Source organism: Podarcis pityusensis (assembly GCF_964106645.2).
Source record: "Podarcis pityusensis genome assembly, chromosome: 7".
Classification (NCBI taxonomy): domain Eukaryota; kingdom Metazoa; phylum Chordata; class Lepidosauria; order Squamata; family Lacertidae; genus Podarcis; species Podarcis pityusensis.
In genome coordinates this window covers 73,607,388-73,679,476 of record NC_138031.1, presented here as the reverse complement: position 1 = coordinate 73,679,476, position 72,089 = coordinate 73,607,388, and the positions used below count along the sequence as shown (strand labels likewise).

Here is a 72,089-nt window from a genome sequence, read left to right as displayed (position 1 = left end):
GTATTGAGTGTCTTGGGTCATCATTCCACTTACTGATATAAAAGGAAATAACTGAGAGCAGATATCTGTATGTCATATTCTATCTGTCTGGGTATGAAGAGTAATGATACGGAAGATGATAATGTTCAAGTTATAGCCCTAAATTTAATCTCTAAGGTACCATTGAAGTAACGGAAAAACAAGGCCCAGTGTAACTGGTAGGGATGAAGGAATCTGATAATTTCAGCTTCTCTTTTTTGCCTCCTAAACTTACATTTCTACATTTTTGCCTCCTAAACTTACATTTCTACTTCAGTTTGTGATTTTTGCCCCCCCCCCAAGAAAATGTCGTCAGCAGCATTTTAGTGCACAGGGCACACACTTCTATATACAATTGTGCCTAACATGCACACTTTTGCAAAGCAATTTATATAATTTAATGCACTTTTGTAAGTTATTTTCATTAATACATGCATTTGCATGCCCAGGTAATGTGACGTGCTGTTGTCATAACACAAGCAAACAAATAATGAAAAACCACAGACAAGACTTATTGGATTTGAATTAGGCCACAACTTTATTGATTTCAGATGTGAGATTTGACTTGGCATTGGGTATCACCCATACTAACCCAGACCCTCCAAGTGTCCCTATTTTCCAGGGGCATCCCTGATTTAGAGAAGCTGTCCTGGTTTCTGATTTGATCCTGGAATGTCCCACTTTTCCTTAGGATGTCCCTATTTTCTTTGGATAAATGTTGGAGGGTATGGAGTTATCTATCCCCAGAGCCGTCTGAAGGCAATCCTGTATAGGGAAGTTTTTTTAATGTTTTATTGTGTTTTTATATGTCGGAAGCTGCCCAGAGCGCCTGTGGCAAGCCAGTCAGATGGGTAGGGTATAAGTAGTAAAATTATCATTATGGAATGGGACGTCCCTATTTTCATCAGAGAAATGTTGGGGAGTATGCTATCCAGCCCACATGTTGGACATGTGATCAAACCTGTTGAGGGAGATGGGGATGAGAAGCAGAGACAAATGAAAGGATGCAACCTTGAGTTGAGAGAGGGAGGGAGATCCAAAAGGTGACTGCGGTGCCAGGTGAGGGGGCAGGCCAGCTTATATGGCTGAGGAGAGGACCTGAGTGAAGCCTCCCTCAGGAGTCCTGGTCAGCTCCACCCCAGAAGCTGCGCCTGTGATTGGCTAATTTTGTAGGAAGGCCAACTTGAATTCCCCTGGCCAATGGAAAAGGTGGTAATGTATCCCATTGGCCAGAAGATGGTGGAGGGGATGTGATGAATGAGTGGGGATTTGTATTTAAATTTTACCCAAGCTTATGCATTTTTGTAGCACATTACTTGTTTGAATAATGGTATTGTGAAATTCAGAGAAGTTCAAATTTTGAAGGATGGCTCTGTTTTTGTGTATTATTTCAGAAAGTGTGAATTTGGTGGGTTCACCTTCACATACAAACTGAATTAACCCCCCCCCCCCAATTGCTAGTGCCTTTATTCTTGGACATGAGTGGTCTTGCCATAGGTATGGCAGGTATTGCAATGCTGTGCTGGTTCATATCCACATATAAGACCAGGAAAGGGCCCATCATTGTTTCTTGCTGCTTTTGTTTTACTGCTGTGATACCTTTCCCTGCGACTTTCTCTTTTAAGAGATCTATGAGTTATGCAGCATTTTCATTTACCATATTTACATATTTAATACTGCGGTCAAAACGTTCTATGGCAACTGATTGGATTATGCAAATAAGGGGTAGAACTGTTCCAGAACTCTGCCACTTCATAATTAGGGTGGGAGGTTGCAGGAGTGAATGTTTCTTTATATTAAAAACTCATAGCGGGCTTTCAAAAAATCAGTTTTGCAGGGACACGAATCCCTTGTAAAAGTGGCGGATGGTGGGGAGGTGAGATGCAATGACTTGGAAGGAGGCAAATTTCAATATTGTTTGTTGCCTGTCTTTAACTATTTTTTTGAAAATGAAAATGAAATGAAAAATGAAAGCTGTGCAGATGCTAGAAGCAATGGCTGAGCTGGGAGTGGCACTGTATCATGATGTCATGTTGCTCCCGGGATGATTTTGGGTAAAAATAAAAACAAAAAGATTATTTTTCACATAATGTTTTCACTCATCCTTTGAAATTTGGCTGGGCTGAATCCAGCACTGTTAAAAAGAAAACAACAAATCTCACACATAAGCAACTAGAGATAGGAGAGATATATAGCTTGGACTTTTTTCCCTGAAATGCTAACTCTATTTGCATCGTGAAGCCCTTTTCTTTCCCCCTCCCATATCCCCACATAATGCCTGAAGGCTGTACTGTTCAGGAGCAGACCTACCACTTCTATTATTGTGCAAACTAGGCCAAAGTCCCTTTCATAGCAGCTAATTAGGACTTGCACTCTACCTGGGAGTGAATGAAAAGGAAATCATTGCTGAGCAGTTTTTGCAAGCTCTGCAGATGCACTTTGAGAATCCCCATTGGTTGAGCAACTCTGTTTATTTGTATGTTGACGCTTGTGCGTGTGTGTGCTATTTTTCTAGAAAAAGAGATGCTGGAACTCACCCTGAATGCCTCTGTTGTTCTCTTTTAATGGCAATGGCACCCACCTGAGAGAGGCCAGAACTGAGTTCTGGTGAGTTCCAGCTGGAAAAAAAGCCAACAAACACACACACATTTCTAGAATATATTTGTTTAGATTGCATTCTGTAAAAGAATCAATCTAAATGTGAGGGGAAACCAAGAGCTCATTTTCTTAGCACACTGGTTTTGGTTTGTGCTGGAGATACAAGCAAAAGTGAAAACTGGGAGCACTTGAAAGATTAAGAGACTGGCACTGGCACTGCAAATTGAAATCACTTACAGCTTGTGTGTGCGCTGCATATAATCAGCCTCCCCCAGACAGGTATCCTTCATACGCTTTAAACTACAACTCCAATCAGCCCCAGTCATTTTTTTTTTTTTAAATAATGTTTATTAAAATTTTCAAAAATACAGAAAGTAAAAATTAAAATACATTCAGATCCTTTTTTTCATATATCCACTTTCTGGGACTCCCCCCTTCCCCCACCCCTATCATATTCATTTTTCATGTTGTTGGCTCCACAAGCTCTCGGTTCTGATTAAAAACTTAATTTGTTTAAACCATTATTCGAATTTAAAATTTCTACATTCCTCATCAATACCCTTAATAAAAAACCAAAAACTTCTTTCCCAGGGCCCACCCCATTTTCATCCCACAATTTCCCTTTTTTTTTTTAGTAATAAAAACACCCCACATAATAGAAATATCAGAAATAAGAAATAAAAGATATAATAGATGAAACAAAGCCAGTTCAAAAAAAAGAAGTTGACAAGCCTTTGGATTTTAGTTCTCCCCCTCTGTCCCCGGTTTAATTTCCCCCTGACCACCAAACCATGTTATCCGCCTGGAATTCTTACAATCCATAAATCGCCTATTTCCCCCAACTCCTTGCTGGCTCTTTTTTTTTTTTTTTCCTTTCATAATTATTTTTTAAAACACTTAACTTCAGATCTTTAATAAAGCTCCCCCCATTGTTCTTTCCAAATTGTAGTCCAGTTTCCTCTTGTTCCGCTGCTGAAACGTTCTAATTCAGAAGCTTAGTAAGTCTGCAGGGATTCTTGTTATTCAGGAACAAAAACTTGCGTTCAGTCCCTTCCTTTCTTCAATAGAAAATTCTATTGTCTCCTTTAGCTGAACACCCTGTAGACAAAATATTATTTCCGTTTTGCAGCTTTCCCAGAAGATAACCAGTTCTGTAAAATTCCAATGGTATTTTTCCACTTACGACCATCTTTGTAATGTCCCGAAACTCCTCTAGGGGGATTGTTGTAACTTTGTTTTCTCTAGTCCAAAAGTCCGATTGTTATCCATATTTTCGCCATTTTGTATCCAAGTTTTAACAAGTTGTAACAAATTGTATCAAATTTAGCCAGCAAAGTTCTCATAATAAAATCCTCTCTACTTTCCGACTTTGACAGCTACTTTGACAGCTGTCAAAATCTCCGACTCTTTTCACCAGGCTCTCTCTTCAATCACCCCGGTTCCCAGGGGGGGGGGTTACGTTTCTTCTCCCTCAATTCGTCCTCCAGCACAGTTCTTATAATTCCCCATCGTGGAATTCTTAGTTTTTATCAGCAATACAAATCTTTTTGGACCTTGGTTTCCCCGTCCTTGTCTTGGAAGGTTTACAATAGGGGGGGGGACTGACTTCCTTTTTGGATCCCCCCCCGCTCGTGTCCAATTCAAAAAGAAATTCTTTTTTTCCTCCTTTTAAACCCAGTTTCCAAATTACTCACGGGTTGTTGTTAAAAAGTCCGAATTTTCAATGGAAGAAGTCAGCGCTCTCCGCCGGATGGCATGCGGCTGCGCTCGGCAGGGATAGCAGAGGACTCAAAGCACCACGCTTCTCCCCGGCACCCGATCCGTAGCCTTTAAAAAGGCTCCTTCACGAGTCGGGAGGGCGCTGACGGTGCCAGCCGAGTCTCCATGTCCACGGCCCTCGTGGCCGTGGTTTTTAAGGGTCCCCGCATCGCCGGTGCGGTAGGACCCAGCCCCTGCCGAGCAGGCTCCCTCCGGAGCTCGGAGGGAGTCCGCCATTCGGCGATGGCGCCAACCCGGAAGTCCCCAATCAGCCCCAGTCAGCATAACCAATGGACCAAGATGATGTAAGCTATAGTCGAAAGCCATGGTTCCCAACGTGGGGCACATGCCCCACGGGGGGGGGGGGATTTGATTATTTTTTTTAAAAAATAATAATATTTATTAGTAGTTTCAGAATTATAGAAAATAAAAATAAAAAATAAAAAACAACACAATAATACATAAAAAAGAGAAAAAAGAAAACGCAAAAACCAGTACAACAGTACAGCAAAAAGATAAAACGGAAAAAGGAAGACAGAAAAAAAAACACCACAAATCCCAAATTATATATCTATAACTTCCATTTGCTTGTTTCATTGACCTCCTCGCACCTCCCTTCTTGCATTGCAGTTCAACTAGTTATTTCAGCAAATTCTTTCCATCTTTCTCAATTTTTGTTACAAAATTTATCTTAACAATTTAACCTAATAATTAGCTCAACAGATCCTTTCCATCTTTCCCCATATTCTGTTATTCAAATTACCTTAGTTTATTTAACCTTATCTTACCCTAAAATACCTTAAAGCTTAAATCTTAGTTTTCAAATATACATAACTCCTGATATCATTTCTGCTAGAGTCATATAGTTTCATTCCAACATTTTCCCTAATATTCATTAATTTTAAGCTAATTCCCCAAATATAAAGTTTTTATTTATATTTTTTTCCAATCTTCATCCAACGTCTCTTCTTCCTGGTCTCGGATCGTGTCGGTCCTTACTGTCTATTCCATCTAGTCCATCAACCTGGAAGCCTTATGTCCGAGGCCCTTAAGTCTCTTCCATGTCCCTTCTGCAGTTCTTCTTCTTCTTGTTTATACTTGCCCTTTTCCTTGTCTTTTGTTGGTGGGACAATTTGATTTTTAAGGGGGGCAATTCAAGAATGAGTTATTAACCATTGATGGCCTTTTAGGGTTCCTACACATGAATAGAAGTTCACTTTTTAATAATAAGAAATACCATATTTTTCGCTCTATAAGACGCACCAGACCATAAGATGCACCTAGTTTTTGGAGGAGGAAAACAAGAAAAAAAAATATTCTGAATCTCAGAAGCCAGAACAACAAGAGGGATCGCTGTGCAGCGAAAGCAGCGATCCCTTTTGCTGTTCTGGTTTCTGGGATAGCTGCGCAGCCTGCATTAGCTCCATAAGATGCACACACATTTCCCCTTACTTTTTAGGAGGGAAAAAGTGAGTCTTATAGAGCAACAAATACGGTATATGTCATGGGGGGGGGCATCAGGATTTTAGAGATGCTTAGGTAGGGCATGGCCAAATAAAGGTTAGGAACCACTAGTCTAAAACATCTGGAGAGCACCAGGTTGGGGGAAGGTTGTTGCAGTGGCACTGGCACCCCATAGCATAACTGCCAGGTGGCTGAAAGACCCCTGAAACCCAATACTATTCTCTGAAACTGACCCAGGAGACAGGATCAGGACCATTGTAAAACAATGTCTCCAATACCAACATTAAAGAGTTGGTTAAGGAGGATGGTCAATGGTATCAAAAGCCAATGAGAGATCAAGTAAGAATAACAGTCATGCTTCCCTGTCCTCTTGATAAAGGCAATCGATCTGTGCCACCAAGGCCAATTGAGTCCCATCAACAGGCCTGAACCCCAACTGGAATTGGTCAGGATAATTGGTTTCATCCCAGAGTACTTGCTACTGCTGCAGCACGACCCTCTCAATCAATCCATTTTCCCAGAATGGTGTTATTTGTGACCAGGAGGCAATTGTTACAAATCAATGGATCTCAGGTGGGATTTTTAAAGAATTGTTGCTTCTTTAAAGCCAGTTAGAACCACTCCCTCCTGCAAGGATGCATAGACCACATCCTGAATGATGATAGCATAACAACAACAACAACAACAACAACAACAATAACAACCCTAAAATATTTTAAAATAACTAAATCCCAACAAACAGGGTCAAACAACTGTTGATATCAACTGTAGCAGAAGGACACTCAAGGTACCTGCCATTAAAAACTTTTTTTCAAATTCATCCTTGGTAATATGGCACCAGACTAGACAAAGGATAGTTGTCAAGTCTCTCTGGATAGTCTGGGAAACTACCATTCTCATTACTGTCAAAGATGGGAACACCTGCAGCAGGGACTCATATGGTCTTGATAATAAACAGGCAGGCTCAGATGCAAGAAGCCAGACCTTCAGATACCCCTGCTCTAGGCATCATCAATGACACCAGCAAGAATGCGATGGGACCCAATGTGGAACAGGATGAATCTCTAATGTGTGTGTGTGTGTGTGTGTGTTAAAATAAATAAATAAATAGGCATATTTTGAGCTCACTGCAATTGGAGTCAAGGGGAGTTGGTCCATCATAGCCATAGGGGTGAGAAACCTGTTTTGTTTTTTGTTTTTTTAAAGTAGTTTACATTCCCAGGAAGCTGATTTTTTTCAGTCAGGAAGAATTTGTTCCCTTGCTCTGTACTGTACTGTTCCAGAATAAATACCTGTTTAATTGTCTTCTCATGCTATTCCTCCATCACAAAAGAGGTATCAAAGCACAACAATTATTGTAAGAATTTGGGAAACTTTTCTTAGTCCTCTTGCATCTTAGAAAGGAGGCTGGGGTGAGGGAGCGCATAATGAGATCCACTGTGGGGAAGTCAAGGAACAATTTGCAAGCTGGAGCTGTGTTAGTGCCTATCTTTCTGAAATCATGAAGTCTCTAGAATTAAATCAGTTGCATGACCCAGTTACAAAACTCACCCAATAAAGACTCTGCAAAGTGTTTTGTTTTGTTTTTCATTTCTTTCTAGGAGCACCAACTCAAGTGAGTACACAAAGCTGGACTTAATTGAGACAATATCCCTACAGAAGACGAACTTCTCTAGCAGAGTCTGTGGTGATCACAGCTCACCCAAGTCAGATGACAAAAGCTGGATGTCAGAAAAGTCACAATGTATGGATGGACAAGGCCTGGGGCTCCCCAAACAAGGTTGTTAAGCACCTGGTAGGGCACAATACATGGGAAAGCTGTGTTTGGCTTGATGGGTCACTGGAGCACTGTGTCTAGTTATGGGCACTGCAATCTAAGAAGGATATTGACAAGCTGGAACATGTGCAGAGGAGGGTAAACAAGATGATCATGGGTGTGGAAACCAAGCCTTACAAGGACGGTTGAGGGAGTTGGTATGTTTAGCCTGGAAGAGAAAAGACTGAGAGGAGATATGATGTTGTTGTTGTTTAGTCGTGTCCCACTCTTCGTGACCCCATGGAAGGGGCTTGAATAACTCAGAGAAGCTATGAGCTATGCCGTGCAGGGCCACCCAAGATGGACAGGTCATAGTGGAGAGTTTTGACCAAACGTGATCCACCTGGAGCAGGAACCGGCAAGCCACTCCAGTATCCCTGCCAAGAAAACTCCATGGACAAAGATAACAGGAGATATAATAGCCATCTTCAAGTATCTAAGGGACTGTCACATGGAAAATGGAGCAAGCTTGTTTTCTCCTGTTCTGGAGGCTAGGACCCAAACCAATGGCTTTAAGTTAAAAGAAAGGCAATTCCCACTAAACATCAGGAATACTTTCCTGACAGTAAGATAGCTGTTCAATAGTGCAATGGACTCCCTTGGAGATTTTTTAGCTGATTTTGGATGGCCTTCTGTCATGGATGCTTTAATTGAGATTCCAGTGATGCAAGAAGTTGGACTAGTTGGTTCTATTATTGCTACCCCTGGTCCCCTCCCAAACTGGTGGGTTGAGCTGGCTGGGACTGATAGCAGTTGCAATCTAAAACTTCTGGAGGGCATCAGATTGGGGGAGGGCTGGTGTGTTTGTGTGTGTGTTGCTATGAAGCCACTGAAGTGCCTTATAGTAAGCTATGATAAGTTTTTTACTTAAATGTTGGACGTGGGACTAAATGGATTAAAAGTCACAATTAATAGGTACAAAATTTGAGGTATTGAGACTGCACTCCTACCTGGGAGAAAGACCCAATGAATTCACTGGAGCTTGATAGATAAAACTTTATTCGCATTAGCCAATGGCCATAGCAACAGTAAAACATTACAGTATACACAGAAAAGGAAATTTGATATAAGAGCACAATTTAAACTCCTGAATCAGCAATCAGTTAGTGGCCCTTATTCTGATTGCCCCTGCTATGAACCTAGCAACCTTTGCTCTTATCTGCTCATTTTGATCTGATAGAAGAAAGAACATTGTGGCAGTAGTTGAGCACCCTGGGATGGTTAGTATGAGTGGGGTGATGATCTCGTTCCTCAGGTCTTTATAGAGAGTACAAGACGGGAGGATGTGTGCCGCTTTTTCGGTGCTACCATCTCCACAGGGGCAAAGGCATTTCTCAGGCGGGATCTTTTGGAATCGAATCTCAAGTACCCCAGATGGCAAAACATCCAGTCTTGCAAGTGTAAAAGCATGTCTGTATTTTGGGATAATATGTTTGTGCAGATATGGAGCCAGAGAATAAAAATGGAGAGGTGGAAAATGAATATACCAAGGGCAGAATTTCCTTATAGTGTCCAGGTTGTTCTGATGCTCGATATCTATTAGACGTTGACCAGTTAGGCTGTTTGCTTTAGTAGGGCCCATACTGAGTAGGTGTTGTGGGGATAGGCCACAAGAGTGAAGTTTTTGATAGACAGTTTTAAGCCAGGCACTTTTATGGAAGTCTTGAAGTACTAGGGATAGTAAATCGGGGGGATTTGAGGATTTGGAGCTTACTTCAGAGCAGACATGCTTAGCGTTGAACTTAAATCTATTTCTATCCCCTGCTGTAACAACAAAACAAAGAAAGATGAGGACACTTTAAGAAAACCTCTCCCAGAAAGAAGCAATCCCTCCTCTTCTCCTCCAACTCATAACCTATCTGATCCTATTATGGACACTTCCTTAATAGTCCTGACAAAGTGTCCATCCCTTCATAGGGAGATGGGCTGATTGCTCTCAATACCATATATTTCTCCAGACTTCAAGATAGGTTGGAAATACTTCAAAGGGAGCATGCCTTTCTGCATCTACCAAGCTCAAGATGATGTAATCTTGGTGAAAGCAAGCCTGCAGATTTTGAGTGAGAGACCGACTACGAAATCAAGACAGCTGAAAGTAAGCTCTGGGAGCATGGTGGTGAATAGCTGGCACTCTCCTAATCACTGGTGAGACAGTGGATTTGGCTAACCATTGAAGTGCTTATGTTGTGTTTCCACCTATGTTCAACCTATAAATTTGTAAATGAACTCAAAAACCCCAATAAGCTGCTGGTGATCTGTTGGGACCAGGGGAGACCAAACCTGGGTAAGCTCAATTTCTTTGTTGCTTTTTCACAACTCGAAGAAGTGGGGGAAATTTAATACCCTCTCTGCCTATAGCATGAGTCTGTGGCCTTCTAGATATTGTTAGACTCTCCCATCAGCCCCAACCAGCATGGAGAATAGTCGGCTGTGATAGGAATTGCCACCATGAATTGCTGGCCAACCCAAGCTACAGTCAGTGGGTTGGGTGACAAAAGAGGGTTAGAATCAGGGCTTTTTTTCCAGGTGGAACTTATCAGAACTTAGTTCCAGCATCTCTCAGGTGGTCGCCATTGCCATTATAAGAGAACAAGGGAGGCGTTCATGGTGAGTTCCGGCACCTCTTTTTCTAGAAAAATAGCACTGGTTAGAAACCTTATAGGTTAATGAAAGCAGATCTTACTCATCGTTTTGTTATGTTGAAAATGATCCCAGAACACATTCGGCATATATTCTGAGTCAAATGCGGTAGGAGGAATTGCAACCCTTTCACTGGCGTTTGATACCATCAAAGAGCAGCATTTCTTTGTATGCATGTTGTCCTGTCAAATCCAGTGTTTATGAAACAACCAAGGAATCAGTGCTGCTTTCTCCCTGTCTCCCCCTCAACCTCACAAAAATAGTGGTAAATGAATATATATGAGCAGGGCTTTTCTGCATTCTGCATTGAATTAACTGGAATTTGTTTGTATTATACAGTAGGCAAATGATACATACGTAATTATTTTGAATAATTCCTTCTGATTCTGTTAGGCATGAAACCCTACTCCAGTTTTAAAATGATGTCCAGTGCTTCCTATCATCCTTGTGCCTCTCCAGATTGTTGTTGTTGTTGTTGTTGTTGTTGTTACCCCCTCCAAATTATGTTTGTTTGTTTGTTTCTACACCACCCATCTGCCTGGGTTGCTCCAACCACTCTGGGGGGCTACCACCCAAAAAATAATAAAATAATAAAAAACACAAAACACAATAGATTCAAATCTGTCTTTGCAAGCTGAGAAACTAGAAACATTCTGCATCAATGAAAGGTAGGGTTCTCTGACTCTTCAGTCCTAGTTAGAATGTGTGCAATGCAATTCTGGAACTGTACAATATATGCATTGGAATATGCTTTTTAAAAATAAAATAAAATTAGGCAGCAGTGTGTGGCTGTTAAAAGGCGATAGGAGATCATAACTCAATACCGATGCAGAAAAATTAACAGTTTAGGAAATGTAAAGAAAATGAAGGTACTTTTTTTCACCTTTGGTGGACGTGCCCAAAGATCAAGGCCTTCTGGGAAATGATATATAATGAACTAAAAAAGGTATTGAAATATACTTTCTTGAAGAAACCAGAGGCCTTCCTCTTGGGCATGGTTGGCCAATTGGTGCGAAGGGAAGACAGGAATTTTTTTATGTATGCGACAGCAGCAGCAAGAATACTCATTGGGAAATACTGGAAGACACAAGAATTGCCTACCCGAGAAGAATGGCAGAGAAAAGTGATAGACTATATGGAACTGGCTGAGATGACCGGCAGAATTCGAGATCAAGAAGAAGGGTCGATGGAAGAAGATTGGAAAAAATTTAAAACATATCTTCAGAAATACTGCAATATAAAAGAATGTTAGAAAAGGTTGGAGAAGAACACTAGACCGTATTGGCAGACAGAGTATAATGGAATAAGTAAATATGAAGTGTAAAATAAAAGATAGAGGAGAATTAAATATTTTTGAATGTTAAAATAAGCAAATGAAAAGAAGGTTAGAAGGATTTGCTGGAGATACGATTTGAATTAGAATACAAAGCAGAGAAGTGAGAGGAAGTCACGGAAATAAGTAAATGGGAAAACGGTTCTAATGGTTTAAGTTGAATTTTTTTTGTTTGTTACTTTTTATTGTGATTTTCTGTCGTGTATTTTTCTTTGTATTGTGTGTTTTTCTTGTAGGATGTATGTGATTTGTAGGATGTATGTGATTTGTTTTTCTTTTTTTTACTTTTTTCTTTTTTTGTAATCTTAAAATTTGAATAAATATTATTGTCAGAGCTGCTTCCAGATCCTAGCTCACAGAGGATCACGCTAGCCAGCGATCATTAAATAAAAGTCTTTATTGAGTTACAGTTTCCATTCTCAAGCTGCTGCGTGCAACTCTACGTCTCATGGTTAGATCGGCGAGGCTCCATCTGAGTCTCTGCCCCTTGTACACCAACTTAATATCCTAGCCTTGCTCCACCTTTTCCGCCTGACTGTTCTTCTCTGGGTCCCTCTGCCCCCCGGGGTCTCTTCCTTCCGGGATTCCTCTGACGCTGACCCCCCTGACTCTTCTCCCTCCTTTCGGCGGGCTTTAGGACCTGGCTCCCTTTCCGGGCTGCCTACTGCGCCACCTTCCTGTGCATTTGAACTTGGCACGCGCGCCCAACCTTCCACCTTCCGTCTGACCGTTTCTTCGCTCCCCGATGGAGGTGTGGCCACTCCTGACTCGTGCCCTCCCCCCTGTTGTGAGCTGCCAGTGCTTGATCCCTGGCGCCCTTCCTCTTCCCTGCTCTCTGGCGGTGACGCTGGTCCTGATTTCCAACTGCTCCCCTCTGAGTCCCCTCTGGCTCTATCTTCCTGGGGTGTCCCCCTAGGCTCCCCCCTTGCCCTGGCCACTGGTGCTCCTTTCTGTGAATCTTCTGATTCACTGGAAAGACTCGGAGATCTCGGGTCGTCGTCATCACTCATCTTTTCTTCTGCCTCCTCTCCCTCGCTCTCTGTTTCCTCCCTTGCCCTTGCCTCTGCTCCTGAACCCCTGACATCCATCCCCCCCTCGAAGCCCCCTCTTCCCCCTCCCCTCCTTCCGGTGCGGGATCTGGGTGCTGCCGTGTCAGGGGGACGAATGTCGGATACAGTTCGCTTCCCGTGGCGGGCCGCCATCCGAAGTCTTCCGGTTCTTCCTCCCTGCTCTCGTTGACGACGGTCACCTCCGCTTCCATCTCTGTGCCGCCGTGCTCGAAACCCGGGTCGTCCCCGAAAACGTCCATGTCCGTCTCTCCCTCGTTGCCTTCTGGAGACGTTGCTCGTCCTGGACCCTCCAGCCACCTTCTGCGGAACTGCTCCTCTGGTCGATCATCCCACCAATACGAGGGTTCTGAAGCAGATCCCGAGGGTGACCCCTCCGGGGAACGGGCGTCTCGTGTCGGTTCCTCGTCCGAGTCGAACCCCCGGAACGTGCTGGCTGAAAGCGTGGGCGTGAAAAGCCAGTCGTCGAAAAAGTCTGCTGGCATTGGCCTATGTGGGAAGAGGGCATGAAACTCTTCTTTGAGCAGAGGTTCGTCTAAAGCGTAGCCCGGCACCCAGCTGTTGGCACTGGCCGGGGTGCCCTCCTTGGCGAGAAGGTATTCTACCCCCTCTTCCCCCCATCTGGAGTCCAAAATCTCCGTGACTTCGTTGATGCGCTCCTCCTGTGCCACTCCCCCTTGCCCGGTTCTCTCTCGGAGCGGACCCGGTGCCGTTCCTGGTTCCTGAAACCTGTGAGGTGCCTTGTAGGGAGTGAGCACCGATCTGTGGAACACCGGATGCATTCTGGAACCCTCCGGAAGAGCCAGCCTGAAAGCCACCGGGTTGACCTGTTCGTCGACTTGGTAGGGCCCCAGTTGTTTATGCCCTAGTTTCTTCTTCGCCAACGACCTGGCCGGCACTGCGTGGGCTGCTAACCAGACCCAGTCTCCCACATGGATCTCTTCGCCAACCCTTCTGTGTTTGTCCGCTTGTACCTTGTATGCGTGTTTAGCCAGCTCCAGGTGCCGCCGCAGCTGATCGTGGACCTCCTGCAACTCCGACGCGAACGCATCTGCTGTCTGCGGCTCCCCCTCCCCCATTCTTTCCAGTCCCGGGAAGGTTCTAGGGTGCCTCCCGTTGTTGGCGAAGAACGGCGTGACCCCCGTGGACACGTGCTTCGTGTTGTTGTAGGCGAACTCGGCGAGAGGCAGGTAATCCACCCACGTCGCAGGCTGTTGATTCGCATAACATCTCAGGTACTGCTGCATGATGGCATTGACCCGCTCCGCTTGCCCGTTGGTCTGCGGGTGTCTAGCCGACGCCAGGTTGATCTTGACGTTCAGGAAGCCCATCAGCCTCTGCCAGAAGTTTGAGATGAACTGTCGCCCTCGGTCGGACAGAATAGACCGCGGCAGACCGTGAACCTTGAACACGTGGTCTATGAACAGTTTGGCGGTTTGTTCCGCCGTGGCCACCTTCGCACACGGAATGAAATGTGCCATCTTGGAGAACAAATCCACCACCACCAGCACAGCCGTCTTGCCCCTCGAGCTGGGCAGATCCGTGACAAAGTCCAGGGCCACTCTCTCCCATGGCTCGAACGGAGTTTGCAGCGGTTCCAGCAGTCCGGCCGGCGGTCTGTGCACTGGTTTGGACCTCTGGCAGGTGTCACACCTCGCCACGTAGTCCGCGACTTCCCCTCTCATTCCGGGCCACCAGAAGTCTCTGGCTACTAATTCCACCGTCTTCTCCTTGCCAAAGTGCCCGGCAGTGGGCGCGTCGTGCAGCTGCTGTAGTACCTTGGCGCGAAGTTCGTCTCCCGGCACGTAGATGGCCCCTTTACGGATGAGCAAACCATCTCGCAGCTGGAACTCGTCGGTCGCTGCCGTGCCCCTGTGCACCTCTGCCATCTTTGCTTGCGCGAAGGAGTCATCCTGCAACGCTCGTCGCACCGCATCCAGGTCAACTGTTGCCGCCGCGCACGCCCACACTGTCGGTGCGAAGATGTGCATGGCGGCCGCTGGCGTTGCCTCCTCCAGATACTGTGGCTTACGGGAGAGAGCATCCGCCATGATGTTGGTGTCCCCCGGGACATACTCTATTCGGAAGTCGAAATTCGCAAAGAACTCAGCCCAACGTATCTGCCTCTGGTTCAGGAACTGTGCCGTGCGCCAGTGCTCTAGATTCTTGTGGTCCGTGCAGACCTGCACCGTGTGCTTGGCGCCGATCAGGAAGTGCCTCCACGCTTTGAACGCTGCATGAATGGCCAGCAACTCCCTGTCCCAGATGGTGTAGTTCTGTTCGGACTTGCTGAGCTTCCTTGAGTAAAACGCTCCCGGCCTCCAAACCCCCTGCGGGTCTTTCTGCAGCAGGACTGCTCCCACGGCTCTGTCCGAAGCGTCTGTCTCCACCCTCATCGGCCTGCTGGGGTTGACATGAAGCAGCTGCTCTTCCGACGCGAAGAGACGCTTGAGTGCCTGAAAGGACTGCTCCGCCTGCTCTGTCCAGATGAACTTCTTTTTCTTGGAGCTGAGCGTGTCCGTGATGGCCGCTGTCTGCATCGCAAAGCCTTTGATAAACTTGCGATAGAAGTTCGCGGAGCCGACAAACCGTTGGACCTCCTTCCGGTTGCGTGGGCTTTTCCAATCCAACACTGCTCGGACCTTGGCGCTGTCCATGGCGAGCCCTTTATCAGACAACTTGTAGCCCAGGAAATCCACCTCGGTCACGTCGAATTGGCACTTCTCCAGCTTGGCGTAAAGCCTATGTTGCTGTAGCCTGCTCAGCACTTCCTTGACGTGTCTGTCATGCTCCTGCTGCGATTCCGAAAAGATCAGGATGTCATCCAAGAAACAGACGCACGTCTTGTAGAGGAGCCCCGCCAACACGTGATGCATGAAAGCTTGAAAAACGTGGGAGCCATTTTGCAATCCAAAAGGCATAACTCTATATTCGTAGGTGCCCAGGGGCGTGAACATGGCTGTCTTCCACTCATCTCCCTCCCGCATGCGAATGAGGTTGTATGCCCCTCGCAGGTCCAACTTGGTGAACACTCTGCCCTTCCGTACCTTTGCGAGGAGGTCGTCGATTCGGGGCATGGGGAAGTCCGATGGCTTGGTCACACTGTTCAAGATGCGAAAGTCCACTACAAGTCTTTTTTGGGGCGTGTCCCGCTTCTTAACAAAGAATACCGGACTGCCCCCCGCTGCCTTGGACTCTCGGATGAAACCGCGCTCCAAATTATGATCTATGAACTCTTTGAGTTCCTGCAGTTCGTCCTCAGACATGGAATACAGCTTCCCTTTGGGCAGCGCCGCCCCCGGCAGCAGGTCAATTTTGCAGTCATATGGTCTGTGGGGGGGTAGCCTGTCTGCCTCTTTCTCGCAGAAAACCTCCAAAAATTCTGCGTACTTGTGGGGAACCGCTTGCAGCGTGCCTAGCTGCAGCTGTGACTCCTCTTCCCCTCCTTCCTGCCTGGGCACGATGCAGTGTTCAGCGCAAAAGGAAGAGCCGAAGGTCAGCTGCCTCTGGTACCAAGCCAGCGTCGGGCTGTGCTTGTCCAGCCAACTCATGCCCAATACAATGGGCGTGTCCGATAGTTGAGTGACATTGAAGCTGATGATTTCCCTGTGATTCCCAAGTCGCATCACCATTGGTGGCGTCTGCTTCACCACTTGCCCCCCTAGCAGCTCCCTGCCATCCACCGTGACAACCTGCAGGGGCAGCGTGGCAGGCAGCAACTGTATAGCGTGCCGGTCGACAAAGTCCTGCCCTATAAAGTCCGCATTGCTTCCGGAGTCAATGGTGATTGGCACGTCCATGGTGATTCCATTGGGCAGCTGGAGCGACGCGGTGAGCTTCACTACCGGTTTGGGCGGGAGAGGGTCCATGGGCTGTAAAATCTCTGGGGACTGCTTCACTGACACGTCTGGTTGGGCCCCAGTGCCTCTTCCTCCAACCAGACTCCTTCGTTTCCCTGCTGTGGTTGTCCTTGCTGCGTTGCTGCAGTTACCATTGCTGAGGCTGCAGTGTGCTTGTGGAGCCTCTGGGGACACTCTTTCGCCATATGCTGTGGATCATCGCAGATGTAACACTTCCTGTTCCCTCTAGGAGGCTTCGCTTTCACTGCTGCCGGTGCTAGGGCTCTGGCTGCTGACTGAGCCCTTGCACCTCCAACCTCCATAGGTTCCGCTCCTCCTCCTGGCGGAGGCGTGGATTGCGCACGCGCTCCTTCTCTGGGAAGGAAGGAGGAGCCCCTGGCTGGTTCGCGCCCTCCACGCCCTTCGTCCCTGCTCCACGGACGTCCTTCCAGCCGCACCCCCACCGCCAGCGCCCTCTGAACGATCTCCTGCGTGGTCCGGGGTCTCTCCCCCCTCGCAATTTCATCTTTAACCGAGCCGTGCAATCCCTCCCAAAACAGGTCTCTTACAGGAGCCGAATCTCTGTCCCATTCCAGGGCACTGACCAAAGCGAAAAAGCGGGCATGGTACTGCCTTACGCTGGCCCTCCCTTGCTTCAGTCCATGTATCTCCTGCCGAGCAAGATCCAAGTCAATGCTTGATAAAAAGCACCCATCCATCGCTTTAATAAAGGCATCCGCATTTTGGAGCGCCGGATCCTTATCTCTCCACAAATTGCGCAGCCATGCTTTAGCATCTCCATGCAAATGGGACATGATGAATCCCACCTTCTCTTGCTCATCTCTAAAGTCTTTGTTCAGCAGTTGCAGTGCACACATTACATCTGCTCTAAAGTTGGGGTACTGTTGCAAATTCCCATCGAAGTGAGAGACCAGACCGCCTGTTCGTCTCCCCAACCCAATCCCCTCCGGTTTGGGTGTCAGTTGCCCTTGCTTCGTAAGCACTTCCAACCTGACCTGGAGATCCCTGTAGGCGGCAGCTGCGTCCTCCTCTCTCTTCCTGGATGCAAGAGCCTCGGCATTCAGTCGTGTCACTGCTTCTCTGAGTTCCACTATCTGCTGTTCGGCCGTCATGTTGTCTGCCGTTCATGAGCTCGCTAGTAGGCACCCGCTTTCTCTCCTCTCCGCGAGGACGTAGATGCCCACAATCTGGGGATGGAGCCTACTGTCAGAGCTGCTTCCAGATCCTAGCTCACAGAGGATCACGCTAGCCAGCGATCATTAAATAAAAGTCTTTATTGAGTTACAGTTTCCATTCTCAAGCTGCTGCGTGCAACTCTACGTCTCATGGTTAGATCGGCGAGGCTCCATCTGAGTCTCCGCCCCTTGTACACCAACTTAATATCCTAGCCTTGCTCCACCTTTTCCGCCTGACTGTTCTTCTCTGGGTCCCTCTGCCCCCCGGGGTCTCTTCCTTCCGGGATTCCTCTGACGCTGACGCTGACCCCCCTGACTCTTCTCCCTCCTTTCGGCGGGCTTTAGGACCTGGCTCCCTTTCCGGGCTGCCTACTGCGCCACCTTCCTGTGCATTTGAACTTGGCACGCGCGCCCAACCTTCCACCTTCCGTCTGACCGTTTCTTCGCTCCCCGATGGAGGTGTGGCCACTCCTGACTCGTGCCCTCCCCCCTGTTGTGAGCTGCCAGTGCTTGATCCCTGGCGCCCTTCCTCTTCCCTGCTCTCTGGCGGTGACGCTGGTCCTGATTTCCAACTGCTCCCCTCTGAGTCCCCTCTGGCTCTATCTTCCTGGGGTGTCCCCCTAGGCTCCCCCCTTGCCCTGGCCACTGGTGCTCCTTTCTGTGAATCTTCTGATTCACTGGAAAGACTCGGAGATCTCGGGTCGTCGTCATCACTCCTCTTTTCTTCTGCCTCCTCTCCCTCGCTCTCTGTTTCCTCCCTTGCCCTTGCCTCTGCTCCTGAACCCCTGACAATTATATAAAAAAAAGAAAGAAAAAAGAAAAATTAACAGTTTAAATGGGAATATCTTTCCTTTCAGAACTTCCCCTCTAGAAAAATTTGTCATAGGCAACACATTCCTACAGTTGGTCTTGTATTTTTTTAAATAATAATAATAATTGGCTGCTCTTTGTGTTCCCAATTAAGGGTTTATTAATTTTAAGGCAAAGGCAGATGCTGGTAAGCATTATTAAATCTAATTTTAAAAGATACAGTTCAGCTTTCTGTTGACACTAGAGCACGCACATTTGCTTTGAAGTTCTAATTGGCTGGAGTTTCTAGTTTCCTTTCCAAATTCTCTCAATCTTCACACATGAATATGGTGATGGCAGAAGGGTAATTATGTATTTATTTTTGAATGAGCAAGAATCACAGCCTCCTAAAAGTCTCTGCACTATATGTGGGTAAGGACGAAGGAGAAATTTGTACAGTTCATACTGTAATCTGAACACACAACATTCACACAGATCCTCATTTTATGCTGCAGTTCTCCAACTAAAAACCACTTTTTAAAAGTGTGTGTATTAGGGAAATATACCTATATTAAATAAAAACAATTGTATGAAAAGATTGTAGTGGCCAAACTGGAGTGGTGGTTTGACACATATTCTCTTAGGGAGAAGGAGAAGATTTCAATAATTGAGGAGGGGAGGGGAAAGTATTCTCAGGAAATTCTGAGAAATGTTTTTCAGTTAATACTAAATGAAACCACATTTTAGTTCATACTGGAAAAATAAAGGCAGTAATGGGCTCAGAGAGGAGGACTGTAAGGAGAAGTGAAGTCTGTTGTTTTGCTTTCCATTGAAATGAAAATAATATCAAACAATAATACAACTGGATCCACTGATCACCAAAAATTATCCACAGGCAGTGAAATTTGGGTTTAAAGGAAAGTTCTAGTATTGTTCTTTTAAATTAACTAGTTAATAATTGACGATTAATTAGTTAACAGGCAATTAACTAGTTTTCATCAAATAGTAATCCAACAAAAGGAAAGCTAAGGGAAACAAAAGCAGTTCTAACCAGATCCGGCGACGGGCAAGAGAGGAGCACTCTCCAGCCATGTCATGATTTAAATTCGTATGGCCACACCCCCAACCAGTGCTGATTGGACAGCGGGGCCACCCCTGGATGGCACATCACTGGCATAGCACGAGGGGGGCTTCAATCTCCGCAACCCACCGGATCACTGATGGGGCCCAGATGCCCAGCCACAACTCCTCCCACCAGAAAAGGTAGGCGGACTTGTGGTGGTACAACTGCCTGGGGGAGAATTGGGCTTCAATTCTAGACCCATTATACTCCCAGTACCTGTCTACTCATAATAATAATAATAATAATAATAATAATAATAATAATAATAATAATTTATTGATATCCCGCCCTCCCCAGCCAAAGCCGGGCTCAGAGTGGCAAACAACAGTAAAAATAGTACAGTTTGAATAAAATCACAATTAATTGAAATACATTCTAAAATCAATTCAGAATCAAATTAATGGCAACCATTGGGCTAGAGTTCTACGAGGATTACAGAAGGAGGGAGGAGGTCAGACTGTGCCTTGGCCAAAGGCCTGGTGGAATAGCTCTGTCTTGCAGGCCCTGCAGAAAGAAGTAAGTTCTGTTAAGTTCTGTGGGACTTGCAACCAGGTAAGTGTGCACAAAACTGCAAGCAAAAGTGGGGCAATTGGATGTGATTTAAGTTCTGCTGTGGCAACAGACAGGGAGATCTGTCAGGAGGATGGCACTCACGTTCAGAGAAAACACATGCTTCCTCCATGAATGCCTGCAGACCACTCAGCAGATGAAGATGTTGCACCCGAGAGGTTACAAATCCACTTTGAGCCTCTCTGAAAAAAGAATTCCAGAGTTGAGACGCACTGCAACCTCTCTCCTCACCCTCCCAGTTCTGGCAGTGAAAGTATACCCAGCTAATCTTAAACCTTGTTGTGGTACACATGGAGGCAAGTTCATAAATATACCGGGTTTGTATACCTCACCATAATCTTGCATTGGCTGTGTAGAAACATTAATTCAAGAGTTATAATCATCGCCACCATTTTCATGGGATGCACTGGCTTTTTATCTTAAGCAAAATTAAACTGACTCTTGCCAGCATTAAGAATTTGAGGAGTGGGAGGCGGGAGAGAACTTGAGCCTTGAGGATATTTAACATGAATCCTATACATTAAGCTAAAATGTTCAAGTAGACCTGCTAATCCCAGAGGCATGACAACCGTGCATTATTGCTAAAGCTCTTATTCATGCCATAATGACTTGAGAACATTTATTTTTAAACAAGATACAGCCTGCGTGTCATGTTGTCTTATCTTTCCCCCCCGAAGGCTAGTAGTTATTTGGATTAGCTGTGCAAGCACATATCACTATGTCTTTTGTGATGTGCTTAGCTGTAGACATCCTTTACCTCGGGTTCCTTCCAGGCAGTTCTTCTGGAGACAGCTGACTGCAACAAGGTGGCCCCTATCCTTCACTGTACTCCACAAATATATTCAAGGAGGACATTCTGCAGAGAGGAAACAAAATGCCTATATTATTATTACATTTTAGTTTTGCGTTGATTCTTGTACAAATAAATTAATGATAGATTTAAATGAGATCGCTTTAAAACTACAGAAATTCAAGTTAGCAATCCTTGAAGAAAGCAAAGCTTTCTTTTCAAAAATCACACACGCAAAATAATGCAAGAGACATAAGAGGAACCACTCAAGTATGAGAGAGTCAAGGGTCAAAGTTTTCCCTTTAGAAAGCCAGGAAAGAATCAGAATCTATCCCAGAATAGCAAACAAGGCAGTAACCGTTGTCAGTTTTGGTTCCCAAACCCAATTAGTGATGTTGCGGGAGCTTGCCTGAACCTGGCTCAGAAGCAAAGCCCAAGCTTTTGAAGATCTCCATTAAAACAGGAAGTGAGCATCCCACCTCCTGAAATTTCTTTTCTGACTCAGATCAAAATCCCACTTCCAATGCCTGCCTCCAGCATTCCCCTGCCTCTTCCACCCCAGCTACTCACAAACACTCCTTCCCTTCCCTTCTCCTTACCTGGTTGACTGGCAGGGTGCAGGTGTGGTGGCAGCAACAGGAGAAGGGAGAAAGAGAGAGATTTTTCTTCCCCACCCCTGCATCCTTCCATTGTTCCACATAAAGGAGACTGGATGCAGGAGGGGTTAGTGGAAAGTAGTTCCCGTGGCAGAGCCTCCAAATGTTCCTATTTTCCAGGGACAGCACCAGATTTACAAAAGCCATCCTGGTTTCTGACTTGATCCCAGAATGTCCAGCTACACAAATAATAGCACATTCAACATTTTAAAAGCTCCCGTATACAAGGCTGCCCTCAGATGTCTTTTGAAGGTTGTATAGTTGCGTGTCAAGACCTCGTAACCAACCCCTCAATGAAATGAAACACACAGGACACAAATATTATGTTAATGTTATTGGGCAAATTTTGGGCACAACTTTATAGATAACAGAATGTGAGTGGTATTGGCTTAGGCATTGAATGCCCGTTCTGCAGGGAGTCCAGTAAGGGTAAACCACCAGAAGGGGGAGCAGACCAACTTGAGCTCCCCCAGGTGTTCCTGTCGGGGTCATGTCATAGTCCTAGACCTGGCCCGGGCTTCGGATAATCCAGACACGCAGATTCCTTTAACAGAATAACCTTAAGCTTGGAGGGGCAGGTGATGGCCACCTCCTCTCCCCCATCAAAAGATCAAACAATGACTAGAGGTGAGCCAAGAGGAAGCCTTCCAGCTCCCGCCTTGGCTTAAATTGTCCCTGCCACACCCGCACCAGCCAGCAGATTGGCTGGCTGGTTGCTGATGCGGCTGGGATCCCCTGGGCAATGCGGGACTTTGTTCCCACCCCCAGGGGAGAGTGGGTGGCCACGCAGTCCACCGTAACTCTTCTCCACAGTGAGGTGGAGCGGATTTACTGTATCTCCTTGACTCGGAGGGGTCGCGTAACTCCGTAACCCCCAACATTTTTGCAATGAAAAAGGGGACGTCCTAAGGAAATGCAGGACATTCAAGGGTCAAATCAGAAACTGGGACGGTTTCTGTATATCTGGGACTGTCCCTGGAAAATAGGGACCCTTAAAGGGTCTGCAGCTGGGGTGAGAACATAGCCCTGTGTGGTGTTTGCCCTCCTAGGTGGGTCATAAGGAAAGGGTTAAATGAGTGTGAAGTGATTGGCCAGTGGGAACCCAAGGGGAGGAGTTAGAGTTAGAGTTGGAGTTGTCTGGAAGTCAGTTGGGAGTTGGAGAAGGAAGAGGGAGGATAAGTCTGTGGGTTGGTCGAGTTTTGATGTGAGAGAGTGAGAGAAACTGATAGGAGGAGTCAGATAGACAGTTGGGATAATCAGTTAGCAGTTATTAGGAAGGTATAGGCCAGCATAGAAACTAAGGATAAGAAACTGTCAAGAAAAATTAACTGAAACCATAAACTTGTTCATGCTTATAAAATAAACTTAATTATTTGTTTTAATGTTAACAACTGTCTGGACTCAGTGTGTACCCGAGAGAAATGGGTTGGTGGCAGCGGGGAAGTGATCATAGTGGTGGCACAGGGATCAATAGACCGTCAAACGTCCGGGGACCCTGTGTGATCGCCACACCCTGTTTCACACACTCCTTGGTGTGGAAGGACACAACCATCTCATGGAGCTTAGGTGGGCATCCTATCTTGTGAAGAGTCCTTTTCGGCAGTAGTATCTGTTGGTGTAATGTCTTATGCATTGAGCACATTCCCCACATCTGAATGTTGAGAGATAAGAGAGCAGGTGCACTGGGAAATCTGGGAAATAGGGACACTTGGAGGTTCTATATATGTTCAAGGCCCTTTCTCATGAATGCCCAATCCAAGTCTGCAGGGAAGGATGGGTGGTTTGACCAGTGGGCATGTTGAGGTTTGGAGGTGTGGCCAGCAGGTGACTTCCTCCTCATATATGTAGTGAATTAATGAGGGGTGGTCAAGAAGGTGGTTTCTGCATGTGCTGTAGAGGGAAGTGAGGGGCAGATGGAGCTCGTCAACTTGGGAAGGTAGCTCATCTAGGAGAAGGAAAACTCTGATCCTAAACCACCACTGTCTTCTGGAACATCTTCAGGAAAAGAAGAGGCTAAGGAGCAAACAAATCCCAAGTGGTGTCCCTAAGATGGTTGGATGGTGCCTTGTAAGCCTCCTTCCCACAAATTATGCAGCCAAGCTAGTGCCAGACGTATTGCTCTGCTTTCCTTTGGACCACATCAGCCAGGCAGAGAGTCAAGTCTTGTTATCTGGGCAGCCCAAGACCTCCAAACATGCTGACCAAGCTTGCACCCGGTGGAGGTCACTTAGGTGTTGCTTCACCCTTAGAAGCACCCTCTACTGTCTCTTGAGATAGATGGATGTGTCAACAGTGTTGGAATACACTTTTTAAATTCTCTATATGCAGCCATAATAAATAGTTTTAACTTTTGCAGTCATCCATACAAAGTACCATTCTTTTTGTTTTATCTACCAACAGTATTAAAAGAGAAGCAAGAAGGAGATATCCTTCACTAATTGAGAAGGTGTGCCATCTAGTGTAAAGGGAGAGGGAGAGACTGGCCATTTATTTCCTCCCCCCCCCCTTCTCTTTTAGTTGCAAAAGCAACTGATTAGTCTTATCTGCACATATATCTTTCTCATTTTTATCTAAGAAATGATGGTTATGAAGTTTACGTAGGGAATATCTAAATTCCTTCTGCCAATTATTTTTGTCAAACTCCAGTAGGAACAAAAACTTGTTCCAATTCAAGCACAATTTGCAAATTGAATTTTATTTTTTTTATTTTTATTTTTGGGTAAATCGGTGCTTTCATTCTGCTTCAACAGTGATGTATCTAAATTACCTTCTGGATAAATCGGAGGACTGAAAAATCCATTTTTACCTTCCCTGCAGAAATGCATGTTTGTACCATAAGCGAATAATTTATTTTTTTATCATTGTCTCATAAAACTGGGATTTAATTCCAGGCTCTGACAAGTTTATGAATCCTCATAAATATTAGGAAAGAATTGGAGATGCATGCGGTGTTTAAGGAGAATGATAGAGTTGCAAGGTTAATTTGCATTGCAGACTGAAACAGAATCTCCGGGTGACAACAGATAATTTGAGTGTTGTTTAAATCCAAATGGCTATTACCTATACTTTAGCATCCTGTTCTTCCCATCATGCAGAATGAGCGGGTGATTCTTTATCTAGATTATTTCTTTTTTAGCTTGATAGCTGGAAATAATTGTGAAGGTAAGGACTGAAGAGAAAGTTTGGAAGCTGCAATGTACAAAGGTGACATATACATGCCATTTACATTACATTTTGACTCCCACACTGCTCAACACTGGTATGTGGCCCTTGCAGTTTGCCTGTACGATTGGGTATTTTTATCCCTTGCTACATTTGGGTAACAGTCAGGGCTGTCTTAAGCATATCCGGCACAGTGGTGCAAAGATCCCTCAGGCGCCCCTCTCATTTCCCAGAATTGTCGACCTTTTCCCAAGCCTCTGCGGGGGTCGCTCTCCTCCCACGGAGGCTTGGGAGGCAAGCTGCATGCCCACCAGCCATATGGTTGACGGGGCACAGCTGGCAGGTGTGCAAGAAAAGGGGAGGCCGCCGGCAAAGCCACACAGCTCCCCCACTCACTGGGGCACCCCTGAGAGGCCGGCGCCCTGGTGTGACGGGCCAGTAAGCCCAATAGGAAAGACGGCTCTGGTAACAGTAAGACTGCAAACCTTTAAAGCATGTCCATGCACTTCAAGGAATTCAGTGAGAAATCCAAATGTTCAAAGCTGCAAATAATAATGAGCAATAAATATTTTCAAAAAAGTTAACAGCTATTTGGTAAATTCAGTGTGTTTGCATGTAACCATTATTCCTTGGGGGTGGAGAATGCGTGTTTCCATGGGCTATCAAATCTACCCCTTGAGGAAAGAGGGTTGTATACAATGACAGTAAATTAATATTCAGTTGATAGAGGTCAGGCATTTTCATTTAATAAGAATTTGTTATAGGAGTCTGTAACTATTCATTTGCATCCTAATAGGAGTCTAAAAGCCAGCTTCTATCACTGTTGAATTTAGCTTCTGAAGAACAGAAACATTAGAATATTTCTTGGATTGACTTGCATAATGGCATATAGTTCCAGTTACTCTATTCTTTCATTTTTCCCAGTTTTCTGAATAATGAGAGGGTGTGAAGAAAACACAGAAGTCTTCTGTTGCTCTTTTGTCATAAACTTTTCGTTAACAAATATTAGGGATGGGTGACTCTGTCTGTCTGTTTTGGCTCTCTGCATTTCTCATTTTTCCGATTTTAAATTCAGTTCTCCACATTTCTGTGGCAATTTGCAAAATAAAATAGAATAAAAATGTCACGAAATTTCACCAGAATTTTTGTGTTAATTTCTCTTCTCAAATTCATTTTTCCTTTGCAATTTTGCTAATATACATGTATGTGTACATCAATTTTGCCTAATAGAGGGGGGATGTATGTTATTTTCACTAATAGATGCACTTACCTGCACACTTTACACTAGTGTATGCATTTTTGTACACGTTAGTTAACTAGAGAATTGTATTGCAAAATTCAGAGGTGCTTGAGTTTCAGACGATGGCTGTGTTTCGGTTTGCATATTGCTTCAGAGAAACAAATATACATATTGAGCAGGGAGAAGAAGGAAGTTTGGAAACAACCTCTATCTTCCAAGTCAACAATGCACTGTTTAGCTCCCCAAGGATGCTTTTTCCAAGCCAGCTGCACAGCTCAAATTTCTGTCTCTGCATGGATTATGCATATAGTGGATAGCTGGTAGCTACTTCAAGACAAATAGGGTGTGTGACACAAATCCAGTAACTTGAAGTAACCATCAGCTATCAAACTGTACAAAAGCCTAGAGGAAGTGGCCCATTTTTATTACTATAGAGCATGTTTTGGTCTTTATAATATTATGGACAGATCCAAATACATACCCATGCTTACCCATTATGAATTGTGCAATGAATAATGAGTGCATGTCATATTGAGTGTGACATGTTCATATTCACAAAGGCCCAGTGCACACAATACTTTTCTCTAAAATAGGAGGAAGAAATGATTCATTCAGCCCTCTGTCCATATTAGTTTAGTGGGACATGGGTGGCGCTGTGGTCTAAACAACTGAGCCTCTTGGGCTTGCTGATCAGAAGGTTGGCAGTTCAAATCCACACAATGGGGCAAGCTCCTGTTGCTCCGTCCCAGCTTCTGTCAGCCTAGCAGTTTGAAAGCACACCAGTGCAAGTAGATAAATAGGTACAGCGGTGGCAGAAAGGAAAACGGCATTCCTGTGTGCTCTGACTTCCATTAAAGTGTTCCGTTGCACAAGAAGTGGGTTAGTCATGCTGGCCACTGGAACCAGAGGGCTGTCTGCGGACAAACATCAGCTCTCTTGGGCTGAAAGTAGAGATGAGCACCCCGCCCCATAGTCACCTTTGACTGGACTTAACCATCCAAGGGTCCTTTACCTTACTAGTTTAGTGAGGAGCGAACACACCCAAATTCACCTCAGATCAGTGTGGAAATAATCTGAGATTTCCCCCCCAAATTCTTAAAAAAAACAGACCTCAGACCAAGCCAAGCCAATCTGAAGGGTCATACAAATGCCTCACATCTCAATCAGTTCTCATGGTTCCCAGTTTCCTCAATCCCCCTTCACTTCATTTCTGTTTCACATTTCACAAATCATGAGCTCAGTTCTCCACATTTCCACATCATTTTGCAGTTTGTTTCAAAGTCCTTGTGAAAATTCACCACCACTTTAGTGTGAATGCACGTAATGTCATGTTGCTTAATATGCTTAATATGCACATTTTTGCAAAAGAAATCCCCCTAAAATATGTGTATTTGTGTGTGTCCCCCACTAATATATCTATTTTTATGTACACTTTAGAACAAGGTTTCCTAAACTACTGTAGGACTATGATTCCCATCATCCCTGACCACTGGCTCCGATAACTAGGGATGATGGGAGTTGTAGTCCTACAGCAGCTGGAGACACAAGTTTAGGAAACCCTGCTTTAGAATAAAATATACAGTTTTGCATGGATTTACCTGGTTGGAGAACTGTGTTGCAAAATTCAAAAAAGTGTGAATTTTGAAGGATGGCTATATTGTTTCAGATAAAGCAAACTGGGAATGGAATTGTTTTTCTCCCCCATTCCTATGTCAGGAGATGGCTGAAGGGAAGTTTTCCTTTTCTCTCCTTCCTTCTGTGTCACCCTGATTTATTTATTTTTTGAAGTAGCATCAGGGTTCACTAAGCTCAAGGGATCCTAAGAGATGTTCTCCTTAGGGCTCCTGCAATTGCAAAATTTCCTTTCAGTTCTCTGCTCATGCATTTCTGTTCCAGCTGACTGATGGGAGAGGAATGAGAAGGTGTGTTTCAGGAGTTGGAGAGGGGATGGGAAGGGTTTTTTGGGGGGAGGGGCCCACAAAGGTTGGCAAGGATGGTCAGGCAGGAGAATCAGGAATGAAAGGCCTGCATTATATTTTGTGAGCATGCTGTGGTGTAGTTTGCCCATTCATACAGCTACCAAAGGTACAATGTCTGCATCCCAGGTTAAAAGCAGAACTAGGTTTGTGTTGCTTCAGCGGAAATGAACATCATGTAATGTAGCAGTTTTGATGAGTTCCATCTTCAGCATTCTCTTTTTTAGACTGCCGCATTTTCCACAGACAAAAATAAGAAACTGTCCAGCCCCCAATAGTAGTTAAACACACTTCTAATGACAAATTCCTATGCAATCCATGTATTATCCTTCATCAGCACAATTTAATGATAACTCCGCAATGAAAACATTTCCCTTCTGCTTTATAATGATGTCATTACACTACAGAACCATGAGAGTAAATGCTTTTAATCTTGGGGTTTGAAGAGAGACTGTAAATCAGGATAGAATAAAGTATGTAATTTTGAGAGATTAGCTATGATTAATATTCAGTCATGGAAGACACTAAATGTCGACACATTTAGAAATACATTCTTCTAAAAGGAATTTTTGCTCACTGAACTTGTCAGCCATTAAGGTGCTGTGAAACGGACCGCTGGCTGCACAGTGTTATCGGGGAAAAGATGATGTGATTTTTGCCCATCCGTTGCATTCTAATTTATTGCGCTAAACGTGCTTATCTCGCTGAAAATAAATACACAAAGATGTTTTCTGCTCCCACCTTTTAAAAAAAGTTTCCAATAAAATAAAATAAAATCCAGGGACAATTTAATAGGTTGTTTACTCTTACTGACATAATATTGTTTATCAAAGATTGCCATTTCTCTTAATAAGAGAGCAGAGACGAGCACAGAAATTACACAAAGATTTGGAAAGTTGTGATGGCACTTCCAAAGGCATCCATAGCTTTACAGTGATACTTTGGTTCTCGAACTTAATCCGTTCTGGGAGTTCGACTCCTGAAACTGTTCAAAAACCAAGGCACAGCTTCCGATTGGCTGCAGGAACTTCCTGCACTCAGTTGGAAGCCACATAAGCCATGTCGGACATTCAGCTTCCTAAAAACATTTGCAAACCAGAACACTTACTTCCGCGTTTGCGGAATTCGGGAGCTGATTTGTTCAACAGCTAAGCTGTTAAGGAACCAAGGTACCACAATATTTATTTTGCCAGCCCTGGTTTATTCTACCTGTATTGCAAAGCCCTGTCCTTGCATCCCGATCTTCTCCATGCCATGCCAAACCAATGGGCAGGACAGCCCCACTGACCTCACATGGAGAGCAGTGACCCAGTGAAGTAATAGCTTAGGCAGATGTACCCAGACCACTTAGCTTCAGGATGCCACTGAGTAGAACTGGCAGCTGAACACCAAGTAAATTGTCAGGATGCTGTCAGAGGCTCCTGGCTGGTTACCCAGGAGTGTATAAAGACAAGGAAAAGTTTCTGACCGTCCTTTTTTATTACAAACTTTACAGAGAGAGGCTATAGAACCCAGCCTCTTGGATAATGGTGTTGTCCTAAGTGAATCTCCACCCCCCCCCATCTCTCCCACTTCCTCATTCATCTCTTCTACAGTTGCCCTCTGTCTTCGAGCTCTTTGCTCTCCTACTTTTAAGGCTCACTGGGTTCTGGGAGATGGAGGGTCTGGAATACTTTCTAATGACAATGTTTCAGCCAGGTATTGTTCAGGGTCTCCCATGATTTCCCAGCTTTCCCCCTCATCTGCCTCTGAGCTGCTCAAACCCCTGTTGTAAATCTATACTGTCTTCCTCTCCCCCCCCCCCGGGAAGGGTCAGGATGGGGAGGAAGTCTCCACCATTCCTCCTCTGCCCAGTCCCTGACAATTAGTTTTCTTTAAAAGTGGAAGCCGGTTTTCAGATGATACAAAGCTCTTCTTCAGGCTTTGATTATGAGAACAAAAAATAAACATCCAATAGTCTAGATAGAAACAAACAAACGGGTAGTCAGGCTGATGGTTACCTGGTTGCAGAAGTTTACTGGCCATTGCTGTTGGCTTGGAGATAGTCTAGGCTGAATGCAAACATGCCATTCTGATGTCATGTGTGATGTCACAAAGAGGGTATGCTTTAAGTCTTGGCAAAGCCAGAAACAGTTAACAGTCAGACTGCATCTCAGCACTGTCAAGATGGATCTCCATAACAGGTGATGAATAGTTTTATTTGGGGACTATATTAACTTTTACTATTGGGGGAAAGTTTTAGATTGGTCTGCCAGTTTGTAACCCATCAAGCTGAGGCCAATAGATATACATTCACAACCCTGTACCCATCAAATAATCAACTTTATGTGTGACTTTGGGACTGATTCATACAACCACATTACTTTCTCAACTCTATAGCAGCTTTTTCTCTGTATTTTAAAAAAATAACCAAGAAGGAGAAGATAAGGAACCAGGAATAAGATCTGGATGAGTATGGTGAGGATCTAAGCTTTACAAGTGAGGGGGCTAGGAAGATAGCTTTGTGGTCCAGCATAGGAATGATGGGTGCTGCTTCATATTATTGAATTCCTGTACCACAAAGAAGAAGACTTTGAGCTCTTTGCTCTCCTACTCTTAAGGCCCACCAGGTTCTGGGAGATGGAGTGCCTGGAATGCTTTCTAATGATGACGTGTCAGCCAGCTGCTGCTCTGGCTCTGCCTGCTCCTCCTATCCCATGATTTCCCATCTTTTCCCCTCCCGCAAACCACTTTTGTAAATCATACTGTCTTCCTCTTGCTCCTCCCTGGAAGGGTCAGGATTGCAATCTCCTCTTCTGCTCAGTCCCTGACATAAGGGTATGCAAAGGAAGACAGTGGAGGATTTAAACTCATTCTGCTGGCTTCCCAATGGAGAGCAGAAATTTGGGAAGCAGATGATGATGGAGCCAGCAGGAGCTAGAGAGAGGGTAGAGAGCCAAGTGGCTTGAAAGATACAGATGTTGCAGCATTCCCCACCCTTACAGAACAGAACAGCCCTGAAGGAAGGTGCTGAATGATGCTTTCACAGTAAGCGGAAGTTTCCTATTTGTCATTGTTTTTTGTTGCCTGTGTTTGTTTGTGGCCATCTAATCTTCACCCAAAGACAGCGAGTGCATTCACATGAAATTTGCAATTTTATATATGGATGCACATTTAGAAATAACTACCATAATTGAAACAGAAATTCAATATATCTCACCCCAGTAGGAAAGACTGTGACCAGGAGACATGTATGCCTGTCCTAGGTTGATCTAAAAATCAACGGGCAACTTCTTTCTTATCATTCTTCATTTTAAACTCAACTTGAATTTATCCTAAATTTGCATCTGCTTTAAGTTTACACCAGTTTATGCCAAATTGCTTTGTGATGGCTTCTTGTGTATAGGATTGCTCCCTTAGTGAATGTGTGGTTGTTGTGAGACTTGATCTCAGGATTTCTGGGACCACATGTTATACTGTTTGTTGTCACAGCTTGTTTGTGAATGCCCTATCAGGCAGGAGAACTTCAGTTTCAGTGGAGGCATGGTCATGCGGTCGCGTCAACAGTCCGGCTTGTAGGTGTGTGCTTTATCAATAACGAAATCAACTACTTACTCCTTTGGGGACTGAGGGTACTCTGGAGAGATTGGAGCAACCCCAAATCTCTTCCAGCCATGGATCATGCAAGACACAGGGAGGACATGCATAATGTGGGGCATGAGCTAGGGCTAGAGGAAGAGGTGTAGGACACACTAGGAATGGAGGAAGAAAGGGTTCCTGAGAGGGGCAGACTGGTAGAATTCCATCTTCCCCCTTCTTTGTCCATAAAGAATTAAACTACTGGCTGTTTATCCTTCTTGGGGTGGGTACACTCAGGGAACTGTGGAGGTGCTTGCCCAATGCTCCCCCATGGCACCACCCATGGTAGAAAAAGGTGAGGTAAAGGATCCCTGGACGGTTAAGTCCAGTCAAAAGCAGCTATGGGGTTGTGGCACTCATCTCGCTTTTAGACCAAGGGAGTGTGGCGCTGTGGTCTAAACCACTGAGCCTCTTGAGCTTGCCAGTCAGAAGGTTGGTGGTTCAAATCCCCACAAGGGGGTGAGCTCCCATTGCTCTGTCCCAGCTTCTGCCAACCCAGCAGTTCAAAAGCATGCCAGTGCAAGGAGATAAATAGGTATTGCTGCGGCAGGAAGGTAAACAGTGTTTCCATGTGCTCTGATTTCCATCACGGTGTTCCGTTGCATCAGAAGTGTTTTAGTCATGCTGGCCACATGACCCGGAAACCTGCCTGCAGACCACCCATGAGCCTTAATTAACTAAAGTTTAGTTGATAATGAGTGGTATCTTTTATTTGTTAAATGTGCCACGATGCAAATTTGTACTTAATTTCATTTAATTGATTTAATCTGTGTGGGGTTATTTTTTTTAAAAAAATGATTAATCAATTAAAATACTTTGAATGGTAGATGGTTCTGACAATCTTAATTGTGTTTTTAATGAGTTTGGTTTAATCAAAGGCAAATTTGTGAACCTCCATTTCCATAGTAACCAAAATCCATTCTACTTCCCTAATCAACCACTGTTTAGATACTGGAAGACCAGCTGAGCAAGATGAATAATTTTAGTCCAGACTAAAAGGGTGAGAATTTGGAGCACTGGGATCTCTATCTACAGATCTTATAACATCGCCTTTCCCCTACCCTGTAGTGGAATTCCTTTATTAACTTTGCTAATGACCAGTTTTTAAATGTCTTTGAGATATTTTGCACTTTACCAATGCACACATATTTAACCTACTTTCAGAACCAACAGTTGCTTGTCACTTTCTGAAAAGCAGAAATGAGAACCTGCTTTCTACTTGAAATGGAAAAGGCAAGCATAGAAAAGAATGAGAGATTTATAAATCAGTTGTGAGGGTAGTAGCAGTAGGAGTAGTAGTAATAATAATAATAAATAAATAAATAAGCTATACCCCCTCCCCATCTGGCTGGGTTTTCCTAGCCACTCTGGGCGACTTCCAACAAAATATTAAAATACAATAAAACATCAGACATTTAAAACTTCCCTAAACAGGACTGCCTTCAAATGTCTTCTAAAAGTCAGATAGTTGTTTATTTCCTTGACATCTGGTAGGAGGGCATTCCACAGGGCGGGCACCACAGCCGAGAAGGCCCTCTGCCTGGTTCCCTGTAACTTCACTTCTCACAGTGAGGGAACCACCAGAAGGCCCTCAGAGCTGAACGATGGAGGTGAAGACAGAAATGGAGAACTTGTGGCCCACCCATGGTCATCTCAAGATGGTTTCTTGTCGGAAGTGTACTATCAAATGGTACCACCACCACCTCAAAGTCAAAGTGCATGGTCCTCAGGGCTGATTAAATTATTTTATTTTTTTTTGCATATAGATATTTATTAATTTTTCAAGAGAAAAAATAACAACAAAATACAAATAAAGAAAAGAATATACACATTAAAGAAGTTTTCACTTAAAATTTTACATTGTTGCCTCTTTGTGGACTTCCTTCAGCTCGTCCGTGAATCTTTCGTAATAAAAATTAAAGTTGCACATTTCCTAGTTTGTATTGTCATTATACATTTCTCCTCTCCTATTTTCTTTAAACAATAACTCTTGATCTTTCACAGTGCTTCTCTAAATCCCCTTAGCGTTATTTGTCCTTTACTAATATATTCCAGATAATCTACATATTTTCCCCATTCCTTGATAAACTTTTGGTCTCTTAGATGTCTAATCTTCCCCGTCAATCTGTCCAAATCCGCGTAGTCTAATAACTTTAGTCTCCACTCCTCCGTCGTAGGCATTTCCTGTTTTTTCCACTTCTGGGCCAGAATTATCCTTGCTGCTGTGACTGCATAGTATACAAATTTATGGTCTTTCTTTTTTATTTCGTCCCCTAATATCCCTAACAGAAAGATTTCAGGTTTTTTGGTAAACGTATACTTTAACACCTTCTTTAACTCAATGTATATTTTTTCCCAAAATTCTCTCACTCTCCCACACTCCCACCACATGTGGTAAAAGGAGCCCTCCTTATCTTCACATTTCCAACATTTACTGCCTACTTTGTACATTTTTGATAGCTTCACAGGTGTTATGTACCACCTGTAAAACATCTTCATAACATTCTCTTTTACCGTTATACATGCCGTAAAATCCAGACCCTCCTTCCATAGTTTCTCCCAATCCTCAAATTGTATGGTATGACCCACATCTCTAGCCCATCGAATCATTACTGTTTTGACTTCCTCATCTCCCAAGTTCCAATCTAAGAGCATCTTATACATTTTAGATATTATTTTCACATCATTGTTTATAATTTCCGTCTGGAATTTTGAATCTTTATCTGCATACCCTCTATCTTTTATCTCTTTTCTAAACATTTCATTAACTTGGAAGTGATGTAGCCAATCATACACATACTCCTTAACTTGCTCGTATGGCTTCAATTTCCATTTCCCATCTTCTTGAGTTAACAGTTGTCCATATGTTGCCCAATTACTTCTCATGTTAATTTTTTTCACACTTATCACTTCGAGGGGTGAGAGCCAGTGCGGAACTTTAGGTTCTAATATATTTTTGTACCTTTCCCATATTTCAATAAGTGGACCTCTAAAAATATGATTTTCGAATCCCTTATGTACCTTCCTTTTCTCACACCATAGGTAGGCATGCCAGCCAAACCTATTGTCGAAGCCCTCTAAATCGAGTAGCTCCTTATTTACTAGTTTTACCCAGTCTTTTATCCAACAAAGACATGATGCCTCGTAGTATAATCTCAGGTCTGGCAGAGCAAATCCTCCCCTTTCCTTTCTATCTGTTAAGAGTTTAAATTGTATCCGAGGTTTTTTGCCCTGCCAGATGAATCTTGAAAGCACTCTTTGCCATTCTTTAAACATTCGGCTCCCCTTAATTATAGGTATGGTCTGGAATAGGAACAGTACCCTCGGTAAAACATTCATCTTAATAGTATTAATCCTTCCCCAAAAAGACAATCTCAATCCTCCCCATATTTCCAGGTCCTTTCTTATTTCTCTCCACACCGGCTCATAGTTATTTTTAAACAGATCTATATTTTTAGGTGTTAACCAGATCCCGAGATATTTTACTTTCCTAACCACCTCTATTTGTGACTGATGTTGAATTATTTCTATTACACTTTGGTCCATATTTTTGACTATCATCTTCGTTTTCCTCTTATTTAGTTTAAAGCCTGCCATTTCCCCGAATTGATCCATTTCCTTTAAGATTTCTTCTATTGTAATTGTTGGGTCCTCAGTCATTATTACTAGGTCGTCTGCAAAAGCTTTGATCTTGTAGGCATTTTGTCCGATTGTCACTCCTTTAATCTTATCATTTCGCCTAATCGAATTTAGAAGTACTTCTAGCACCATTATGAATAGTAGTGGGGAGAGTGGACACCCCTGTCTTGTACCTTTCTGTATCTTTATTTCTTCTGTCACAACGTTGTTTATAATCAGTTTAGCTTTTTGCTCCGTGTATATTGCTCTTATCCCGTTAAAAAAATCTTTGCCCACTTCCATATGTTCTAGATTTTTCAACATGAAGTCCCATACCACGTTATCAAACGCTTTTTCTGCGTCCACGAACATCATTATTGCCTGCTTGTCAATCCTGGCAGATAGAAATTCTAACATATTAATTATATGTCTTATGTTGTCCTTCATATGCCTGCCTGGAAGAAAACCAGCCTGGTCTTTGTGGATAGCTTCTACTAGTAGGGACTTCAATCTTCTCGCCAGAATTCCTGCAAAGATTTTGTAGTCCGTATTCAACAACAAGATTGGTCTATAATTTTTGACTTGAGTTAGATCTGCATCTTGTTTGGGGATAAAGGTAATAAATGCCTCCTTCCAAGTCTCCGGGATTTCACCTTTTCTTAATATATTATTCATAATCTCCTTTAAGGGATTCACCAGAATAGATTTCATCTCTTTATAATAACCCGCTGTGAATCCATCCGGTCCCGGAGCCTTCCCTCTCTTTAAATCTTTGATTACATCCTCTATCTCCTCTATTTCTATTGGCATATTCAGTCGTTGTTTCTTATCTGTTGGGATTTTTTGCACCATCTTATCTTTCAGAAACCTCTCTATCTTCCTTAAATTATTTCTGTCTTTGTTTTTGTAAAGGCTTCTATAATAATCCAAAAACTCCTTCCTGATTCCTTTTGGATCTGTTACTTCTCCTCCCTCTACTATAATTCTGTTTATTGTGCCTTGTTCTTTCCTTTTTTTTATTTGCCATGCAAGCCATTTGCCAGATTTATTTGAAAACTCAAAGTTCTTTTGTCTTAATTTTTTTATATTCCACTCTACTTCTCTATTTATTATTATGGCAAATTGGGCTTGCAGAATTTTAATATTTTCTTTTGTTTCCTGACAATTAGGTTTTTTGATTAATTTTTGTTCATTGTCCATTATCTGCCTTAAAATTTTTTCTTTTCCTTTCTCTCTATTCTTATTTTTAATCGCATTCTGCTGAATAAAGAATCCTCTTATTACAGCTTTGCTTGCGTCCCAGACTACATTGATATTTGTGCCTTTATCGCAATTATCCACAAAGTAGTCTCTTAACTTCTTTTGCGCATTTTCTACGATTTCCTGATCATTTAGAAGATATTCCTTTAGTCTCCATCTGAAGGTTCTTCTCTCGAAACTCTCCAGTTCGCATTCTATCGGACTGTGATCAGAGATTACTCTCGGTCTTATTTCTACTTGTTTAACTCTAGGGCACAGTTCACTCGAGATCCAAACCTGATCTATTCGTGACATCGACTGATGTGGTTCAGAGTGAAATGTAAATTGTTTATCCAGTGGATGTCTGAGACGCCAAATGTCTATCAGATTGCAATTTTTAACCATTGAGAAGAAGGATTTTGGTAGTTTCCCTTCTTTACTTATTCCTTCCCTAAGTTTATCCGCTTCTAAGGAAACCACACCGTTCATGTCACCCATTAAAATGATTTTCTGATCCATATATTCTGCTAATTTCTCTTCTAAATTTTGGAAGAAATCGGTCTTATTACCATTTGGCGCGTAAATTCCAATCACAACCAAATTCTCTCCTTGCCAGTTGATTCGAACCGCTACCATCCTCCCCTCTTCATCTTTAAATATTTGTTTAGCTTCGATCTTATTTTTAATATACAACACCACACCTCTTTTCTTTTCTCTATCAGAGGATTCAAATTCAATTCCCAATCTTTTATTAATTAACAATTTTTTATGTCTTTTGGCCACATGCGTTTCTTGAAGACAGATGATGTCCAGGTTTTTCTTTCTCAAAAATTGTTCAATTTTATTCCTCTTTTTTTTCTCATTCATTCCATTAATATTCCAACTCAAAATTTTTAACCCCATAATGCCTGGTATTCACCTAAGCTTTCCCTTTCTTCCTTTCTTTCTCTTGTCTCTCTTTTCTCTTATAAATTCGCTGTGTCTTCTTCTTCCCCTTCTTCCTCTTCGTCCGATCTACTTACGTTCGCTTCCACTTCTACCTCTGTTCTTAAGTCTCTTGGTGAACCTCCCTCTGCTCCTTTTACTTCACCTTCCTCTGATCTCAACTCCTTATATTTCCTCAAGAATTTCCCAGTTTCTTCTAGGTTTAGTAACCTGTGTCTTTTACCTCTATAGTCAAATGATATTCCTTCAGGGAACTCCCATCTAAATTCAATTCTATTCTTCTTCAATGTCTGTACTAATGGTTTATAGGAGTCTCTTCGTTTAAGTAATCTAATTGGGATATCTTTAAAGATGATTATGTAATTTCCCTCTATATTCAACCTCTTTTCCCTATTCTTTTGTAAGATCCTATTTCTCATTTCTTTGTCTCTGAATGTAATCAAACAGTCGCCTGTGAGTTTTTTCACTTTTGTTGTTTTTACACGCATTCTAAATGCATTCTGCACATTTCTAGCCATTTCTTGTATTGGAACGTCCATCCATTCCGCCAATTCTTTTATCAATCTTTCCTTAATATTTTCACCTTGTATCTCAGGGACGGCTCTCAACCTGAGATTCGCCTCTCTCTGTCGGAGTTCATTCATTGCTATAACGTCCTTTATCTCCTCTTGTGCTTTGTTTAAATCTAATATTTCTACTTTAATCTTCTCCTTATCCCGCTTAATATCCTTCAGTTCTAATCTTGTCTTCTTTATTCCTTCCTCTACATTTTGCGTTCTCCTAAATACTTCTTTTATCTGACCTTTAAGTTCGCTGACTGTTTCATCTATTTTTTTATCCATATTTCCAATTTTGTTATCCACTTGTTCTAACTTATGTTCTAGGTTGCTTTGACTCTGTTTTATTTCCATTAGCATCTTTACAATGTCCGCCTTTGAATCTGTCTCTTGTTTAGACCCCCTCCTTTCACCAGGAGTCCCCCCGTTCATACCTTTCTTCACCGTATGAGACATTTTGTATTCTTACGCTTTTCCTATTCCCCGGGTTCCCCTATGCCACCCTTCACTGGTACCTCCCCCCTCAAATTCCTTTTTACTATTGATACTAAACAAAGTTATTATTTCCCACACAAATATATGCCATTCATTCAATATGTAACTCTTATTGTGTGTCCTTCTCGCCTCCACTCAAATTACTCCACAGGTCAGATAGGCACACAGGCCAAGATTGGTGGGGAAAAGAGTGGGGTGGGGTGGAAGAAGAAAGACAGAAAGAAAAAAAAAGAAGAGGGGGGGGAACAAAAGTTATTGATCAGTTAGTCTTCTTCTCGCCACTAGAGGTCCCCACGTCTCTTCAAGATTACACTATTTCCAGCGATATGGTAATGCCCTGTTTCGCCAACGTTCCGTCACTCTTATAAATCAGAAGTCTCTTGCCAGCAGCTTCACAAACTAATTTAAGCTGTATTTACACACAAAACAGCCAGGCAAAATGAAGTTCTCTCCCGCCCTGCCAACCTCACAGCAGCGCCCGAAGTTGCGGGCAGGAGAACCACCTTTTCCAGTTCCTTTTGCAGGTTCTTCTCCTGGGAGGAGAGGAAGAAAACAAGCAGGGGTGGGAAGGTAAGCTAGAGAGATGTGCCGGGAGCAGACGACGACTCTTTCTCGAAGAGCAAATAGTGGGAGAGATAATACTTGCAGTAAGTCCAAAATATATATGTTTTCCCACAACAGAGATGGTTATAGTTGTAGTTGTTTTCTTGTTATTTTTTCTTTTTTTCTCCTTAAACCTTCTCACAGTCCACCACGCTCATAAGTTTTAATGGCGGCGGAGCCTTCTCTTCCGGTTTCCCTTCTCCTTACGTTTTACAGACACAAAAAAAAAAAAAAAAAAGGAGAAGTGCCCCTTTCATCTATTTCAGCCCTCCGTTTCCTCAAGGAGTTTCAAATGCAACAATTTTAACCCTGGTCTCCCCTTTCCTCCCGCAAGCCTCTTGTTAATAAGTCTCTGCGCGAAAGTTACTTTTAGGGAGAGGAAAGCTGAGGAGAAAACAAAGTATCCGCCAAGGCAACTCACTTTCACTTTCCCAGCACTGGAGTCGCGCTGCATCAAACAGATTTCGGTTTCAAGCTGAACTCCGTTTGCATCTTAATGTCGCTTCCAGACTTCCTTATTGGTATCGCCGCAAAGTTAAAGATGTTTTAAAGTCGGAGTCCTTTAATATGAGAGCGTAGCGCTTTCTCAACAAGCTCGGGGCTTCGCTACATGGAGGTCGGTAATGGCTTCCCTCGACCCGCTGAACAACGCTGCCGTACTCTTCGCTTCATTTGAAGTTACCTGACGGCTGGGTTGGTCGCTTCAGTCGTAGCGGGAACCAGATTCTCTGGACATCCTCCAGAGGTGTTTTCGGGGGGCCTCCGCGCCCTGAAGCACCCCCTAACCCTCCAAAATAGCCCGGGGTTTCCCTCTCGGTAAAACCCCCGCTTGTGGCGAGATCGCGCTGCACCGGAAGTCCCCGCCAGATCTTCCAGGGCTGATTAAATTATGTTGGCACATTTGGCAGAAAAATTGCCCAAGCAATTTGCTCCCAGGTAGTAAAAATAAAATTAAATAATTTAAAAATAGCAACTTGCTACCTTTTCATAACAGCTCAAATAAGCTGCCAGAAGGAGTCACATTACTCCTTAACAGTGTGACCAGATATATGGCCTCCTGTTGTTTCTGCACTACAATTTGTGTGTTTAAAGCAAATGTGGATATTTTCACATTGGCAGGGAGAATGTGAATCCCCCCCCCCCCGAATTTTTTTCTGACAGGATTTATAAAGCAGCCCACAACTGGGATGCTTGGGCTACGCCGTCTAACGTTTTGTGCTTCTGCATGCATCCAGGTTCACTTAAGCAGGTTGATATCTCGCTCTTTTGTTTCTGGGCAGCCCTGTTTGGGCTCTAATTTTGTCAGCACTCAATCATTTTTCCACTGATATCTGTGGTCAGGTTACTATTGGAGGCAGTGCTAATTAGAAAGGAGACTTTTCTTCTCCCCAGGGCTGATTATCAGCCACAGATAGGGGCATGCTTGTGTTGGCAAATAGATCAGATGCAAAATTAGGTACCAGCATAAATTTGGAGCCTTTGCTCAACCCAGACACAGGACATTCACCAGACACTAAAGAGAGAGGAAAGATAAAGGAGGGAAATCTGTTTGAGAATGCCAGAGTCAAGAAGTGCATTTTTCTTTTTCTACATTTAATCTTTATTGATTTTAAATATTGCATCCATTCACCACAAAAAGAAAAAAAATAAACACATTCAATACAAAGAAAATTTTACATATAGAATAAAGTTCTTCCATGCATTAAGACTTCCATCTTCCTCAGCATGGATCCTTCATTTCCTTATTAAAGGCATAATGTATGTCATTTAACTTATCGTAAATTATCTATAATCTTTATAGCATATGGTATTGCAGAAGTTAATCAAAGCATGTCAAAGATTTCATATGGGAACAATGTTCTTTTAAATATAATCTGTATATATCCCATTCTTTCTTGAACTTTTGGTCTGTCTGGTTCCTAATTTTTCCTGTCATCTTTGCATAATCAAATAATTTCTCCTGCCATTCCAATTTAGTTGGTATTTTATCTCCTTTCCACCATTTGGCTATCAGCATTTTCGCGGCAGTGGTTGCATACATAAAAACCCTCCTCAATTCCTTCAGAATGTCTGCAGCCATAATACCTAAAAGGAAGGCTTCTGGTTTTTTTGATGAAAGTTAATTTAAACTTCTTTTTTTTTAGCTCATTATAAATCATTTCCCAAAAGTTATTTATCTTTTTACATTTCCACCACATGTGGTACATTGTCCCCTCAGATTCTTTACATCTCCAGAAAAGGTTTGAATTAGTTTTTCTAAAGATACTTATATCCAGTTTGGGGTCAGCTGTATTGCCCCTTGATGGCTTTCCTGTTGGTATGGGGTTTTAGTCTTCCAGAAGTTGTTGGCCCTCTGGTCAGTGCCTGGGTCCAAGTTTGTCTTCCATATTTCTTCTGCTCCCACAGAGTTGCTGAACCTCTTATCTCCCTATGAGGGAAGGCGAAGCAAGCACGTTATATCTGGTGGTCCGCCTAGCTGGAGTAGGCTGGTCTTCTTTATGCTGGTAGGAGTTATGGATACCACCTTCCATGATATTTTGGGCCTCTGGCCAGTGATCACATAGTTGTCATTAATCTTCCAAGAGCAAAGCCTCTGGGTTAAGACATTTTACTCATACTTAAGGACTACGATACTTTCTTGTATTCAATGGCATGTATTCTCTGCATATAAAACAAATGGGTGAAATGAAACATGAAGAAGAAATTGTCGCATTGATAATGACAATAATAATTCAGCCAAAAGATTGCATCTGGTATCCTTCCACTAAGATTTCCCAAGAAAAATCTGATTCATTTGTGCAAATTGAGTAGAAACATAGAAGTCAGAAGATGTGAAAACACTCATTATTTTCCATAAATATTTATGGGATGTAATATTTATGCAACAAAGACATGGGGCAGTTTCATCACTCTATGGGAAATAATCTGAAATTGATTTTATCCTCTTAATGTAATGCGCCAGTTTTCACGTTTAGTTGTTCTTGGGTGGAACTAACAATTTGAAGACAGCTTGAGAACTTGTAATAAAAAAGGCAAGGCTTACTTAAGATAAATATGGATATTAATTCTGCCACATCCAGAGTCTCAATAAATGCATTTACTTTTTACATGATCTAATTTTATAAAACATTTGGAGAGACTACAGAAGGAGAGATGGCTCTAAGCAACAAATATGATATTATTTTTTTTATAACTGCTATCATGTAGCTATGCCTCTCTCTATAACTTCTTTTGGAATGGGTTTCATATTACTTTTTGCCAGCCGTTTGACTGAGCAGGATTGATGGTGTAATCAAAAGGGAGACTGCCACAGATGGAAGCCAGAAGCAATTCTTCTTTTAATCTGCTTTGTTTCTCAAATGTAGACCTGGCTGGTAAGTATCGATGATGCGCTAAGGGGAAGCTCTGTTTCTTTTAGAATTATGTTTGTACAAGACCGACAATTTTATTTTAATATACACAGCGCCTTGGGAATTGGCAAATGAGAGCGACGCAGGCAGGTTGCAAGAACCCGATGGAGGAAGTCAGCTTATTTTTAGAATGTAAAAACAAAACAAAAAAAGAACCTAGGATGACCAACTTTTCATATCAAAATTTCGGATACTTGGATGGGGCTATGAATTTGCCAAGAAGTGCCTGTCACAGTAGAGCCGTTGGTAAGCTCTGCTGAGGCCGTCTGATGTAATGGCTGTCGCCAAATTAGAGTTGAGGGGAGTGGAGGCCTCACAGAACCAACCTGTCATGGCGGAGCCAATGGAGTGATATATTGATGATATAAGGCACATCATGGGTGGCTTGACTATTTTACTTGAGTTGTTTGCTCTGTATATATGGCATTTTCATACTCTCCAGTGGATGGCATAGATTCTATTGATCTGTAGTTGCTGAATGTCGTGTGTGGATGGGGGACTTGCATGTAAGAGCAGTAGCAGCCTGGATAGGATGGGATGGGAAAGGAGAAGCTTGTGTGAGAGAGAAAGAGAGGAGTCTAGGATATCTAAGGTGGTTGGATGGTGTCTTGTAACACCTCCTTGCAACCCCTGCAGACAAGCTGGAAGCAAATATATAACTCTGTTTTCTTTTGGACCACATCAGTGAGGTCGTCATCTGGGCAACCTAGGACTTCCATATACTCTGCCGAGGCTTGCGCCCCACGGAAGTCACTTCGGTGCTGCTAATATAGCAAAAACCATGCAAGAGTTGTGAGTTACGGTCTCTGCAGCAACAGCAGGCGCTTGTCATGGGCCAGGAGTTGGCTTCACCTGCTGAGCAGCAGCCTGAAGGAGCAGAAGGCAAAGTGACTCCACCTACTGCTGATCAGCCGTCTTACTCCTGATGAGAACCAGATGACTTCAGCTTTCTTCAGCAGGGTTTCCAGCCTCAGTCAGTTGCTGGAAACAACTTTCGTAGTTCCTGGACAGACCCTGCTGCTTCTTGCTTCTTGTGACCTTGGACCCTCGACTTTCTTGACCCCTGGATCATCTGACTACGTGAACTGAGATACTGCTGACCTTAGGACTGGATTGAACCTTGCATATGGACTCTGCCTCCAAGCAGGCTCCCCCCTGAAACTTGGCTGGTTGGCCATTGCTGGGAGCACAGGACTATGGCAGTGCTGTGATTCACCAATGGTTTGACTTCTTTCCCAGAGGCACAGTCAATTGTCTCTTGAGACAGATGAATGTCAGCAACAGCTATAAGTAGCAATTCTTGCCAATATATTATGGGTAGAGAAAAGGGTTTAATCCCTATCCATTGTCCTAAATCCAGGAAATTTTGTTTGTTTGTTTGTTTGTTTGTTTGTTTGTTTGTGTTTGTGTGTTGCCTGCATTGATCTCTGGATTTAGAATCCCTGGCGGAACATTTTGTCCATTTTTATCACTGCCACATTTAAGAACTCAATGTGCTTGATAATAACTGCTGTCAAATAAGAACTCTAAGGTCAGGTATATTTTCCCCTTTTTAAAGAAGCCAGGTGAACTGACAAATTGACAACATTCCCCACGAGTCACACAGACAGCAATTTAACACCAATATAAGTTCTGTATAACTCAGTGAAATTGAATTCCACAGTCAACATTTTGTGACGTTTTAATTTTAAAATTTGCATGGAACACTGTTTTCTAGCACTCTACCCATTCCTTAAAACCGTCAAAAGTTACCCTGATGATACACACATTTATACTTATTTCCTCCAAATATCCTTAATATCACTTTGTGGTAATGAGCTTTTGTATAAAGAGTGTCCTTGATTTACATAATGCATGGTCTTCTGCTGTATTCTATTTCATTTGCTCCAAAATAAAAGTAAGTGACGCCTGAAATTGCAATTTTTGCTCTTTCATCCACTACAGTTTAAACTGTATATTCTGTGTTTTTGAGGGAAATAGAAATAAATATATTTCTATAAAAGTTTGTATGTGCAGGCACATGTGTTTTTTCCATTTCCAGATAGATCACAATTACCTTATATTGCCTGCAAAGTCTTTTGGGCCCCCAAATTGACCAAAATCAACCAGACATTCATGCTTGTCTTTTTATTGTTGCCATCCATCAACAGCCAAATATTATCTAGGCTTGTTCTCATTTGAATAGAATCTAAGTTACTGTCTGCTATGAGTATATTTCTAAACTGTTTAGGGACTATGTGATTGTTCTCATCGTTTCAGACTTGGCGCAATGTCTATGTATTTGACACTCCAATTTCCCTTATATAGATACAAAGTGATTTACTTGTCAAATTTACATCAAAACCTATGTACCTCAGCGAGATCCAAAATGATTTTGCTATTTCCTCTGCATACATTTGCCTCCTGTGAAGGCTTGCTGTCTTTTTTTCTCTTTTGAGAGTCTGGATTAGAATACAAAGACTTGGCCATTTCGACAGCTCTCGGAAAGGTTTCCTTGCAAAGGGAGATGGATTGCAGACTCAGACTGTAAAAAGGGGGGTTAAGTGGACTTATTGGGGTTGCAAGAAATGAGATTAGTACAATTATTTAATTCTGTAACTGAATTTCGTTTCACCTTGGTTGTTCCAGGCCAGCAGCTGGGATCAATGTAAGTATTGATGCCGTAGTTGTCTTTTCTTTAAACTATTTTCCTCACTTTCTACAGGGGTATCCCATAGTCAAGATTGCTTGGCTTCTCTTTTATTTCATAGCAACTGCTCCTGTTTTGTTGGGTCTGTATATCAGTAATTCTCAATGTTCCTCTTGATACCAAACTTAATCCCTCTAAAACATTACAGCTGCCCCTAGTTTTCAGTTTCCCAACACATTTCCCTGGTAGCAGCTAGTGAAACAAAGAAACAATGTAGTGTCACCATAATTGCAATCCACTCACTCCAATTCATTAGCTGTGGGGTGTGAAGAAATTGACTGAAATGCTGTCACATCAGAACTATATCTTATGAGCTATTAACAGGGAAATATGTGGGTCTAATGTAAGCATGCATCCTCTGTAGCTGCAGACCCTTAATCTCCGCACACTCTAGCAAGGTCTCTGGAACATTCCTACACACTCACACAAACAAATTAAAAGTCTCTCTTCAACCCCTTTCCCCTGCCCCACAGCTGTGCAATAATCAGATCTAAAATAAGGACTTTTTTTGGGGGGGGGGTGTCTTGACTTAAACCTATTGACAAACCATTTATGGTGCAGAATTCAGCGGCCAAGTTGCTCACCGGAGCAAGACGGTTTGAGCATATTACACCAATCCTGGTCCAACTGGACTGGCTACCAATTAGTTTCCGGACCCAATTCAAAGTGCTAGTTTTGACCTATAAAGCCTTAAAGGGCTCAGGACTGCAATACCCCAAGGACCGTCTCTTTCCATATGAACTTACCCGGATCCTGAGATCATCTTCTGAGGCCCTCCTTTGTGTTCCCCCTCCTCGAGAGGTCCAGAGGGTGGTAACATGAGAAAGGGCCTTCTCTGCAGTGGCTCCCCGTCTGTAGAATGCTCTCCCCAGGGACGTTCGCCTAGTGCCTTCATCATACACCTTTAGGCGCCAGGCAAAAACGTTCCTCTTTAACCAGGCCTTTGGTTGATCTGATTTGTAGCCTATGCCTTTTTAAAATTTATTTGAGGGGGGGCTATTGGGTTGTTGTTTTTATCTTTATTAGGTATTTTGTGGTTTTATATCTTGATTTTATTCTGTGAATCAGCCTGAGACCCCCGGGTATAGGGCGGTATATTAATCCAATAGTAATAATTTCTAGAACCCCCAAAAGTTTGAGCTAAAGAATTCATCTCCCAGGTTCAGGTTTGTCTGCCCAAAGTTCTGGACATCTCTTCTGTGATTAACTTCCCCATGTCCTGTTACACAGAATTCCTATCCGGTTTTCATTTGGCCCAGTATTCATGAATCAGGCCCTCTTAGAGCTTTGCTATGTTCTGACCTTGCTGCAAGCCTGCTTTATTTCTCAGCGAAACTCTCTTCAATTACGAAGTCAGACCTAAAAACGATCTGTTTGCTACAGCCATTCCTGGAGCTTCTGAAATCTTTTCAACAAGTCATTGGGCCCAGTAATGTAATACTTTTCATGTTAACAGAGGGTGCTCCTTATTTGTACGGCATTTGAGACCCATCAAATGGAATGCTTCTAAATGGTATCCATTCGCTGCTGCAATCCAGCAACCATTTGAGCTCTTGTGTGTACTAAAAAGTTTGTTTTTTTTATCGCAGGTGCAGTTTTTCAGCTTTAAAATGGGAAATGGGAGTCTAAAATTCCAGATTGAGTGATAATATTCTTTATGCCATTATTCATAAAAGACTCCCCCTCTTACATAAAATTTCAGTGGCATTTAATTTGGCCATGCATTTCAAATAGCATATAAACTAATAGTGTAGAACAAAAAGAATGTAATGAGCTGGTGTTCATTGATGGGATGCATTTACGATTGTATGGGACTTACAATTGCCACTATCTTTTTTTTTTTTTTTTTTAGAAAAAGATAAAAGATAAAGATTTATTTATTTGAAAGGATTTTTGACATCCCGCCCCCCTTAAAATATAGTGCAATCCTGGACATTTGTTTCGTCGTTTAGTTGTGTCCGACTCTTCGTGACCCCATGGACCAGAGCACGCCAGGCACTCCTGTCTTCCACTGCCTCCTGCAGCTTGGTCAAACTCATGCTGGTAGCTTCGAGAACACTGTCCAACCATCTCGTCCTCTGTCGTCCCCTTCTTCTTGTGCCCTCAATCTTTCCCAACATCAGGGTCTTTTCCAGGGAGTCTTCTCTTCTCATGAGGTGGCCAAAATATTGGAGCCTCAGCTTCAGGATCTGTCCTTCCAGTGAGCACTCAGGGCTGATTTCAGTCCTTCCAGGACTGATCTCTCCTTCCAGTGAGCACTCAGGGCTGATCCTGGACATTAAGCCAGCTGAATTCAATCTGAATTCCAGATAAGGCAGTACCATATATGGCAATGGTTTTCAACCAGTGTGCTGTGGCAATTCTTGCCAATATATTATGGGTGGAGAGAAGGGTTTAATCCCTATCCATTTTCCTAAATCCAAAGTGCCTTGAATGATAGCCAGATGCCACAGGCAACACTGGCCTATGTCCCTCTTTCCTTCCCTCCCTCCTCTGATGCCCTCTCTCATCTCTGCCTCCCAGTGGCTTGCACAGCTGTTTGTTTCAGCAGTCCTGGCTACAAGCTCTGCAGGCAAATGGTGCCTCTGGGGATGGTCACAGGGTACTGGTTGCCAGGAGCTGAGGAGGCCTCAAAGTAAGCAAGCAAGCAAGCGGGTGGGGGAGCCCAACCAGCCAGTTCGCCAGCTCTTGCTGTTGGGAATGGATGGACAAGTTCCAGGCCCCTGTGGGGCAGTGTGAGGAGGCACCTCTCTTTGTGGCAGAGGGGCAGCTCAGAAACCAGGGGTGACAGCAGCAGCTGGCCCAGAGGATGCCCAAGGAGAAGGGAGAGGAGAGGAGGCTGAGGGAATGCTCCACAAGGGAGGGTGTTTGAAAAGGGGTGAGAGGTTGCCAGCTCTGCAAGCAAGGGGTGACATAACTGGGCTCCTGAACCCTACAGGGGTTCCCCAAAAAGAATGTAGTTGGTCAAGGGAGCTACGGACCCCCCAAAAGGTTGAAAACCTCTGGGACATGGAATGCCTCTGCATGAGAGCTATGTTTGCTTCTCTTCCACAAGATTCATGACTGAGGGCTTATACACACACCTGCCAATTGCTTGGTTCTTCCCAGACACAAGTCCATGCTTTAAAGCGGGAATTGAACTCGTTCATCCCACTGGCTGCACTGTTTCCTTTCAGAGTGTGACATCACACTTAAGACTTAATGACTACATTCTTCAAAATAAGCTTTAAAAAGGTAAAGGACTCCTAGGCGGTTAAATCCAGTCAAAGGAGACCATGGGGTGCAGCACTCATCTCGCTTCAGGCCAAGGGAGATGGTGTTTGTCCACAGACAGCTTTCCGGGTCATGTGGCCAGCATGACTAAATTGCTTCTGGTGCATGGAAGACTGTGATAAGTGCCAGAGCACATGGAAATGACATTTACCTTCCCGCCACAGTGGTACCTATTTATCTACTTGCACTGGAGTGCTTTCGAACTGCTAGGTTGGCAGGAGCTGTGACAGAGCAACGGGAGCTCACCCCATCACAGGGATTCAAACCGCCAACCTTCTGATCGACAAGCCCAAGAGGCCCAGTGGTTTAGATCACAGTGCCACCCGCTCCCTAAAAAAAAAAAAGCAAAAAAAAGAGCTAACATTTATTTAGCTCATATTAATCTGTTTAATCTAAATTAAATGCATTGTTAAGTGTGTTTGGGACACGTCATTTAGAGTGTTAACCTTTGAACAAAAGAGCTAACTAGTTTCACGTGGAATGCAAATGCCTACAGCTAATTATCAAGTGTAATTGCATATGCTGGCGAAGCTGTGCTGATCTTTTCCCTGAGATATCATTTCCAGCAAACACACAGATAGACATCTATTTGCTGGTAATGAATTTCTGGATGTCGCACTTCTGTGGCTAATGAACCAAGATAAAGATAAAAGGAGAAAATGAGGACAGGAGGGCAGAAACCTTGCAGAGCAGGCTTGATCCACAACTGAAAACAACCACTTTTGGGGGGGGGGGGGTTGATTTTTTTAATTATTATTTTTTGCAAATGTTAATGTTGAGCACCTAAATAAGATGGTCTTTTGGCCAGACTATGCCAAGCACACAAATTACACGTGGGTGTTTTTTTTTTGGGGGGGGGAGTTGTTATTGGGTTGTTGTTTTTATTTTGATTAGGTATTTTGTGCTTTTATATTTTGATTTTATTCTGTGAACCTCCCAGAGACCTGCAGGTATAGGGCAGTTTATGAATTCAATAAATGAATAAATAAAGGTTTTAAATACCACTGCTTTCTGTAGTGTGTGCATTTGTGTGTTTAGTGTTTTAAAAGAAAAACCACAACAACTGGAGGTTTAATTTCTACAAACCAAGGAAATTGGAAAGTCAGGTTGATAGGGTTCCCATATTTCAAAAAGTCCGGACACAAAAGTTGTTGAACTTTTCCCCCCCCCTTTTGCATAGTTATTGAGCTTCTTTTGCAAATTCTCAAAAAAATTAATAATGAAATTTTGGACATATTTTTAATGGAATTCACCAAAATCTACACTTCCGACATGGGTTGCCGTACGTCCAGATTTCCCCATACATTTCAGCAATTTCCACCCAGAGTCTATTTCCGATGGCCAACTCCTGGCTATGTCTGGGAAATTCCAGATGTACAGCAACCCTAAAGGCTGATGTCTTAGCGGACATGCCCAACAATCAGCAGGGAAAATGTGCTTGCTTGCCACTTGCCCTTCATGCACCCACATTTTTCCTTGGTCTTTCAGGCTCAAATCCAGATGGAGAGGAGGGAGTGCCAAGAATGCCTCAGATTGTTAAATAGAGGATACTTCAACCGTCTGGTGCTTGCTCCTGGAGGAGAAATCCCATTTGGCATAAACTAAAGGTAAAGGTAAAGGGACCCCTGACCATTAGGTCCAGTCATGACCGACTCTGGGGTTGTGGTGCTCATCTCGCTTTATTGGCTGAGGGAGCTGGCGTACAGCTTCCAGGTCATGTGGCCAGCATGACTAAGCTGCTTCTGGCGAACCAGAGCAGTGCACGGAAAGCTGTTTACCTTCCCGCCAGAGTGGTACCTATTTATCTACTTGCACTTTGACGTGCTTTTGAACTGCTAGGTTGGCAGGAGCAGGGACCAAGCAACGGGAGCTCACCCCGTCATGAGGATTCAAACCACCAACCTTCTGATCGGCAAGTCCTAGGCTCTGTGGTTTAATCCACAGCACCACCCGCATCCCTATAAACTGCAGAGACATGTTCAAATGAAGCAGAGGTTAATCACATACCCTGCAAGTGTCTCTATTTTCCAGGCACAACCCTGGAATTATGAAAGCTATCCCAGCTTCTGATTTGATCCCAGGAAATCCCTATTTCCTCTGCCAGTGTCACTGCTGCTGAGATCAGGGAGGAGGATGAACTGTTGGTGGTGCCAGCAGTGATCATTGACACAGTAGCTCCTGAACATCTTCAGATACAGAAGTGAGTAAAAGTGCTCAGTATTAGTTCTTAGTTAAAAAGGTAAAGGACCCCTGGACGGTTAAGTCCAGTCAAAGGTGACTATGGGGTTGTGGCGCTCATCTCGCTTTCAGGCCAAGGGAGCCGGTGTTTGTCCACAGACAGCTTTCCGGGTCATGTGGCCAGCATGACTAAGCCACCTCTGGCTCAATGGAACACCATGATGGAAAACAGAGTGCACAGAAACACCATTTACCTTCCCGCTGCAGTGGTACCTATTTATCTACTTGCACTGGCATGCTTTTGAACTGCTAGGTTGGCAGAAGCTGGGACAGAGCAATGGGAGCTCACTCCATCACAGGGATTCAAACTGCCTTTCGGTCAACAAGCCCAAGAGGCTCAGTCGTTTAGACCACAGCGTGACCCGTGTCCCATTATGTTCTATGGGTAGCAGTAAGTATAATGCTTCTAGATTGGCTAGACCTAGTATAAAAAAAAACAAAAAACAGGATCCTGACCTTCTGCCCTTGACTGGGATCTCAGTTGTGGCTATTCCATATCCCTTTGCAAAACTAAAGCAACCCTTCCCACAGAGAGTTAAACAGCACTTTTATTCAAGTATTCTGCAACGATATATTGTGAAATATTGCTACCGATACAGCTGCCTGTGATAATTTCTTCTTTGTAGACAGAGGAAGCAATCCTGCTTTCCTGTAAAACTGCCAAGGAGGGAGATCTATTTGATACAGGGAAAAGCGTTAAAAGCAGATTCTCTAAATTAAAGAAATGGCATATCTGAAGCGGAAAGTGTGAGATGTGGAGAAATGTGGGCAATCTTTTATAATGGCATCCATAGTCCTGGCATTCTCTAAGTTCAGCTCTTACATTCATTGTTCTAAGGTCAGTTTTATTGCTGTTGCTAAAAGGTAGGAAACACCCCTGGAGCAGCAATTGTTAATGGTCAGTGACTCTTGCTTTTCTTGATCATACGTCAAGGTCTTTTTGTTCCGGTCCAATACATTTTCCAGCCAAGTGAGGAAGAAATATAATGGCATAGTCCTCTGCCAGAGCATGTCTTCCACACTTTACTTCAATATGTGCTCCTTCAATAATCCTTGGGAAGATCGCAAGCGCTGCGGAGCCCACCACTTAATGTCCATGATTCAGGGCAATTGCTCAAGCTTTTAACCATATGCTGTCTCTCTGTCTCAAAATTGATAAGCATGGCATGGGGAGCAGTAGTGAGCTTTAACCCTTCTTTCCCAGAAACATGAACACTACTTGCTCCATTATCAGCCTTGTAGAGCTAAGGAGATCTCAGTTGTCAAGAGATTTCAAATGCTGCATTTGCTTAGAACTGCGGTGTGACTTCTTGTTATCTTCCAAGTGTGTGTATAACATTATTTTGCTGACTGGTATAGCAGACATTCTGACTGCAATTCCCCTATCTGTCCAAGCTGTCACAAGGAGGAGAAATAAAGACTCGCTTCCACATATATTTCCTTTGAAAGATAACATGAAGAGTAGAAGTGTCCCCTGTGAATTGCATTACTCTCGCCACAACCCCCCCCCCCCGGCTATTCTACTTGTTGCCAGTCACACACAACTGTGTTTTGTGTGATACAGGGAACCATCAGTGGTGCTACTTCTGTCAACCTGTTGATGCTATTGTGAGTGCGGCATTGCCTAGAAGGCTCACTGGTTTGTAACTGAGCCATTGAAAACCAACAAAGAAACTTCAGACATTGATTAACTTAATTAATCAATTTGACAATATTGATTAGAAATTGCTGCTCAAACTTTTCAGGAACCATATGCTGTTCTTATTTTGATGCCATTTCAATTGTTCTGATTTTGTGTTTGCGTTCATACTTTATGACTGGAATATTTCTTCTTCCGCATACTGCGTAGGGAACTTAATCTTTGTTATTGCTGTTAATAAGTAAATAAATTCACAACTGTATGAGATTTGTACTTGAGAGACAGCATACAAGACTCAGGAAGAAATGAGCAAACTTTGTGAAGAAGAAGAAGAAGAAGAAGAAGAAGAAGAAGAAGAAGAAGAAGAAGAAGAAGAAGCTGCTAATAAACTTTAATCTTTTTTAAAAAAAATATTTATTGGGGTTTACAATAAAGATAAATATAATAAACAGTATAACATATATTTTAACATAATTTCACATTTTCTTTGGACTTCCTCACATCTCCCGCTCCCACTTTCATCATTGTAACTTTTTGCCAGCAATTTATTATCTTATTTGCATTCTTATGTCCCGTCTGTATATTTATGATCTTATAATTCTCAAAAAAGTTTATATTTTCTCAATCTCACTTATTATCTTAAATATCTAATTTAGTGGTGCTCAATTATTTATGATCTAGCATCCTGTTTAACATTCACTCAAATTACAATGTTTTTGTAAATAATTCTTAAATTTCTTCCAGTCCTCCTCCATCTTCTCTTCTCCCAGGTCACGAATTCTGCCGGTCATCTCGGCCAGTTCCATATAGTCTATCAGTTGCATCTGCCATTCTTCCAGTGTGGGTAGATCTTGAGTTTTCCAGTGCTTTGCAAGTAGTATCCTTGCTGCTGTTGTTGCATACATAAAAAATGTCCAGTCCTTCTTTACCACCCCTTGGCCGACAATACCCAAAAGAAAGGCCTCTGGTTTCTTTGTGAAGGTATACTTAAATACCTTTTTCAGTTCATTATAAATCATTTCCCAGAACGCCTTCACTTTAGGGCAGGTCCACCAGAGGTGGAAGAATGTTCCTTCACTCTCTTTACATTTCCAACACTTGTTATCAGGCAGGTGGTATATTTTTGCAAGTTTGACTGGGGTCATATACCATCTATATATCATTTTCATTACATTTTCTTTCAAAGCATTACATGCAGTAAATTTCAACCCAGTGCTCCACAACCTTTCCCAGTCCTCAAACATGATATTATACCCAATGTCCTGCGCCCACCTTATCATAGCCGATTTAACGATTTCATCTTGTGTATTCCATTTTAACAGCAAGTTATACATCCTTGAAAGTACCTTAGACTTTGGTTCTAACAGTTCTGTTTCTAGTTTCGATTTCTCCACCTGGAACCCTAGTTTCATGTCATTTTTAAAGACTTCTTTAATCTGAGCGTAATGTAACCAGTCTCGCACTTTATCCTTCATTTTCTCCAAACTCTGCAATTTCCAGTTGTCTCCATCTTTTTCTCTAATAAACTTTAATCTAATAATCTAACAAACTTTTCTATGTCTTTGTAGATTTGAGACAAACACTTTGACTCATGATAGAAGAATTTATATTTGGCCATACAAATGAAATGTTCAGTTTCACAACAGGGGAAAGAAAGGAACCAGTAGATTTGTGCCATCATACCCACATAGAATAGGACACTTAACTGGAAAGCTTCATATTATGATTGTTCATTCACTAGGTAATGTAATTGAATTGACTGCCTGTTGTGCTTCATAAATATACTGTAACTCAGCTTTAAGCCAAAGCAGCCCATCTCCTCTCTCTACAAAAGCTGGTGTGTCAGCCTTAAGGATCAGATAGGATTAAGGCTAAGGACAAAATAGAGCATATTGCATTTATTTAATTGGACACCTTCCAAATTTTTCGTGTGAAATCTTGTTTGACCTCCCCACCTCTGGTCAAGAAGGACACTTGCATCGGTCTTTTGTGTATGCAGATCTACACAGGCCCAATTCACCAGTATGTGCATATCTTTCAATGACCTGTGTAAACTTGGCTCCATTGAAAGAAAGGGAAAAAACCCATCAGAATGTAAGAAAGCTCAGCACCTAATATCTGAAGTTTCTCAGGTGACATTTTTCTGAGACAATGTCAGAAATTATTCTTTTTTTTCATGCACCATTAAAAAATAAGGCTACATTGCATAATTTGCCCCAAATATGGTTTTTTGTTTGTTTGTTTTGTTTTTATGTAGCAGCTGCCATTCTGAACATGTTACCCCCCCCCCCATTCCTCAGAATGAAGCTAGGTTTAGGTAAAAGGTAAAGTTAAAAGACCCCTGGATGGTTAAGTACAGCTGAATTCTACCATGGGGTACGGCACTCATCTCACTTCAGGCCAAGAGAGCCGGCGTTTGTCTGCAGACAGCTTTCTGGGTCATGTGGCCAGCATGGCTAAACCACTTCATGGAAGCCAGAGCACAAGGAAACACCATTTACCTTCCTGCCACAGTGCTACCTATTTATCTATTTGTGCTGGTGTGCTTTCCAACTGCTAGGTTGGCAAGAGCTGGAACAGAGCAACCGGGAGCTCACTCCGTCACGGGGATTCTAACCGCCGACCTTCTGATCAGCAAGCCCAAGAGGCTCAGTGGTTTAGACCACAGCGCCACCCCTTTCTGTTCTGTTTTGTTCTGATGTGTTTTGTGGCAGACCTTTCGTAGATCTAGGACAATGCAAAATGGTGGTGAGGCAGGGAAACACAGTTGTTGCAGTTATCACTTGCATAGCAGGAACATAAAACAGAAGACCTTGCAGTGGGGAGAGAATCTATTGTACCGCCTCTGCTAACTGTGAATCCCAGCTAACTGTGAACTGTCAGGAAATTTCTCTTCCTCCTGGAGAATTCTAGCTGCCCTCACACCAATGCCTTGAACTACAAATAGGATGGATATGTTTAAAAGGTCATGTGTATGTAGCTTTAAAATACAACTCTCATACTTGCACATCACTTAGATGCATGCATAAACTCACCCTTACACTAGAAAGAAAACATGTGCAGCTATGGGGGGGGGGAATTATAAAAGGGACACAGGTGTCGCTGTGGGTTAAACCACAGAGCCTGGGGCTTGCCGATCAGAAGGTCGGCGGTTTGAATCCCTGCGACGGGGTGAGCTCCCATTGTTCAGTCCTTGCTCCTGCCAACCTAGCAGTTCGAAAGCACGTCACAGTGGAAGTAGATAAATAGGTACCGCTCCGGCGGGAAGGTAAATGGCGTTTCCATGTGCTGCTCTGGTTTGCCAGAAGAAGCTTAGTCATGCTGGCCACATGACCTGTACGCCGGCTCCCTCGGCCAGTAAAGTGAGATGAGCGCTGCAACCACAGAGTCGTCCGTGACTGGACCTAATGGTCGGGGTCCCTTTACCTTTATGGAAAAAATAGAGGCATTCACCTATTCAAGTTTGATACTTAAAATATGCTAAATTTAGGTCCATGGTTCTGAAACACCTCCCCCCCCCCAAAAAAAAAAAAATGGTTGAGGACCTTAGCAGATCACTTAAATTATTTTTCTGCCTGCTGTAATAATTGTACTGTGCTGTGCTAGATACTGTAATATTGGCATTTGAAATTTTTATATCTTCTTTTATTTTGCATATATTGCATTTTATTTTATTGTAATACAGTAAAATACAATATAAAAAAGAAACAATAAGAATGCAATTAAAAATCGATATAACTATTTAATGCCTCTCCTGTCTTCAACCCCAAACACATAGACGTACCAGCGGACCACCTGAATGAAACTGATGGATGGCTTGTGGTCCATGAACCACAGTTGTATAGTTTTAACTGATTTTTACTTTTTATATTGTATCCATAGCTGTCAACCTTCCCTTTTTTTTGTGGGAAATTCCAGCGCCATTTCCCGCTGCTTCCCGCTGCTATCCCGGATTGTTAGATATACCGTAGACTGACCCCAGGATAGGTGAGGCTGCTGATCCCTTATTTTCAAATCTGAAAGTTGACAGCTATGGTTGTATGCTTGTGAACCGTTTGTAGATTATTGCATTTAAGAGATAAATGAATTGGTTTTAAATAAATAAATAAATAAATAAATAAATAAACTCTGGCTTGTATTGCTTATGCGAACAATCAGAAACTTTGAAAGAGTTCAAGCTGAACACTCAAAATAAGTACTTTGTCCCAAGAATTTAATTTAAATAGAAATGTAAGAATGGTATTAATCAATCTGTTGTTTCATAACATTGGAATTTTTTTTAAAAAACAAACAAACCCAGTTTCACTGGGATTAGGAAGGTGAAAATACAGGTTTTTTTGAAGAATCTTTCAAACAAGACTAAAGCAGCCATAGCAACCCGTAAAAAGGGGAAACTGTATATGGAAAAAGGCACAGTTTTGCTTTGAAATGTATCTATTGGTTCTGCTTAAGAGTCCAAACTTCAAAGGGAACCGTCCTGCTTGAATTCCCAAGACCAACTGGTGTTTATTAAAACGATGAGAGCTGCCTATGTAATTCTACAAAGGATGCAGTTTCCATAGCAGTCTGTGAAAATGAGCTCGTGGCGAAACTTATTTGGCGTACCTTTCAAGCCCAGGGTCCATGGGGTCGTGAATTGGAATGTGTTTATTGAATCTGAGAGAAAAGCGCCACACTTGAACAGCCTGACCTGAGTATAAGGTGAAAGTTTGCAAATGAGAAAGCAAAATGCCAAACACCCATATTTGGTATAGCATGATTCCGTGAGAGATTGTGACCTTGACTTTTCCCATACTACTGCAAGCTTCTGTTATCTTATGGAATCTCCAATATCTCGGAGTGCATTAGAGGCACGACAATGGAACATCTTTTCTGAGATGAATTCTATTGTTCTTTGGACATTGGAACCTTTGGGTTTTTTATTACCTTTTTTTAAGGAGATTTGGAGCTTGTTCATTTGGACAGTATTCTCACATTACCGTATTGGCCCGAATATAAGCCGCACCTGAATATAAGCCATACCTTTAAAATTAGAGGGTGGGGGACGAGAAAAAAATATTAAAAATGCATGAATATAAGTACTGCATCCCTTACAGCTCCTGGCTGCATACTGGGGTGGGGCAGCAACCTTTCCCAGTGGCGTAGCGTGGGGGGTGCAGGGGGGGCCGGCCGCACCGGGCGCAACATCTGGGGGGGGGCGCGCTCGCACTCGCAGCTCTCTGCCCCTACCTGGCTCGCTCACTCTCTCTCACTGCAGTGCTGGCTGTGCGAATCCGATCCAAGCCGCTGGGTCGCCACCCACTGTGGAGGGGGTGAATGCCAGGCGTGCGGTGCGGAGAGAGAGCGAGGGACTATCTGGGGGAGGGACAGTGCAGCGGCCGCCCAGCGCAGCGCTGAGCGCGGGAGAGAACCACACCAGACCAGCCCAGGCAGCAGCAAGAAGAAGCTGGCAGCGGCGGCAGGTTAGGGGTTAGGGGGCGCAAATTACTTGCCTTGCCCTGGGTTAGGGGGCGCAAATTACTTGCCTTGCCCCGGTTTAGGGGGCGCAAATTACTTGCCTTGCCCCGGGTTAGGGGGCGCAAATTACTTGCCTTGCCCCGGTTTAGGGGGCGCAAATTACTTGCCTTGCCCCGGATGCTGACAACCCACGCTACGCCACTGACCTTTCCCCTTCCTCGCTCTCTCCCTTCCCAGCCTCGGCGGAGAGGATGGGGGACTACGCATAGGGCCGCGCTGCTTTGCCACACTCCTGGCGCTGTTTGCCCTGCGCTTCTGGCTGCATACTGTAAAGTCACAAATATAAGCCACAGTTTAACTTTTCATGGTTGGAATTTGAGAAAAAAAGTGAGGCTTGTATTCAGGCCAATACAGTACAGTCATACCTCGGGATAAATACGCTTCAGGTTGAGTGCTTTCAGGTTGCACTCCGCTGCAACCTGGAAGTAACGGAGCACATTACTTCCAGGTTTCACCACTAATGCATGCACAGATGGTCAAAATGACATCATGTGCATGCGCGGAAGTAGTGAAACGTGACCCGTGCATGCGCAAATGCGCTGTCGCGTCTTCCGTTCTCTTTGGGATGTGAACGGGGCTCCGGAACAGATCCTGTTCACATCCCGAGGTACCACTGTATTACAATCAAGCTGGAATATCAATCAGAATCATACAGATAGCTCAGATGGTACAGCACGAGGTCCCTTAATCTCAAGGTCATGGGTCAGAGCCCCACATTGGGTGAAAGATTCTTACCTTGCAGGGGGTTGGACTAGATGGCCCTGTGGCCCCTTCCAGCTCTGCCATTCTGTGATTCCATTGTCACCCTTTGGCACATACAGAACCTATACTGTGGAATTGCTTCTGTCTCAGGTGCCTGTTTGTCACAGATCACATGGGAACCTAGCTCTAACAACCATTCATTTAACTGAGCCATTCCCCTTTGCTTGCCATTGCCTGTGGCCCTCATCCCAGATCATTGGCCAAGCTGTGGGGGGCTGATGAAAGCTGGGGGGGCTCAACAACATCTCAAGAACCACAGGTTCCCCATCCGAGTTCTAGAAAGAGTCCGGAGAGGCAGAAGGACTGAACTAAGAAGGAACCTAGACAGCACCTTAAAAAGCAGAGACATCACCTTGCCAACAAAGGTCCGTATAGTTAAAGCTATGGTTTTCCCAGTAGTGATGTATGGAAGTGAGAGCTGGACCATAAAGAAGGCTGATCGCCGAAGAATTGATGCTTTTGCATTTTGGTGCTGGAGGAGACTCTTGAGAGTCCCATGGACTGCAAGAAGATCAAATCTATCCATTCTGAAGGAAATCAGCCCTGAGTGCTCACTGGAAGGACAGATCCTGAAGCTTTGGCCACCTCATGAGAAGAGAAGACTCCTTGGAAAAGACCCTGATGTTGGGAAAGATGGGGGGCACAAGGAAAAGGGGACGACAGAGGATGAGATGGTTGGGCAGTGTTCTCGAAGTTACCAGCATGAGTCTGACCAAACTGAGGGAGGCAGTGGAAGACAGGAGTGCCTGGCGTGCTCTGGTCTATGAGGTCACGAAGAGTCAGACACGACTAAACGACTAAACAACAAAAACAACAATTGTGACTGATTTGCCACGCATACGAACTGTGGAAAGAGCTCCTCTGATTTATCACATTGCATTTTATGAGGCTTATTTCAGGCTTACAGAGCAAGTTTACCTGTCAGAAAGTATGCCTTCAGTACTAATGTCCTTTAGGATCCCTACAGTGAAGATGAAACACCAGAAGGCAGGAGGTCAAATTTCAAAGTCGGAATGAAGTCAGCTTTTAAAATTCAGGGCATTGGCTACTCAAATAATATGATGGCAGGGCTCAAAATCACATATTAGGTCAAATCAGCATGTTGCATTCCCCAAAAATTTAACTCTGTTTAAAAAAAAATGTGTATGGTTTTGTTCCAAAGCAATTCTCACTTGCCCATTAAGGTCAGCGAAAAATCATGAGAAAAAGAATAAAGAAAATCTAGAGTTTACCAAAACAACAAGAAAAATCCCTTCTATCTCTGAAATAATCAGCCCATAAACCTCAATATAATGCAATATTGTGCAGAACCAGCTTTTGTTAAGGACAAACACACCATTTTAAACTAATGGGCATAGACTGTTGCAATTTCCCTTAATGATGTGGCACTTTTGGAGGGCGGGGTGAAGAGAGAGAAAAGCCCACTATATATGTAAATTTCTTTATGTCTCGTAAAATAGAAACGTCTCATGTAAACCTCCGCAAAAACCATTGCACAGCACAAATACAGAGGGGTTTGGGGGAAGGGAATTTATGCCAAAATGGTTTGTCTTGATGACATCCATCCATTAGTGGCAGCCCATAAAAGAATCTTATAAACATACTCGGAACTGCTTGGTGATGATTTTTCTTGACAAGCGAACATTATGTGCTGTGAGTAGAAATTGAGTAATATGGGCTGAAAACGCAGGAAGTGACTCCAGTCTTTTTTATGCAAGGTAAATCTCAAGAAAAATGACCCACTTTGGCAGTGCCCAGCAGTTAAGATATCCCCCGAGGAGCCACAAGTGAAGATCTATGCATTCCGCTTATGTTTTCTGTTTTATCGAGATAGATGCTGATCGTCTTCATTTCTATATTAGACGGGTTGCCGTTCGTGCAGCTACTGTTAAAATTGCGCCAGCAATTTGGTTGCAAACATATTTTCAAGGAATTTAAACTAATCAATAACAGGGATAGCATTGGCTGAGGGTGGCAGCTTGCCATGCTAAGGTTTAGATGGCAAATTCCCGCCCTGCATCTCTTGTCAGAAAGGAAAGGGGCAATCTCAACCTGCTCAATTTGCAGCCTGTCATGGTTCCCTCCTTGTCAAAACACACACAAACAGAGAACAGCAGCAGCAGGGACTTCTGGTGGTTCAGCTGAAGCAAGGATGAATAATCTTTCTGGCTCCATGGGTCAGATTCTTAGCAAACTTGGCCTTAGAGTAAAGAGGTAAAGGGACCCCTGACCGTTAGGTCCAGTCGTGGCCAACTCTGCGGTTGCGGCGCTCATCTTGCTTTATTGGCCAAGGGAGCCGGCATACAGTTTCCGGGTCATGTGGCCAGCATGACTAAGCCACTTCTGGTGAACCAGAGCAGCACACGGAAACACCATTTACCTTCCCACCGGAGCGGTACCTATTTATCTATTTGCACTTTGACGTGCTTTTGAACTGCTAGGTTGGCAGGAGCCGGGACCGAGCAACGGGTGCTCACCCCGACATGGGGATTCGAACCGCCAACCTTCTGATCGGCAAGTCCTAGGCTCTGTGGTTTAACCCACAGCGCCACCCGCGTCCCTAAACTTGGCCTTACAGGCTGCTGCTGCTGCTGCTGCTGCTTCTTCTTCTTCTTCTTCTTCTTCTTCTTCTTCTTCTTCTTCTTCTTCTGCATTTTAATCTTTATTATTTTACTTATTAAGTCCCTTCACCACAAACAGAACAAAAGAAACAACAGACTGCATCAAATACAAAGAAAATGTAACTTATAAAATGTTTTCCCCTCCCCATATGTTAAGACTTCCGTCATCCTCAGTATGGGTCCTACGTTTCCTTGTGGACTGCATATTTATATATCCTTTAACTTCTCATAAATTCATCAGGATCTTTGTATCATATAACATTGCAGAAATTAATCGAAGCGTGTTAGAGATTACACCAGAAGCGGTTTAGTCATGCTGGCCATGTGACCCCCCCTGTGGACAAACGCCGGCTCCCTCGGCCTGAAAGCGAGATGAGTGCCACAGCCCCATAGTCACCTTTGACTGGACTTAGCTGTCCAGGGTTCCTTTACCTTTACATTGACTAACAGTGGCTCTTTGGATTTTCAGACAGGTGATATCCCTAGCCAGGCACCTTCTGCATGCCAAGCAGGTACTTGACTTCTGAACCATGATCCTTCTCCACCCCAGTCCCTGTGCCACCATGGCTGTCTGAGGCAGTGGCACCTTTGTGAGGTTATGAATTCTTCCACAGTTCTTGGAACCTTGATCATGCCAGGTTCCGGAATCTGGGGAAGCCTCTGCCTGAAGAGGTATAATTCAATAATAACTAAAGATGGAGCATACATTTGAGCATGGATGGTTCTAGTGAAGCTTGGTTAGTTGCAAAGAAGTTGGTGGGAGAAATAATGATGATGATGATGATGATGATGATGATGATGATAATAATAATAATAATAATAATAATAATAATAATAATAGCAGCTTATTATTTGTACCCCACCCATCTGGCTGGGTTTCCCCAGCCACTCTGAGTGGCTCTCAATAGACTATTAAAAGCATGATAAGTCATCAAACATTAAAAACTTCCCTATACAGGGCTGCCTTCAGATGCTTTCTAAAAGTCAGATAGTTGTTTATTTCTTTGACATCTGATGGGAGGGTGTTCCACAGGGCGGGCGCCACTACCGGAAAGGCCCTCTGCCTGCTTCCCTGTAACCTCGCTTCTCACAATGAGGGAACCGCCAGAAGGCCCTCAGAGCTGGACCTCAGTGTCTGGGCTGAACGATGGGGGTGGAGATGCTCCTTCAGGTAAACTGGGCCAAGGCCGTTTAGGGCTTTAAAGGTCAGCACCAACACTTTGAATTGTCCTCAGAAACATACTGGGAGTCAATGAAGGGCAGGCATGTCCAACAGGTAGATCACAATCTACTGTTAGATCACTGGACGTCTGTTGTAGATTGCGGTAGATCGCGTGATGCTCAGTGATCCCCCCCCCAAAAAAACCTTTGCCACCTCTAATAAAAGCTCAACAACTTTGCCTGTCAATAACAATGGGTTGATCACAGCCAGTATTTTTATAATGTGAGTAGATCATAGTCTCTTGGGAGTTGGACGTGCCTGCAATAGGGGGAAGGAACATTTGACCTCTCTATCAAGCCGTCGGGACTCTATCCAGGTTGTGTCCTCCAGACCACATCCTGTTGTCATTTCACCTGTCTGAAATGTGTCCTCAAACCATGATAACACCTCTTACTTACCTGGATAGGAGATAGGGTGTGTCTGGCCACACCCACCATGGTTGTCCATTTAGAAACATGGTCCCTTAGCTGAAAAAGTTCCCCTACCTCTGAGATACTACGCCCAAACAGCGGTGTAGCGTGGGTTGTCAGCACCCGGGGCAAGGCAAGTAATTTGCGCCCCCTAACCCGGGGCAAGGCAAGTAATTTGCGCCCCCTAACCCCTAACCTGCCGCCGCTGCCAGCTTCTTCTTGCTGCTGCCTGGTCTGTTCTGGTGTGGTTCTCTCCCGTGCTCAGCGCTGCGCTGGGCGGCCGCTGCACTGTCCCTCCCCCAGATAGTCCCTCGCTCTCTCTCCACACCGCACGCCTGGCACCCACCCCCTCCACAGTGGGCAGCGACCCAGTGGCTCGGATCGGATTCGCACAGCCAGCACTGCAGTGAGAGAGAGTGAGTGAGCCAGGTAGGGGCAGAGAGCTGCGAGTGCGAGCGCCCCCCCCAGATGTTGCGCCCTGTGCGGCCGGCCCCCCCCGCACCCCCCACACTACGCCACTGCTCCCAAAACAAGTCAATTCAAAACAAGTCTGTAATTAATTTCACACTTGATTTGTCTTTTTCCTAATTATAGTAACTGTTGTGGTTGGAAGTTTCTTGGAAGCGAAGTACGTTTTTCAATACCATTAAAATCCCCTACAAAAGAGGGGTATTTTTCTTTTCTTTTCTTTTTTTTTTTTTTTTTAGCAGGAAGGATTTAAGATCAAAGAAAGAAAGAAAGAAAAATGTAACGTCTGGAATTGCAGGTCTAAAAATGCAGTTAGACAGCTATTACATGCTCTGGAATTTTGTTTCAGCAGGGATGTGTGTCAAATTAAAAACAGTTGGCTATTATAATTTAGAAGGATATTATTTCATGCCAATCTCTGGCTTTTGGCAGGGCTGACTCGATTAGATATACCACCTCTCCATCTTACAGAAATTTGCGGAGAGATGACTTTTAACATTTGTTGCTGTCAGGGGTTCAGGAGCAGAGGCAAGGGCAAGGGAGGAAACAGAGAGCGAGGGGGAGGAGGCAGAAAAAAAAAAGATGAGTGATGACGACGACCCGAGATCTCCGAGTCTTTCCAGTGAATCAGAAGATTCACAGAAAGGAGCACCAGTGGCCAGGGCAAGGGGGGAGCCTAGGGGGACACCCCAGGAAGATAGAGCCAGAGGGGACTCAGAGGGGAGCAGTTGGAAATCGGGACCAGCGTCACCGCCAGAGAGCAGGGAAGAGGAAGGGCGCCAGGGATCAAGCGCTGGCAGCTCACAACAGGGGGAAGGGCACGAGTCAGGAGTGGCCACACCTCCATCGGGGAGCGAAGAAACGGTCAGGCGGAAGGTGGAAGGTTGGGCGCGCGCGCCAAGTTCAAATGCACAGGAAGGTGGCGCAGTAGGCAGCCCGGAAAGGGAGCCAGGTCCTAAAGCCCGCCGAAAGGAGGGAGAAGAGTCAGGGGGGTCAGCGTCAGCGTCAGAGGAATCCCGGAAGGAAGAGACCCCGGGGGGCAGAGGGACCCAGAGAAGAACAGTCAGGCGGAAAAGGTGGAGCAAGGCTAGGATATTAAGTTGGTGTACAAGGGGCGGAGACTCAGATGGAGCTTCGCCGATCTAACCATTAGACGTAGGGTTGCACGCAGCAGCTTGAGAATGGAAACTGTAACTCAATAAAGACTTTTATTTAATGATCGCTGGCTAGCGTGATCCTCTGTGAGCTAGGATCTGGAAGCAACTCTGACAGTAAGCTCCATCTCTTAAATTGTGGGCATCTACAGCCTCGCGGAGAGGAGAGAAAGCGGGTGCCTACTAGCGAGCTCACGAACGGCAGACAACATGACGGCCGAACAGCAGATAGCGGAACTCAGAGAAGCAGTGTCGCGCCTGAATGCCGAGGCTCTTGCATCCAGGAAGAGAGAGGAGGACGCAGCTGCCGCCTACAGGGATCTCCAGGTCAGGTTGGAAGTGCTTACGAAGCAAGGGCAACTGACACCCAAACCGGAGGGGATTGGGTTGGGGAGACGAACAGGCGGTCTGGTCTCTCACTTCGATGGGAATTTGCAACAGTACCCCAACTTTAGAGCAGATGTAATGTGTGCACTGCAACTGCTGAACAAAGACTTTAGAGATGAGCAAGAAAAGGTGGGATTCATCATGTCCCATTTGCATGGAGATGCTAAAGCATGGCTGCGCAATTTGTGGAGAGATAAGGATCCGGCGCTCCAAAATGCGGATGCCTTTATTAAAGCGATGGATGGGTGCTTTTTATCAAGCATTGACGTGGATCTTGCTCGGCAGCAGATACATGGACTGAAGCAAGGGAGGGCCAGCGTAAGGCAGTACCATGCACGCTTTTTCGCTTTGGTCAGTGCTCTGGAATGGGACAGAGATTCGGCTCCTGTAAGAGACCTGTTTTGGGAGGGATTGCACGGCTCGGTTAAAGATGAAATTGCGAGGGGGGAGAGACCCCGGACCACGCAGGAGATCGTTCAGAGGGCGCTGGCGGTGGGGGTGCGGCTGGAAGAACGTCCGTGGAGCAGTGGCGAAGGGCGTGGAGGGCGCGAACCAGCCAGGGGCTCCTCCTTCCTTCCCAGAGAAGCAGCGCGTGCGCAATCCACGCCTCCGCCAGGAGGAGGAGCGGAACCTATGGAGGTTGGAGGTGCAAGGGCTCAGTCAGCAGCCAGAGCCCTAGCACCGGCAGCAGTGAAAGCGAAGCCTCCTAGAGGGAACAGGAAGTGTTACATCTGCGATGATCCACAGCATATGGCGAAAGAGTGTCCCCAGAGGCTCCACAAGCACACGGCAGCCTCAGCAATGGTAACTGCAGCAACGCAGCAAGGACAACCACAGCAGGGAAACGACGGAGTCTGGTTGGAGGAAGAGGCACTGGGGCCCAGCCAGACGTGTCAGTGAAGCAGTCCCCAGAGATTTTACAGCCCATGGACCCCCTCCCGCCCAAACCAGTAGTGAGGCTCACCGCGTCGCTCCAGCTGCCCAATGGAATCACCATGGACGTGCCAATCACCATTGACTCCGGAAGCAATGCGGACTTTATAGGGCAGGACTTTGTCGACCGGCACGCTATACAGTTGCTGCCTGCCACGCTGCCCCTGCAGGTTGTCACGGTGGATGGCAGGGAGCTGCTAGGGGGGCAAGTGGTGAAGCAGACGCCACCAATGGTGATGCGACTTGGGAATCACAGGGAAATCATCAGCTTCAATGTCACTCAACTATCGGACACGCCCATTGTATTGGGCATGAGTTGGCTGGACAAGCACAGCCCGACGCTGGCTTGGTACCAGAGGCAGCTGACCTTCGGCTCTTCCTTTTGCGCTGAACACTGCATCGTGCCCAGGCAGGAAGGGGAGGAAGAGGAGTCACAGCGGCAGCTAGGCACGCTGCAAGCGGTTCCCCACAAGTACGCAGAATTTTTGGAGGTTTTCTGCGAGAAGGAGGCAGACAGGCTACCCCCCCACAGACCATATGACTGCAAAATTGACCTGCTGCCGGGGGCGGCGCTGCCCAAAGGGAAGCTGTATTCCATGTCTGAGGACGAACTGCAGGAACTCAAAGAGTTCATAGATCATAATTTGGAGCGCGGTTTCATCCGAGAGTCCAAGGCAGCGGGGGGCAGTCCGGTATTCTTTGTTAAGAAGCGGGACACGCCCCAAAAAAGACTTGTAGTGGACTATCACATCTTGAACAGTGTGACCAAGCCATCGGACTTCCCCATGCCCCGAATCGACGACCTCCTCGCAAAGGTACGGAAGGGCAGAGTGTTCACCAAGTTGGACCTGCGAGGGGCATACAACCTCATTCGCATGCGGGAAGGAGATGAATGGAAGACAGCCATGTTCACGCCCCTGGGCACCTACGAATATAGAGTTATGCCTTTTGGATTGCAAAATGGCTCCCACGTTTTTCAAGCTTTCATGCATCACGTGTTGGCGGGGCTCCTCTACAAGACGTGCGTCTGTTTCTTGGATGACATCCTGATCTTTTCGGAATCGCAGCAGGAGCATGACAGACACGTCAAGGAAGTGCTGAGCAGGCTACAGCAACATAGGCTTTACGCCAAGCTGGAGAAGTGCCAATTCGACGTGACGGAGGTGGATTTCCTGGGCTACAAGTTGTCTGATAAAGGGCTCGCCATGGACAGCGCCAAGGTCCGAGCAGTGTTGGATTGGAAAAGCCCACGCAACCGGAAGGAGGTCCAACGGTTTGTCGGCTTCGCGAACTTCTATCGCAAGTTTATCAAAGGCTTTGCGATGCAGACAGCGGCCATCACGGACATGCTCAGCTCCAAGAAAAAGAAGTTCATCTGGACAGAGCAGGTGGAGCAGTCCTTTCAGGCACTCAAGCGTCTCTTCGCGTCGGAAGAGCAGCTGCTTCATGTCAACCCCAGCAGGCCGATGAGGGTGGAGACAGACGCTTCGGACAGAGCCGTGGGAGCAGTCCTGCTGCAGAAAGACCCGCAGGGGGTTTGGAGGCTGGGAGCGTTTTACTCAAGGAAGCTCAGCAAGTCCGAACAGAACTACACCATCTGGGACAGGGAGTTGCTGGCCATTCATGCAGCGTTCAAAGCGTGGAGGCACTTCCTGATCGGCGCCAAGCACACGGTGCAGGTCTGCACGGACCACAAGAATCTAGAGCACTGGCGCACGGCACAGTTCCTGAACCAGAGGCAGATACGTTGGGCTGAGTTCTTTGCGAATTTCGACTTCCGAATAGAGTATGTCCCGGGGGACACCAACATCATGGCGGATGCTCTCTCCCGTAAGCCACAGTATCTGGAGGAGGCAACGCCAGCGGCCGCCATGCACATCTTCGCACCGACAGTGTGGGCGTGCGCGGCGGCGACAGTTGACCTGGATGCGGTGCGACGAGCGTTGCAGGATGACTCCTTCGCGCAAGCAAAGATGGCAGAGGTGCACAGGGGCACGGCAGCGACCGACGAGTTCCAGCTGCGAGATGGTTTGCTCATCCGTAAAGGGGCCATCTACGTGCCGGGAGACGAACTTCGCGCCAAGGTACTGCAGCAGCTGCACGACGCGCCCACTGCCGGGCACTTTGGCAAGGAGAAGACGGTGGAATTAGTAGCCAGAGACTTCTGGTGGCCCGGAATGAGAGGGGAAGTCGCGGACTACGTGGCGAGGTGTGACACCTGCCAGAGGGCCAAACCAGTGCACAGACCGCCGGCCGGACTGCTGGAACCGCTGCAAACTCCGTTCGAACCATGGGAGAGAGTGGCCCTGGACTTTGTCACGGATCTGCCCAGCTCGAGGGGCAAGACGGCTGTGCTGGTGGTGGTGGACTTGTTCTCCAAGATGGCACATTTCATTCCGTGTGCGAAGGTGGCCACGGCGGAACAAACCGCCAAACAGTTCATAGACCACGTGTTCAAGGTTCACGGTCTGCCGCGGTCTATTCTGTCCGACCGAGGGCGACAGTTCATCTCGAACTTCTGGCAGAGGCTGATGGGCTTCCTGAACGTCAAGATCAACCTGGCGTCGGCTAGACACCCGCAGACCAACGGGCAAGCGGAGCGGGTCAATGCCATCATGCAGCAGTACCTGAGATGTTATGCGAATCAACAGCCTGCGACGTGGGTGGATTACCTGCCTCTCGCCGAGTTCGCCTACAACAACACGAAGCACGTGTCCACGGGGGTCACGCCATTCTTCGCCAACAACGGGAGGCACCCCAGAACCTTCCCGGGACTGGAAAGAATGGGGGAGGGGGAGCCGCAGACAGCAGATGCGTTCGCGTCGGAGTTGCAGGAGGTCCACGATCAGCTGCGGCGGCACCTGGAGCTGGCTAAACACGCATACAAGGTACAAGCGGACAAACACAGAAGGGTTGGCGAAGAGATCCATGTGGGAGACTGGGTCTGGTTAGCAGCCCACGCAGTGCCGGCCAGGTCGTTGGCGAAGAAGAAACTAGGGCATAAACAACTGGGGCCCTACCAAGTCGAAGAACAGGTCAACCCGGTGGCTTTCAGGCTGGCTCTTCCGGAGGGTTCCAGAATGCATCCGGTGTTCCACAGATCGGTGCTCACTCCCTACAAGGCACCTCACAGGTTTCAGGAACCAGGAACGGCACCGGGTCCGCTCCGAGAGAGAACCGGGCAAGGGGGAGTGGCACAGGAGGAGCGCATCAACGAAGTCACGGAGATTTTGGACTCCAGATGGGGGGAAGAGGGGGTAGAATACCTCCTCGCCAAGGAGGGCACCCCGGCCAGTGCCAACAGCTGGGTGCCGGGCTACGCTTTAGACGAACCTCTGCTCAAAGAAGAGTTTCATGCCCTCTTCCCACATAGGCCAATGCCAGCAGACTTTTTCGACGACTGGCTTTTCACGCCCACGCTTTCAGCCAGCACGTTCCGGGGGTTCGACTCGGACGAGGAACTGACACGAGACGCCCGTTCCCCGGAGGGGTCACCCTCGGGATCTGCTTCATAACCCTCGTATTGGTGGGATGATCGACCAGAGGAGCAGTTCCGCAGAAGGTGGCTGGAGGGTCCAGGACGAGCAACGTCTCCAGAAGGCAACGAGGGAGAGACGGACATGGACGTTTTCGGGGACGACCCGGGTTTCGAGCACGGCGGCACAGAGATGGAAGCGGAGGTGACCGTCGTCAACGAGAGCAGGGAGGAAGAACCGGAAGACTTCGGATGGCGGCCCGCCACGGGAAGCGAACTGTATCCGACATTCGTCCCCCTGACACGGCAGCACCCAGATCCCGCACCGGAAGGAGGGGAGGGGGGAAGAGGGGGCTTCGAGGGGGGGATGGATGTCAGGGGTTCAGGAGCAGAGGCAAGGGCAAGGGAGGAAACAGAGAGCGAGGGGGAGGAGGCAGAAGAAAAGATGAGTGATGACGACGACCCGAGATCTCCGAGTCTTTCCAGTGAATCAGAAGATTCACAGAAAGGAGCACCAGTGGCCAGGGCAAGGGGGGAGCCTAGGGGGACACCCCAGGAAGATAGAGCCAGAGGGGACTCAGAGGGGAGCAGTTGGAAATCGGGACCAGCGTCACCGCCAGAGAGCAGGGAAGAGGAAGGGTGCCAGGGATCAAGCGCTGGCAGCTCACAACAGGGGGGAGGGCACGAGTCAGGAGTGGCCACACCTCCATCGGGGAGCGAAGAAACGGTCAGGCGGAAGGTGGAAGGTTGGGCGCACGCGCCAAGTTCAAATGCACAGGAAGGTGGCGCAGTAGGCAGCCCGGAAAGGGAGCCAGGTCCTAAAGCCCGCCGAAAGGAGGGAGAAGAGTCAGGGGGGTCAGCGTCAGCGTCAGAGGAATCCCGGAAGGAAGAGACCCCGGGGGGCAGAGGGACCCAGAGAAGAACAGTCAGGCGGAAAAGGTGGAGCAAGGCTAGGATATTAAGTTGGTGTACAAGGGGCGGAGACTCAGATGGAGCTTCGCCGATCTAACCATTAGACGTAGGGTTGCACGCAGCAGCTTGAGAATGGAAACTGTAACTCAATAAAGACTTTTATTTAATGATCGCTGGCTAGCGTGATCCTCTGTGAGCTAGGATCTGGAAGCAACTCTGACAGTTGCACTTACCATTCCGAGGTCTACAGACTGGTGATTTTTGTTGTTTGGTATGTTATTTATAATTTACAGGGCTGCAACATTTATTTGATTTAATCCATAAATTAATCAGCATACATTAAAAAAAAAGTGTGGAACTACTTACATGTATCCATGGCAGCTCTGAACTTTTGTTTGATGAACAGCCGTCTCCCGTACTGCAGGACAAAATGTTTTTGAAAAATGAGTATTTTGAAATGTCAAATGACTTGGGCTAATATAATCTCTTGTCCCCAGTAGTGCAGCTAGGGCCAGGCTGCTTGGCCCACTTCTAAGGGCCTGGAGCCCTGAGGAACCTGTCCCCCCAAATGTATTGTTTTATTTTAACATTTCACAGGGGAGACATTGTTGTCCTGCTGGAGGGAAATGTCACTTTTTCTAACCTTTATTCAGATCATCTTATAAGATGTGTGGGATGTTCTGAAGGCAGCGAACCCAACAACTTCCATAAGGTGTTTCAAATAAAAGGGTACCTTTCTCGTAGCCTGGCAAGAAGCATGGGTGAGTCTTTCTTTCTTTCTTTCTTTCTTTCTTTCTTTCTTTCTTTCTTTCTGGGGGGATGTTATAGGAAAATCCTTGGGCTCACTTGGATTGTCAAACAAAGACACCAGCCAGGAATATAGGAGCAAAACAGCAGCCTGTAGGCCTGATCTTTATTCAAAAGATTGTTGCAACAGAACTTCCACCCATCACATAGGAGAAGCAGGAAGAAACCCCAAACAAGGGGATGCTCCCTCTTTTATAAGTTTACCTTTTCCCCATAAACACCTTTGGTGAAGCATCATGCATACATCATAGGTACATCATGCATATGTCACAAACGGGGAAGGGTTTTCTTGGCAAGTTAGCCCTATCCCTCACTTGCCTTCCACCTCACACCCATCAAGTGATTTGTTGTTTAGTCGTATCCGACTCTTCGTGACCCCATGGACCACAGCATGCCAGGCACTCCTGTCTTCCACTGCCTCCCACAGCTTGGTCAAACTCATGTTCGTAGCTTCGAGACCACTGTCCAACCATCTCATCCTCTGTCGTCCCCTTCTCCTTGTGCCCTCAATCTTTCCCAACATCAGGGCCTTTTCCAGGGAGTCTTCTCTTCTCAATATGCCTGTTGTCTTTGTCCATGGAGTTTTCTTGGTAGGGATACTGGAGTGGCTTGCCGGTTCCTACTCCAGGTGGATCATGTTTGGTCAAAGCTCTCCACTATTACATGCCCGTCTTGAGTGGCCCTGCATGGCATAGCTCATAGCTTCTCTGAGTTATTCAAGCCCCTTTGCCATGAGAAGGCAGTGATCCATGAAGGAGCATCAAGTGATACAAAGGAAATATCTACAAGTTCCTGGGTTTCCTGGTCAGCTAATCACACCGAAAACCTAATCCATTCCTGGATGGTTTGCTTTGTCCATGGGATGACTTCCTGTCTGACACCCAACTTACCAGGATGCCAGTGATTATCTCTTGTGCAAGAGGCTGCTGAGTACATGACCCCAGGTTTCAGGGATTATGGTTGTCTTTACCCATTTCCCAAGTCCCCCCTTCAGGAGCCATTTGTTCCCTGAGTAAAATGAAGTTGGAATGGTGTTGATCCGATGTAGGGCTGATTTTATAT

The 72,089-nt window shown here is 44.8% G+C and overlaps 3 long non-coding RNA genes across 4 annotated transcripts in view; 2 read left to right on the top strand and 1 right to left on the bottom strand.

The window, feature by feature from the left end:
• The window catches only part of LOC308482085, a 17,950-nt gene extending 8,031 nt beyond the window's left edge, over window positions 1–9,919 (top strand). The window contains exon 3 of the long non-coding RNA XR_013988974.1: window positions 9,613–9,919. This is a non-coding gene — a long non-coding RNA (uncharacterized lncRNA). The remainder of the gene's footprint in view (window positions 1–9,612) is intronic.
• Window positions 9,920–30,115: 20,196 nt separating this feature from the next.
• LOC308482137 lies at window positions 30,116–70,960 on the top strand. 2 transcript variants are annotated; one of them, XR_013989075.1, is made up of 4 exons: window positions 32,610–32,653; window positions 41,517–41,614; window positions 49,971–50,089; window positions 70,874–70,960. It is a non-coding gene; the product is annotated as an uncharacterized lncRNA (long non-coding RNA). The 2 variants fall into 2 exon arrangements; XR_013989074.1 differs by lacking the exons at window positions 32,610–32,653; window positions 41,517–41,614 and adding an exon at window positions 30,116–30,218.
• Window positions 44,744–71,085, bottom strand: LOC308482161. The gene is made up of 3 exons (XR_013989102.1): window positions 70,954–71,085; window positions 70,587–70,638; window positions 44,744–45,044 (listed from the first exon to the last, which is right to left on the bottom strand). It is a non-coding gene; the product is annotated as an uncharacterized lncRNA (long non-coding RNA).
• Window positions 71,086–72,089: the final 1,004 nt, after the last annotated feature.